A 72089-nucleotide genomic window follows, 5' to 3' on the forward strand; every position below is an offset into this window, starting at 1 on the left:
GGGAAACTTTGCACAAAGGAGGCTTAGCAGAGACCATGCAAATGCAAAGGACAGTGTTCCCGAGAAGTGGTTGTTTCTGCCTGTTGCATATCACCACTTTAATACAGGGAAATTATAGCATTCATCTTTTTCTTACAGTCTCTCTCCCATTCTTATTTATCACGTTCTAGTTGTCCCTTTCTTTTTCTTGGGTCGCTTTCTCCTGAAATGCTTCTGGCTTCATGCAGAGAACAGGTGCAACTACAGGGTCTCAATCTATGGATAAGAAGATGATTTAGGAGGGAGGAATGCAAATTTATGAGGCACTGGGGAATCCTTTGAGGAAGATTCTTTACAGAAAGAGTGGACTCTGTTTTAAACAAAGTGGAGCCAGACTGCTGGCACAGAAAATTGGGAAGATTTTGGGAGATTATTTAAACTAGAAGGTAAGGAAAAGGCTGACGGGTTCTGAGAAGAATTTAGGTTAGACAAAGACATCTGCTAGGGATGTCAGTAACATGAGAAACTATGCGTCTAGCAGTAGAGGAAAGAATTACAACAGCACTGCAGGAAGCAGAAGTTGAAGTCATTGAGGTACAATTCAAAAAGATAATGGTGCAGATAAGCATGTTATATTAAGAAAGTACACCCAGGAATAAAGTCTACACGTGTCTATGTGCAAGTACAAGAAGATTAAAGGCAAAAATAGCTGAGCTTGAATTCCCAGCAATAGAAAAGGACCTCACTAGAACAAATATTTAAAGGGTGAAGTAAGGCAATCCCTATGCACACTGTGACATAAGGCCCCATGTGATTCTGCCCTTGTGGCCCCACCCCTGCACTATGACCCCACCCCCACATGCAATAGACTTTGGAAAGAAACATTTATGACTCATACACCTTACAGCAGGGGTCGGCAACCTTTCAGAAGTGGTGTGCCGAGTCTTCATTTATTCACTCTAATTTAAGGTTCTGCATGCCAGTAATACATTTTAATGTTTTTAGATCTCTTTCTATATGTCTATAATACATAACTAAACTATTGTTATATGTAAAGTAAATAAGATTTTTAAAATGTTTAAGAAGCTTAATTTAAAATTAAATTAAAATGCTGAACCTTCTGGACTGGTGGCCAAGACCCGGGCAGTGTGAATGCCATTGAAAATCAGCTCACGTGCCGCCTTCAGCACCCATGCCCATTGCCTACCCCTGCCTTACAGGGTTCTAAATTAACTGTATCAATTCAGGAAAGGGCAAAATTGTACATGACTGAATGAAGATGTCTGCTCAATGTGCAGCTGCAGTCTGGAAAGCAAATAAGAAGTATGATATATAAGGACAGGATGGAAAATAACATTATTTTAACATTAGATATATCAATAATATTGTCTCATCTAGAATATTATGTGTGCCAACCCCCCGAAAGAAAGTTGTGGAAATAAAATGGATTCAGGTAAGGGTAATAAAATGATTAGAGGCATAGAAAAGTTCTTGGAGGAAGAAAGGAGAAAAATAAGGAGGGACACGATAAAAGTTTATAATATACTGAACAGGACAGCAAAGGTGGAACCTTCTGTTCTCTGTGTCTCCCAGTACAAAAACAAATGGGCAGTCAAATTAAAAGGTGGCAAATTCAAAACTGATAGGAAATAATTTTTCCAAACAACATATAATTAGAGTATTGACCTCACTACTACAAAATACCATTGAGGCCAAACAAGGGACTGGACATTTATATAAATAACAAGAATGTCTAGTGCTGCCATAGTTAATGCCAATAAACTATGGAAGGGATATTAAGCCTCATGTTTCAGGGTTTAAGCCAATCGCTACCAGATAGAAATTAGGAGGAGACAATATTAGGGGCAGATAAAACAAGTATTTTTCAGTCTAGATGATTTATTTCAGATTAAGAAAAACAACAAACTACAGAGTCTCCATGTGAGAGTGATAGGATGACTACAGTAAGCATCTCTGTATCTGTGCTGAAATCCAAAATGGCAGCTGTTGTAAAGCTTTCCCCCCATCAGCAGGCAGGGTGCCCACCCCCACAACACACACACACAAAGAATGATAGCATCTCCTTCCAATTACATGGCTTTATAAAGAACAAATTGGTTTGGGAAGGAAACAATTCAGAACTGACATGATAAAGGTATATATTATTTACCCTCTCTCATAAGGCAAGAAAAAAGGCCATCCAATGAAAGGAAAAGGTAATACAATTACAACTGATAAGAGGAAATATATATTTTATGTCATGCATGATCAAACTGTGGGACTCACTGTTGGAGTTTATTGAGGCCAAGAAGTGGCATTCAAATAATTTAGACATGAACAGGAATAATATGACTATCTGCAATTATATTAGCTTGCTAAAGTAAACAACACTCATGCTTCAGGACATAAGCCAACCAATAGCCTTTAATGCATGGGGCTAGGAAGAATGTTTCCTCCATAGGCATCTTAATGTATAATTTTTAATCATATGGGTTTTACACCTTCTGCTGAAGTATTTGATTTTGGCCCCTATCAAGAGACAGGATACTGAATCAGATAACCCTTTGGTTTGAATGGTTCTGTGTTCCATTTGTTTCAAGGTCTCCCTTCCTGCTCTACTGGGGTGGTCCCCTCCACGTTGGGAACAAATCTCTGCCAAGTTATTACATAGTTATTTATTTTTCAAATGGCTTTGTACAGCAGATGTTCCCATGTGAGCATTAGCTTTTCTTTTACTGACTTTTGCTGTGCAAATTGAACACTGAACCTAACCTAGATCCCATTGAATTTAACGGCAAAATTCCGACTGAGTTCACCAAGATCAGGATTTGGCTCACTGACTTACATTCTGTTCAACTGCTGGCCCAGAATGAAACTAGCAAGCACTAGACATCAGGGGTGCTGGAACAATTTATATAGTGGGGGTGCTGAGAGCCATTGAACCAAACAGAAAACTCTGTATATGAGGGAAACAACTTCAAGCCAAGGGGTGTGGTAGCAACTCCAGCACCCAATACCTATGGTAGGCACAGGTTTAACATTACTTATGCTACTTTTCAGGCTGTTTAACATGAGAGTTCACAGGTCTGACTCTTGCTTTTGTCTTCCTCAAGGATGAAAACCCTTGTAGATATTTTAACCTGGTGCTGGACAAACCTTTAAAGATTCAGAAGCTTGGTTCAGATAAAAAAGCTAAAATTCAGAGGCCTAGTTGAAGCTTATCTAAAATAGCTAAACTGCTGCAAAATTGGACTGGAAATCATGTCACAACTTGCTTTCATGGGATTTTCAGTATTGATTGGTTTGGTTGGTCCAGAAATAGTAATATATGGCACTTATATAGCACTTTTCACCCACAGATCTCAAAGCACTTTGCAATGGAGGGCAAATTTTATCATTCCTGTTCTATACACAGGGCAAGTGAGTCCCAGAGACGGTAAGTGATGTGTGACATTGGACAAAACAAATCAGTGGCGGAACCAGAACTCAAGTCTACTCACTGGCCCCCTGCTCCCCACACTGAAGAAATAGTTTGCCTTTTAGTCTCTTTCAACACTTCTTTCCATCTGCATCTTGAAAAAAGAAGTTCAGATGCTGCAAAAATTAAATTGGGTTTTTTTTTTTCAAATGTTAACCAAATGTTTCTGAACTTCTTCAAGATCCTCAGTTCTAATTTTGCTAAAAAATACTAAAGAAGGTTAGAGTATGTTATTCTTTTATATGAACGCATTACCTCACAGTAGTACCTTCTTTTCAGGCATTTTCATCCCTATTTTCTTCAGAGATCCAGTATTTTTGCCATGCTGTCGTCATTAGATTTTTCCTTTCTCTGAGCCTATCTGCCACAGTATATCAAAACAGCCTTTGCTTCTGCAGCCCAAATGGCAGCCAAAGCTAGTGATGGATAACTCTCCACAAGCCTGGAGTTCAGAATCAGTTCAGATATGCTTTTGAAAGGTTTGGAGTTTTTAGCAAAAGAGTCTATGACTTTCTTGTGTGAAGTTTCTCATTCTTCAGATCAGAGCCAGCTCCAGGCACCAGCCAAGCAAGCTCATGCTTGGGCCGGCAGGTTCTAAGGGGCAGCATTCCGTCCAATCCCAGGGGGGCACGAACACCCTTTTTTCCCCTCATTTGTTGCTCTGGCCGCCCTGTAGTGGGTGGCGGTGTGGAGGAGGGAATGCTGGGAGCCTGCTGCGCGTTCTGTGTGCCCCAGCCGGTGCCAGGTCTGCAGCAAGCCTGGCAGCCCGCGTCCTTCCCTCCCCACCAACTGGAGCAGCACAGAGCCCTCCTGGCAGGCGGCGCGGCAAGAGGGGCCAAGTGGTGAGCACCTTGGCTGAAGGAAGTCTTGGCCACCCCCCTTCTCTCTCTCCCCCCCTACCTCCCTGCCCCTGCCCCCTGCTAGCCGAGGCACACACTCCAGTGCCCGGGGCACGTCTGCAGCGCAGGGAGTCCTGCTAGCTGAAAGTTTGCACCTTGGATCCGGCCACCCCACAGGTTGGTTTGTTTGTTTGTTTGTTTTTTGGCTTGGGGCAGCAAAAAAGCCAGAGCTGGCCCTGCTTCAGATCATATCGAGAAGTGTCACCTGAACAAACTTTTGTTTCCAATCCCCATTGAACACCAAATTGGAAAGGCACATGAAAATTAAAGTTGGGGGTGTTCAGGCCTATTAGGACATTTAAAGAAATGTTTGGTTCAGGTTCATTTCACAAAGTTTTGGCATGATGGGTGTTCTTGTTTTTTCTAAACCAATTCACCTGCCCCATCTCCAAATGATTGCAACTTATCAGCTACCAAAGCATTGTCATGTTGTTTTGAGAATTTTTTCTCATTTCTTGTTCTGTGTGAACCATCCCAAAGTGCTCATTCCTGAAACCCTTGATTGTGTGGGTAATCGTTATTCACACTAATATATCCCATTGACTTCAATAGGATGTGCGGGAGTAAGGATTACAGGACCAGACTATACATCTGTTCAGTTACGCTGGTCAAGATCCAGTGCAGAAACCTGTGCATTTGTCTGGCAATGACAAGAAGCAGGAATGAATTTCTCAATTATAGTGTCAGAAATAAAATGATTTTGGGTGGTTCACCAAGAGATTAAGTGGCTCAAGTGGAATTATGGCCCTTTTCAATGATACCAGGAAGCCTGCTGTTACATCCTTAAAATATACTCAACGATTTGTAACTAACCAACAAGTCCATTTGACATGAAATGATTTATAACCAAGCAACAGGTTTGTTTAGATACCAGAGAGTTTCAGGGCCTGGTAGCTCTCTTTCTTTTTTAAGAAACATTTTTAACTATAAAAAAGGTAAAGAGATTTTTTTTTATAAAACCGTTTTACAGTTTATTTCCTATCATTAATTGTTAAAATATAATAAATGATGATCTGACTAAATGAAGCAGGATGTTAAATGGTGAATTTTGTCTGTGTAAACAAATAAATAATTATTTACAATCTTTGGCAAAACAAAGTGAAGTTTCATTGATCTCATTCTCTCCCTCCTTTTTTCTCTCACATGCACACACACCCTTGCAAGGAAAAAAAGAAAAAGAAAAAAGAAAATCTTCATAAATAATTTACATAGAATAGGAAAATTATGGTACAATCTAAATATTAACATCTTTGTCCCCACACTGATGTCATGCTTTCACAAAACCAAACCAAAAAACCCTACACGTCCATCACAATCATTACATTTAATGAAGTCTCCCCACTTTCTCACTGGGACTTGGGGATACAATTTGAAACAACAGAAGTATGAATTGCAACAAACACAAAAACCTCATAAGGAGGATTTTTTTTAAAAAAGCGTTTGTTAATATGAAGAGATTGTAAAATGTGCAATAAAGCCACAAACTGTGAATTTTTTCTAATGAATATAGCAGTAAAATCTATTTAAAAGGAAAAAAAAGAGCTGAGTCAACATTTGGCTCACCATGCCCTATGATAAGGCAAGAGATACTGTATTATTCCCTTAGTAAACCTCGTCTGTAATTAAAATTACACCAGCAAGAGTTTTTTTGAACAAAGCTCATACATCTTAAACAAAACAAAAAAGTGTTAAATACTTGCATACTATTGTATAACTGAATAACTGTTGTATCTGGTTAGAATAAACACTGGTATCCCTTCAGCATTATTTAAAAAATAAAACAGTTCTATATACAGCAGACTTAGGTAACAATACAAAATACTAAAATTAGGATAACAGTATATATATATTAAGGTTCCATTTATAAATTCCTCTTTATTACTTATTTAATCATGTGCTACTTTACAGCATGCTGGATTGTAATGACATAAAACTGCATGTTTAAACAAATGTGTACATTGCTTCAATGATATCTTCATGTTGTGATATGCTTCAACAGATTGTTCTGGCATTATTTGCTAATACTGCATTACTAATGCACTGTATGACATGCTTTACAAATAAATTATCAGAGAAGGTAGCAGTATGTGTAATCATGATAAATATTAACAAAATATTTATAACTGGAACCTTAATTTCCATATTAGGTAATGGTAGCGTGGCTACCTTTTCATAACCCTAGATCAGGATTCAGGATGTCAAAGTGCTTTTTGCAGCAGAGATGGAAAAGTGGTTCAGATTCAACTTGTTCCAGATGGTCATGAAATATGTTTAGCAAGAGGGAATGCAAAAAAAGATGTACACTGGCCAACTGGAAACCATTTTATAAAAGCCACAGTGGATGGTCTTATGTGCTTAACTGAATTGCTATGCTTTCTTATGTTCAAGGTTAAGTGCTGGTTCAATTGTATTTGTCCTTATTTAAGTCCATACAAATAACATGCATTGTTATTTCTAGTTAGACATTATTTGAAACTAAAAATCTGAAGTTTCAGCAACTTTTAATCTTAAAAGGTATTTTTGAAGAGTTAGTAAAAGCATCCTTATCAGCTGAAAGATCTTTTTCCATCAAGCCATCTTCATATTATGTGGCCTTCACTTTATTCTCCAATGGCTTCATTATTTGACTAGATATTGTTGGTATGGTCCCTTTGTTATTTTACTGAAATTAGGCTCAGAGGTTTTGTGTTACTGAGGTCCAGCCCTGATCGGAGCAAGGGAATTGTCAACCCTAGGCATAAAAAAGTGGTTTTAACACTTTTTTTTCCACTTAGTTTAAGACAATGGATGATACTCATCCCCTTTTTCTCCATATATATATAAATACATTAAGTAATTACACTTTATATGTAAACGTCATTCCTTTGTAAAAAAACAAACAAGTCTTTTCACTCTACAAAAACGTTCTAATGTATCAATCTGCTTTTGCTTCAGTGGTGGGTTGGACGCTCACATTTAGGTCCCATTAGTCCTAGTTTTCAGAAGGCACTTGAGCGTAGGATTGGCTAAGCCACTCTTAGCAGGAGGGAGGTACAAGGTCAGTTGAACAGAAGGCCGGAGGAGGAGGAGGTACACAGAAAGAGAAGTTGGGAGTACCAGGATGTACTGAGGTGTCTAGGTTGCACAGCATCTACAGTACTTTGCTGGTAATGCAGCAACCATAGCTCAGAAATCTAAAGTAAAAGAGAAACGGATATTAATTGGTGCAGAGGCATATTTGGTTTGGAATACAGTAAAAATGGAACAAGAGCTCAAATGTGCTATAGTAAAAGGGAAGCAGCCTGCATAATACAAAGATTACTTTTCCTGTTCTTATAAATGTGAAAATATAGTACTATTAAAAACATTGTGGATGGTTTCATTATATATATATGTATATATTTAATGGAGAATGCATGAATCATCATATTTGGAGATTTTTAAGAATAGGTTAGGCAAACACCCGTGAGGAATGCTCTAGTTATTACTTAGTCCTGCCTTGAGTCCAGGGGACTGGACAAGATGACCTATTGAGATCCCCTTGAGTCCTACATTTCTATAAAATGAGAATTGAAAATAGTCACTGCATCCTTAATGCCTCCTTAAAGAAGGGCTACCAATAAGTCTGCAAGTGCATGAGTAACCCACTACTGAATACATGTTACAAGTCCTGCTCGGATCAGCTGAAGATATGAGTTCTTACATTTCCCAGCTAGGTAACATTGGCTCTCTAGCTCAAGCTGTAGCAGTTCACACTTTTAGCGCTAGAGCTTCACTCCTAGTGTGTCAGGCATGAAGATGACCATCACGCATGCAACACACACTAATGTGCTGGATATACACACACAGTTCCAAACAATTCTCTCCCTCAGATAATTCCATCTTTTTTTTTCCAGGCAGATTGTATTAAACATGTGTTTGTGGTTATTCAGGTTTACATTAAGACTAGTGGGATCCAAGCTATTTTAATGAATCAGTGTCTAAATTATGCTGTGGTCCCTTATGGCTTTGGAACATGCCTTCTGGCTGAAATTTATCGAGATTATTGCTGTATGTTATACAGTCATGCCCTGATTCAGGAAAGCAGTTAAGCACGTGCTTAAGTCCACTTGTTTCAGGACAGCATGTTGATCAACTCAAAATAAACTCTGCCTTGTTTCATTCATAGTTAAGGATTGATTGAGTTATTTCAGAATGATTGACAGATTAAAGATTCCATTCAACAACTGGAAGATACTTTCTATTTCCATCTTTTCTCCCTAGAGCAGTGGTTTTCAAACTTTTTTTCTGGTGACCCAGTCGAAGAAAATTGTTGATGCCTGTGATGCAAGGGAGCTGAGGATGAGGAGTTTGGGGTATGGGAGGGGTTCAGGGCTGTATCAGAGGGTTGAGGTGTGGGAGGAGGTCAGGCATGTGGACTGGGGGTGAAGGATCTGGGGTGGGGCCAGGGGTGAAGGGCATGGGGTGCAGGAAGGGGCTCCAGGTTTGGGGGGCTCAGGGCTGGGGCAGGGGATTGGCACCTGGGCTTATCTTGGGCGGCTCTCAGTCAGCGGCACAACGGGGGTGCAGAGGCAGACTTCCTGCCTGTCCTGGCACGGACGACCATGCTGTGCCTCAGAAGTGGCCAGCAGCAGGTCCGGCTCCTAGACGGACACATGCAAGTGGTTCCACGCAGCTCTCACCCACAGGCACCGCCACCCTCAGCTCCCATTGGCCAGTTCCCGGACCTGCTACTCGCCGCTTCCGGGGTGCAGCGCAGTTTCAGAACAGGTAGGGACTAGCCTGCCTTATCAGGGTAGCACCACCGATGGGACTTCTAATGGCCCAGTCAGCAGTGCTGACCAGAGCCGCCGCGACCCTGTACCTTACGTTTTGCAATCCACTTCTGAGTCATGACCCACATTTTGAAAACCACTGCCCACATGTTTAGCTGGGAGATTGAAGTAATTGAGGCATAAATAAAACTTTCGTAGTTGCCTAGTTCACCGAAAAAACTAACCTCTGCATTCATATTTGAGGTCAGAGAAGTAGACCATTTCTTGAGAGAAGACAAAAAGACCTAATCGTCCACCAGCAAAGGTCTTATCATAGATTGGTCCAGAGTCAACCATGACCTGTTTTCCTTCATATACTAAAACTCTGTAAAGAAAGATATGTCTTAGATTAGTATAGTGAATCAACAGAACTTTTCAAGGTTGAGACATGTAATAGCAGCTGTCAGGTGATGATATGATGTTGAATTCTAACACTAGGTGCCATGTAGTACAAGTTTATTACATGGGTCATTCTTCTGTTATACCTCCCCTGAGTCTGTCTGATAGTCTTAGCCTGTTTATTGAAAACCCCGGTGCTGTTCCATGAGTAATTGGATGAATATCATCTGCAAAGAATTTCCCAAATCCTTGTGTTATTACAGCTAAGTCTTCTGGACTGTCAAGAGGGGGTGTCATGTTCTTAATGTTGATTAGCCACATGCCTCTTTATGCTCAGAAGTTAGCTTGAGAAATATACACATCATTTAATTGACTCACGGTAAGTCTGTTACTTCCTCACAAATAAATATATTTTAATGACTATTCAAAAACCTAGTTAATTTTTCTTTTTCTATTAGAATTCCCAGTAGAATGAAGGAGCTTCATGTACAAGGACCATAGGACCTGCCACATTAGATTAGGGCAATGGGCCCACTAGAGCAGTATCCTGTCTGACAGTGGCCAGTACCAGCTGCTTCAGAGGAAAGTGCAAGAAACACCATAGTGAGTACACAACTGTGAAATAACCTGCCAATAACAGGAGTATCTTTCTATCCCTTATCAATTAATTGCTGGCCTATGCTCTAAAGCAGGATGGCTTATATTACATAGATAAACTGTCTTTTATTCTTTCTAATGTAATGGATGACCCATGTGGTCCCCAAATCCTTTCTGCTCCTTACATCATGCAACAGAACAAAAATGTATTAGTCCTGATGAGTTCTGGGCTATTCAGGTCTAAAGAGGCAAGAGATAATTTCCCCAATAAAAATGTTATATACAGTTACAGTATTTACTGCAGGTTAAAAATTATCTGCACTGTCAATCCTCATGTTTAAAAGGCATAAAATAACCAGTTAGGGTTAGGAAAATATATCCTTCATAATGTAATACATAGCAGTGCAATTTTGTGTGCATTACAGAGGTGTTTACAGATGTTTCTGGAGTACCTGGTGTAAGTCACTGTCAGAGACAGAATGCTGAACTAGAGAGGAAAGAAATGTTAAGTTTTAATCTTATTTTGATTATTGTTTTGGAATTTCTCTTTCTTGGCTACTTTACAAAACAGTTATTTAGTAAGAATTCAAGATATTTTTATTTAATAATATTTAGTTTCTGTAAATACTGAACAGTCGTAATGAAATTGAACACATCTGATGTGTGTGTGTGAGGAGAGAGAGAAGTTATTTAAAATCTAATAAAATGTTTCAAAAATAGATAACACTCTGCCATGAATGAATCATCAGCACTAGAATTAACAAACAAACCATTAAAAGCCACTACTTCATCAGAAATGAAAGCTATATTATTAGGAAATTTGTAGGCATTGAAATACCGCTTACTTTATTAATCCTGTTTTAGGCCTGTGAATCAACTGCCACCTGTAGGCAGTATAATCTTTCCAGCCAACATTCTTGGGGTCATGCCACAAGGTACGTACCTATAGTAGGAATACAGATGCTTCATTAGAAAAGGTTTGTACTACAGCAACTGGATATCTGATCACAGCCTATTTTCTTTGTATCACCAAACTAAAAATCACTTTAACATTTAGTGATACTGAACGACATTCCCCCTACACTCTGGTCACCTATATTAAGCAACATGAAAATTGCCATCTTCGGTTAAACGTAAGTTACTCTCAAACAAATAGATTAATTCATAGATTCATAGACTTTAAGGCCAGAAGGGACAATTAGATCTTCTAGTTTGACCTCCTGTATATCAGAGGCCATAAAATTTCACCCAGTTACCACTGTATTGAGCCCAATAACTTGTGTTAAAGAATATCTTGTGCTAAAGAATATCTTCCCGGAAAGATGTGAAGATATTAGAGATGGAGAATCCACCACTTCCCTTGCTAGTTTGTTTCACTGTCAAAAAATTATACCTAATTTCTCATATGCATTTGTCTGGCTTCAACTTCTAGCCATTGGTTCTTGTTAGGCCTTTCTCTGCTAGATTAAAGAATCCTTTAGTGCATAGAATTCCCTCCAACCTTCCCCATGAAGGTATTCAACACTGTAATCAAGTCACCTCTTAGTCTTCTCTTGGATAAATTAAACAGATTGAGCTCTTTAAGTCTCTCCCTCCAAGGCATTTTATTTATCACTCAAAGCATTTTTGGCTCTTCACTTCACTCTCTAATTTTTCAGTGTCCTTTTTGAAATATGGGCACTAGAACTGGATGCAGCATGCCAGAACAGGTCTCACCAATGCTGCATACGCAGGGCCAGCTCTACAGTTTTCGCCACCCCAAGCAGGGTGGCGGGGGCAGTCCTTTTGCCCTTAGGGTGGCAGGCGCGTTTCCGCGGTGGCGGCAATTCGGTGGCAGCTTCTATGTTTAGCTGAAGCCGCCCTAGACAGCTAAACATAGAAGCTGCCACTGAATTGCCCTCACTGCGGAAACGCACCTGCTGCCCTACGGGCACAGGGACTGCCCCCGCAGCCCACGGCGGCAATTCGGCACGCTGCTTGGGGGCAAAACAACAGGGACTGCCACCCATTGCAGGATGCCGCCCCAAGCACCAGCTAGGAATGCTGATGCCTGGAGCCGGCCCTGTGCATACGGATGTAACCTCCCTCCTTCTATTCACTATTTCCCTGTTTATACATCCACGGAGCACATGAGCTCTTTTTGTCACAGCACCACACTAAGAGCTCATGTTCAGTTGCTTGTCCACTCTGAGTCCTAGATCCTTTTCAGAATCACTGCTTTCCACAATATAGGTGCCATTCTGTAAGTATGGCCTACATTTCTTTTTTGAATGGGCACAGCTTATCAAGCGATCCAGATCACGCTATATGACTGGCCTGTCTTCATCATTATTTACCACTCTGATAAGCCTTGTGTCATCCAATAATTTTATCAGCAGTAATTTTATATTTATTTCCAGACCACTTGACGAAAATCTTGATAATTGATGAAAAAGTGCAAGGAAAGTAAAAGGGAGTGGAGATCTGAGAATATATTTTCTTTGAGTTCTGTACATGTTCAGACACACACACTCACACACAACATTCACCCTACAGAACTGATCCTGCTACACTTACCTATTTGAGTAGCTACATTGAAAGAAATGGGACTAATTAGCTGAGTAAGTGCTACTGCAAGACTGGCCCAATATTTATTGTATATTGTTCCAAATCTCTGGCACAATAAAACTCTCCAGGAAGGCCCAGACCCTGGTGTGAACTGTATGCAGTTGGATCCCTGTGCTTGTGTGGTGCCCCACTAACTTCAGTGGGCTTCCTTGGGGTCACAAGGGCCACCGTGTGAAGTTATTGCAAGACTTAGGAGTTTGCGGCAAACTTTCTGAACACAGCCACGTTCAGAAATATAAACATCAAATATATGTGATGCCCCAAAGGTTTAAACACCCCCCTTAAGAAAATGAAGCCCATTGTAACACCAATACAATCTCCAAGCTGGAAGAATTACCTGTACTCCTTGTCTTTTGATTTTGCAGGTTCTTTTTAACTACTTTGTACATTCTTTTTTATCTATGTATATTTTGCATTACTTTGAAAACAGTACAAACAAATAACAAAACCATCTAAAAAGAATGGCAATTTCATCCAAAAATTAAAATAACATTGAAAAGTCATTTACTATTTTCCCTACTCTTATTGGCATACTGAGCCTCAGTGCCCTTTTTTAACTGGCAACCAGTTTTTGCGTCAGCCCCCTTTTTACCATATTGGTCACCCCTCAGTGATATGAAGACTTGATTCTCTTACCTGTCCAGGCGTGTTTCCAGTGTGCCAGAGAGCATTTCTCAAGTGCTCACCAGCGCCAGTCGTGGAGTTCACTACTTTGAGTGATACCCCTGAATAACCATAAGCCCTGGTGGGCTTGTCCTCCCAGTAGGTCTGTGTGACTTGCTTCCACATCAGGACATAAAATCGACTGCTGGACTGATAACCAAACACAAACCCGGCATAATCGTCATCACGGTCTGTGTTAACATAGAATGTGCCACTGAAGTCAACAGAGGTGAACTCATCGAAACCTGGTAGAGGATTAAATATGCAAGATATTAAGTTCCTCCATGTGGTTCAAATTCAGAATGCTTGAAAGCAGACTGTTATACCATTTCTGTTGCTTTGGGCTTTCTAGGGATTTTTTGGGGAGGTGGGGGTGGGGGTGAAGTGTTGAGAGAGAGAGAATGAGGTCATATGTACTGTTTATATAGTACTTATATATCTGTTCTGTCTCATTCCTTAAACCAGGATGAAGATAAGATGATATCATTCTCTCTTTTTACCTTTGTTTCTGTGTAGTCTTTGCTTTTCTCTGTCCCTTTCCCTCTTGTAATATTGCTGTTACAGAAACAACATGACTTTTAAAGAAAAAACTACGTTTCATAGTGTCTTACATTAGGATCCCTTATTATACCAATTGGGAGCAAGGAGGAGGCATTTGGCAGGAAGAACAACTAATGTGATGGACACCTGCAAGCCTTCCTCAGTCCTGATTTATTCAGATCAATGAAACAACTATGTTCCCTCCAGGGCCAGCTCTAGCCATTTCGCTGCCCCAAGCATGGTGGCACGCTGCAGGGGGCGCTCTGCCGCTCGCCAGTCCCGCGGCTCCGGTGGATCTCCCACAGGCGTGTCTGCGGATGCTCCACCAGAGCTGCGGGACCAGGAGACCCTCCGCAGGGACGCCTGCGGGAGGTCCACCGGAGCCGCCTGCCACCCTCCTGGCAACCGGCAGAGTGCCCCCCACGGCATGCCGCCCCAAGCACATGCTTGGTGCGCTGGGGCCTGGAGCCGGCCCTGGTTCCCTCTTACCTATCAGAATTAACTCTATAAAAATGCACATGGGGGTTATTGTAGGTAGGTCTAACATATAGCAGCTGACATTCCAAAAGGAAATGGAATCAAGTAGCTCAATAGGCTTTTTTCTCTCATACACAACCTCAATACAGAATACTTTTTCTTCATCAGCTGAGCAGCGAGTTGTGCCAACAGCAATAGGAAGAAAACTGACAAGTGTATACACACAGGCACTCTCAGACACTCAGGATATACACTCCCATCTGAGTAAATGAACAAATCTAGGCTATTTTGGGCTTCTATATGAAAAGAGAAACAAGACTATGCAGCTGTTTGATGTGCTACACAAAGTATAATAGAAGTGTGGTCCAGCAGCTTGAACACTCAGGTCACTATGAAAAATTCAGAGTTCTAATCCCAGCTCTGACAGTGACTCTGTGTTTTTTAAACCTTCTGTCTCATTTTCCCTATCTGTAAAATGGGAATAATTATACTTACCTAACTAATGGGGTGTTGAAGAGAGTGTTGTAGTTAAAGTAAAGTGCTTTGAAGATAAACAGCACTATATCTGTCATAAGGTCTGGGGCTGTGTATTATTCTGTATGTATTTCAGCCAGTACTGTTCCAAAGAATCCAGATAATTCTTTTCTCTTTTGATACTCACCTACTGCTATGCCAGGATCAGAGTTGGCAGTCTGCACCAGCTCTTTGCCCTGGTGGCGAATAACCCAATTGGGGTCAATTTGAGCTGTTCCCTTTGGATCCAGGGGGACCATCTGGAACTTTCTGAAGTCAGTTTCACTGATGTCAATATTTTCGGGGCACACATCATAAATATCTGGTACACTGTCATTGTCAAAATCATCTTTGCAGATATCACCTCTGCCATCACCTACAAGCAGAACACATACACAGGCAAAAATTGTTAGCATTTTGTACCTCTCTCCTTCTCTATTTATATAAGTCAACAGCTGTTCACATAGGAATTAGAACACTGGAAGAGACCAGTAGTCTATGTAATGTACCATCCTGCCACCAACAAGGACTTATATCAGAGGCAGATGTAAAATGTCTTTAGTGCACTTGATCACCAATGTATTCTTCAAGCATGGGCTTTCTGATAGAAAGAAGGAGAATGAACCTTAGGAAACAACCAAAGACTCAAAGACTTTCTGCAGTTCAGCTTGGTGGGAAAATGGTTCCACATTCCACTGTCTGACAGCCAAGTAGAATTCCAAATTCTGACCAGCTGTGCACTCCCGCGCTTGTTTGTCTTAACTCTTAAGATAAAAACTATGCATTTCCAACTTTATTCCCTTTGCCAATATCAAAGAAGCAATTCTTGAATCCATACGAGGATTTTAATTATTCAATGCATATGTTGCTGAAGTTGCCAGTGGTCCTAACTGCTGACAGAGTTGATTTTGTTTCAAACGATATTGAAAGCATTTGTCCAACCAGCCATGTCGTCCACAAACTCTATCCAGGTCTGCAACTTAAAACTGTGTGGCTCACATACTTGAAAGCACATGAACATCTTTTGTTTTTAGTTATAGTCTGGCTTTTGCCAAAGTCGAACAATATTTCTTCTGCCATTGATGATGATGAAGAGCAAGTCAACCTGTACTACTGATTCTGTTGGACAGTCTTCACAGAAGTGCATTCACACATATGCTGGCCTAGACCTCCATAGCCCAGCTGCGCTATGCTTGGCACAAGACTAGGAGGAGCAAAAGCTGGCTTTAACGGAACTATACTACCAGATCTCCAAGTCATCTTTGGACTACAGAGGTCCTCATAGAAGTTACAGCAGTCCAAGGGCTATGGGGCAATTATAGAGATTGGCAGGGCACAGAGTTGTATAAGTCATTCCCTCTTTATCCTAGCCATGCCTCCCTTACACCAGGATACTGGGAGGAGAGGTGGTGTGGGAACTGCTATCACTGTTCTTTATCACCCAAGGATTTCCCAGTGCAGTTAGAATCCTCAGGGGGCTATAACTGCCAGCTATACAGTGCAAAGTAACCAGAGCAGCAATCGAGAACTGGTCCATTGTAAAAGTATTGTCACTATGAACATATGAACTAAATTTTGCTTTCAGTTACACCAGCATCAATGCGGAACAACTCCAGCAAATTCGTTTACACTTGTGTAACTAAGAAATTGCTCATATGTATTTATTTTGTGGGTCATTACTCATAGATATATCAAACGTATATACCAGTTTTTATCCTAAAGGATCACAAAAATGTTTTATATGTTATATATATATATTGGTAACTCTTCATTAACCACTGAACTGCAACCATCTATGTGGTAGACCATTACAGCTGTTTAACAGTGACCAGGACTACAGAGCAGTAATTCAGGGCAAGAAATGAAGGAAAATACTGCAACCATTTATGTAACTGTCTAGTGCACAAGATCAACACATACCTAAAGTGTTTCCTCTGTGAAACAATGTTTAGTAGAGTTGGTTGAAAAATGGCAAATATTTTCCATATATATTTACAAATAAATGAATATTTCTCATTTTTTTAAATGTTATGGAATATTTTGGTTCTTTCAATAAAAAACTGAAGTTGAATACCAAAATTTTCAGTTGTGTTGGTTTTCAAAAACCAAAACAGTTTTTAATTAAAAAATTCTAGTTTAATATTTCATCAAAAAATTAACATTTGAAAAGGAAACAGACAATTAAAAAAATTTTTAAATAACAATTAAATTTTTAATCAAAATTATATTATATGTTTGACCAGTTCTAGTTTGATGCCCTTTAATGCATTAATACAATGTTCCAAGTTCAGACATGGCATAAGCAGGAGAAACTTCACTGAGGTCAATGATATCAGGCCTGTTACCTCCGGGCTCAATTTGGGCTGAAATGTCTTATTTCTTTTATCCATGAGGAAAAGTATCCTTCACATTGTTCTATACAGGCACCAGTTCTTCATGTACTTAAAACTGAATCAAACCCATGCTACTTGTTTCTTACCATCAGAGTCCTTTTGGTCAGGGTTGAACATGAGCCGACAATTGTCCCTGTCATCAGGAACACCATCATTGTCATCGTCAGAATCACATGCATCCCCTTTGCCATCCTTATCATGGTCAGCCTGGTTAGAATTGGGGATGTAGGGGCAGTTATCTTGGTTGTTCTGGTGACCATCTTCATCTATGTCCTCATTATTGTCACACTGGTCACCAACTAGGTCGTTATCTATGTCAGTCTACAGAAAAAAAAACAGGCAATAACATTGGCTTCTTGATTGTTACAAAGCACAAAATTGAGATGACATGTTTCCTTATTCTCTACATTTCTCTTTCAGTAACTTCCTGAAGAGCTCCTATATTGTGGTGTCAAATTTCTATGAAGTAGAAATGTAATAAAATTTCAATTTTTTTCACTCTAATATGAAGAATGTCAATGACGCTCTTACCAAAACCGGGGCAAACATTTTCCTACATGCTTCTTAGCTTATGATTGTTGGTTGGAACCTACTGGTCCTAATTCACAGGTCTGATACCTTCCCTTTACACTGCTGTACCTTGTTCAGATCTAGCCCACAGGAAATAATCCTGATGCAAAGGAGTTCTCTGTGTATCATAGAGTATGTCTACACTGCAATTAAAAACCCATGACTAGCCCATGCCAGCTGACTCTGGCTTGCAGGGCTTGGGCTAAGGGACTGGTTAACTGTGGTGTAGATGTTTAGGTTCAGGATGGAGTCCGGGTTCAAGAACCCTCACAGATCATGGGCCAGCTGAGGAGTTTTAAGTGCATTGTAGACATACCCATAGAGTCTTCACTGCCTGCATCATAAGGGGTGTGGCCAGGATAGGAGGTTTGCCTGGAGTGCCACTGCATTCTGGCAATTTTTGTTGCCACATGGACCCTTAGAGCCATGGAGAGCCAAGTGAAGTTCAAAGCAGACCTAAGGCTTCTCTAACTTGCAGTGGGAGCCAAATTGTTCTCCAAATGGCACAGGAATACAAGGAGAGCGAAGGTGGGGTTAAAGACATCTTTACCCCAAACCCCTCAGGCTCTGCCCAGAGCAGCACTTGGCCAGACCTGAAAATCAGGGCTGTGGGTTTTTCACATATAAGGAAGTTTAATGCCTACATTGAAGAGGAGGGTTTTTTATATATATATAAAATGTTAAAGCTCCAAAAGAAGGATGGACAATTCAGATCTAACTTTTCAGTCTTAAAGCCAGCTGTTTGGGGTTTGACTACAACTGTTATAACAATTTAAAAATCTGGGATGGACATGAGAGTATTCATTAGATACATTGCAGGACAAAAATTAGATGTAATAATTTAATAAAACAGTGCAACATGATAAAATTCTTTCCTGGAACATAATGAACATTGCAAGCACAAAATAGATGCATATATGATATCATGCATTTCAGCTGGCCCGATAGCCCCTCATGAGAGTGTGTTACCTCATATTATTGAAGTCTGTGCAAGCTGTGTAGTGCTCATATGAACTGTCTTGCCCAGACAAGGTTCTTAAGGTATGAGTGGCTGCTATTGGTCTCAATTAAGTTTAGTTATTATAAGCCCTGAGGTGAAGCTAACTGCAATAACTTTGCCTAATTATAAATTCCAAGGCATTCACCTGAACCAAGGCAATATTCAGTGTTAGATCATTGAAAACTTGCAAAACTATTTTTCATAACTTTTGCTTTCAGTTCGTACCAGAACCTGCAATGTACCATGAATATCATAAAAGAGCTGTTCATATATTATGTTGCCAATCAGGGCAGTTTTCTTTTCATGTAAAGTGGGTGGATTGCAGGCAGAAGAGAATTGTCACTAAACAGAGTGTATGATTGCCATAATGGGCCTTTATGTTTTATGTGGAAACAAAAAATAGGCAAAATATGGCCTTTTCTTTTCCATGCATTAATATGTCTCTTCTGTGAAGGAAGGGGCATGATTCTCCTATCACAGGTCGGAGTAACTGTCACTGAAATCAATCACAGTTACTGATGTCCTGTGATAGGAGAAATGGGCCCCTCCAGTTCAGAAGTGAATTTAGGCCGCATTTTGCACTGGTGGCTTGTGGGATACCAGACTTTTAAAATTATATCATTGAAATTATTCTGTGTCCTGTGATAATAGAAGAGCTTTCTGGCCTTTTACCTAATGAGTCTGTTCTGTATCTCCCACACCCCCACAGAGCAATCAGCTAGCTAGAGACCATAAAGGGGGGCAAGATGGTCTAATGGGCCGGGCACTGGACTGAGAGTCAGGAGACTTGAATTCCATTTCTGGTTCTGTTGCTGATCTGAGTCCTTGGGCGAGTTAATTAGCTTCTCTGTCACTCTTTCCCCTCCCACCTCTTGTCTATTTAAGTGATACGTTCTCTGAGGCAGGGACTGCCCTTTACTATGTGTCTGTACAGTGCTTAGCTCAATGGGGCCCTGATCTTGGTAGAGGTCTCTGTGCTTGACTCTAATGCAAATTATCATAACAATAATAATAATAATTTAGTTTAGTTCCTTAAACATTTTCTCTCTCTTTCTCTCCTACTCTGAGGTCAGTATTAATACAAGCAGTTAGAAGGTTGCTTTCAGATTTACCACATCAAGAGCAAATCCTCCCACACATCGCTCCTCACACAAATGAGCTTAGTGTTTACCTGATCGGGATTGTGCACCAATGGACAGTTATCACAATGATCACCTACTCCATCCCCATCTGTATCTCTCTGGTCAGTGTTGTAAACATATGGACAGTTATCTCGTTCATTAAAAATGTCTGTGAGGGTAAAAAAAATAATGTGACTAAAGCAGATAAGAAATCTAGCATAGCTGGTTCACATACAGTAAGATATACCATTGCAGAGGTCAGGCCCCGACTTAAATTCCATTGAAGTCCTATTTTGAGGGTTTAAGTGGCTCTTAAGAGGTTCATAGCCCTATGCTGATCCTCTGTCAGAAGTGAGTTTTATTCATGCCATTCCATTAAAGCAGCTTCAGTTTTATTATACTACCACATAACAATAAGAAATGAAAGAGCCACTGAGGAATTGGTGTACAGTGGAACCTCAGAGTTACAAACCCCAGAGTTACAAACTGACGGGTCAACCACACATCTGATTTGGAACCAGAAGCATGCAATCAGGAGGCAGCAGAGACCAAAAATTAAAAAAGCAAATACAGTACTGTACTCTGTTAAACATAAACTACTAAAAAAATAAACAGGAGTACTTGTGGCACCTTAGAGACTAACAAATTTATTTCAGTATGCGCTTTCGTGAGCTACAGCTCACTTCTTCGAAAGCGCATACTGAAATAAATTTGTTAGTCTCTAAGGTGCCACAAGTACTCCTGTTCCTTTTGCGGATACAGACTAACACGGCTGCTACTCTGAAACCTAAAAAAATAAAGGGAATGTTAAAAAAAGATTTGACAGGTAAGGAAACTGTCTCTATGCTTGTTTCGTTTAAATTAAGATGATTAACTGTGGCATTTTTCTTCTGCATAGTAAAGTTTCAAAACTATAGTAAGTCAATGTTCAGTTGTAAACTTTTGAAAGAACAGCTATAATGTTTTGTTCATACGAACAACCTCCATTCCTGATGTGTTCATAACTCTGAGGTTCTACTGTAATTTCATACTGTGGACCAAATCCTGCTTTCCTTACTAATGTAAAAACTCCCAGACATATTTCAATGGAAGTTTTGCTTATCTAAGGACTGCATGGGCTTCAAAGAATTTGGCCTTTTATATTTATGAGCCTAAAGAAAATGTGTATTGCTAAAAAAGTAGAAAAAAAGTTTTTCATTTTAAATTACTTGGATTTTTATTGCTTAGAGTTGGAACTACCTACCCAGAATTTTTGAGTAATGCTCTGCAATAAATACTATATAGAATTCCTCAGGAATTCCATTGTGATATAGCAATACATTGCATGAGCATATGCTTTAGTGCTAAATGAGCTAATCTTATTATAACATATATGTAATTAATTGTACAGTGTTGCCAAATATTCAACAGACACCCTTCCTTCTCATTTTGCAACAAATTGTCCTCTCCTTCCAAAATTATATCATGGTGACAAAAAAAAGTTAAACAATGTTGGCACAAGTGCCAGAAGATAACACTAGGATCATCTCTTCAATTATATGGTTTCTGGAGCTTTATATAAACTTTGAAATACGGAGTCTCAGCCAAAGATACAGGGTTATGTTTTCTACTCATTGCACATGCAGAAGTCCCATGAGCTCTCGTAAGAATCCAATGTTGTGAGTGATGGGAGAACTTCAAAAGGTTCAGAGGTTCAATTCAGAAAAGTGTCCAAAAGTTGCATGATTACTGAAGCAAATCCAAGACCAGACTTTTTTCTATTATTTCTAACATTTCTGGGTTTTAAACATGTTAGAAATGCTTCAAGAACAAGCTTTCTAAAGATATTTCAATGTTTTTGTTTCCATTTCTAACCAAAACCAAGACTAGAGAGGTGTGTAGAAATAAGCAAATTAAAACTCTCTTTTTCAAAACTCAGAGGCTGTTTGAGTTTGGATTGGCTTGAGCTTTGTATGATTATCCAGGTCAATTCTGATTTTAACTGGCCCAGATTAATATCCTCTAGATATTGCCTTAACGGATATCTTTTTTTTTCTCTAGTATCCAAACAGGAAACAAAAGTAGAATATTGCATCCTGATTATTTTGGAGTCAGGAAGAAATTCTTCTCCTCCTCTGAGGGATATTAGCATGGGCCTTAGAATGGGCTGGGGAAGTGTGATTTATCTAGAACATTGAACATGGATGATCTATTACATTCATGTGGGTACATTTCACATTATTTTCACATAAGATTTGAGGTTATGGGCCTATTACAGGAATGGTGAGTGAGGTCCTGTGGCCTGCAATGTGCAGGAAGTCAGACAAGATGATTGTGATGGTCCCTTCTGTCTTAAATTCCATGAGTCTATAATCAATGTCCTGTGTTCAGTGCAGAGCCTGGGGATTGATGGACCTTGGTCTTCCTTTTCTTTTTCTATTTTTCTGACAGTAAAATATAAGATGGAACTGATTTTATCTTACATACAAATTCAGCCAGCCTACCCACTCTCCATAAGTATTAGGTCTGGAATAGTAACCAGTTGCTGTTTGATTTAGCGAATAAGAACATACCATCACCATCAATATCCACAGCACATGAGTCACCCTCTCCATTATTATCTGTGTCAATCTGAGCAGGGTTGTGCACATACGGGCAATTATCACAGCGGTCACCAACTTCATCCTTGTCATAATCAAACTGACGGGGGTTGAACAGAAGGGGGCAATTGTCCTAGCAAGCAGAAGCAAAGGATTTAAGAATGTAAATCACGGCTTGGTTCGAGGCACTATTTCGTTTATCAAGAAGTATTTCCCCACCCTCCCATCCCTCATATTCCACTTAGGAAGAATGAAAGTGAAAATGAAACTAAGACATATAAATTGATGTACAAGTGTGCCTTCCACTGACGAGCTTAGCCCTTTCCCTTGTGTAGCTATTTACACCTCTGCGAAGCGGGTGCAAAATACTAATGCAGATTGGTAGGCATATTACACCGATTTTGTACAAATGTAAATGACTATCTAATGTGCAAGGCAGTGGAGGATCAGGTCCAACATATGTGTGTGGAGAGGAGACTAGGTCTCTCAGAACCTTAAGAGAAGTCACTGGAGAATATTTTGCACTATTTTGTTGTTGTGCAAGCATTTTCCATGAAGACAAATTACTGTCTTAATGCAACAGCCAGACTTCACTATTTTGGATGTTCTAGGAAAAGATATAAAGGAAAGGCAAAATATGTCCTATTTTATCAAATACTGCCATATGGTAACAAAAAAATAAATGTGCCTGAGAGAGAAGGCTACTCACTTCAGTGTCACTTAACTGGACAATGTAACTGAAGGCAATAATTTCTGTAACTGCACATGCAAAATAAATGTTATTGATTAAATGCTTCTTCGACTTTTTTTTTAAAAAGCTTCCAAATACAGACTGCATGGATCAGATCCAGAACATGAAGGCACACCGCAGACTACACCTCATTTTTCCCTTTTGTTGTTACATTCTCCCCAGTGCAGACAAAGCAATCAAATGTCACTTTTTATTTAAACCAGAGGACCAGCTCCTGCTCTAGTCAATATACCAAAACCCTAAGATGATGCCACAGAGCACTCAGCACAGTACAGGATAGGGTGGAGACTTAAAAGGGGCATTAGGTCCTCTTTGAGCTCCTGCAATCCTACTCTGCTCTGCACTAGCCTGTACCCCCCAAGGGTAATTGAGATAAGACAGAGAAGTTCAAAGCTACCCTAATGCAACTGAGGATCTGATCCACACAGTCCTTAATTATTTCTTGTAAGGGAGTGTGACAGGGTGCATTTACCCCGCAATGGACAGGGAAGCCTTAACTCCTGACTGTGGGCTAAGCCAAGCCCCCATGTCCCTCCTGGGCATGCTCAAAGTGTAACACCAGTATAAGAGAGAGCAGCCCAGCTCAGTCTGGGCTAGCTGCTGGAGAGGAAGGATGCATGCTGAAGGCTCCAGCCCAAGAGCTGCTGGGGCCCCACACTGTGGGAGCAGGAGAAACAGAGACTCAGGCAGGCACCCAGGTACCTGAGGATTCCAGTTGGAGTTTGGAGCCCCCAGGATCAGCACAACCTGAGGACAGAGACTCCAAAGACACACAGGCCAGGACTGCAGGAGTCACAGCAGGAAGTTGGCCAGGGAGAGACTAGCCATTGTCCCTACAGCAGTCAGAGTGTTTCAGGCAGATCCTTGCTGACTAAGTGGCAAGTCTTTTCATCACTACCAGAGCCTTAGGCTGAGACCTGGTGGAGCAGGGAGGGCCGGAGACTCCCTACCCTGGCCGCTACCCCCCTGATAGGCAGCCAAACCCCATTGACACTGGCCTCTAAGCATCACTTCCCTGGGAGCCAGGGTATTGCTAGTGACTCTGGCATCTAGGCCTTACACCCCAGGGAGTCAGGGGGCTGCTATAGACCCTGACTCCTAGGCTGCACAGCCCTACAGCAAAGAGCCAGTTGGTGGACTTAAACTCTTAGGCCTCACTGTCTAGAGGCAGAATGCAGCTTGAGAGCAGGGTGTACTCACACCGCACTGGACTGGAACCCCCCCACCCCATCACAGGGATTGTATTAAAATGATAAAAGACATTTTTAAAAAATCAACCATTAAATAAAATCGCATACTTTGTCATCCTCTACCCCATCATTGTCATCATCTTCATCACAGGCATCACCTTTGCCATCCTTATCAAAGTCTTCCTGTCCAGAATTAGGCAGATGGGGGCAGTTATCCTGTCCAGAAAAATCAGTACATTATATTTATGTTATGTTATAGGCTCTTTACATGGGCTTGAAGACTATATAGCCCACAAGAGGCTACAAACACAAAGCTGAGAAAATCAATCACAAGTACTTTTTAAAGACTCTGTGTTTGTTTGTTGCCAAAAATATTAGTTCATCCAGTTTTCATGCTGTAAAATAAATTAAATGAAGTTACAAATCACATTCCCCAACTTCCTTCTGTTAGAAGAAATGTTTGGAGTGTATTTTAACTGAGAGCATCTGATAGGAAAAAAACCACACACACACACAGTGTCAGCTCCTTATGGACAGCTCATGAAGGAACTTTGAAGACTGCAACGTAATGTGGCTGGCTTTGGCTGCGTTTAACCAGAAGAATGAAGTTGAAAACTAAAAGGATGATCTTCAGATGTAATCTGCCATATGGAAAGTTAATGCAACAAAGACATAGGCATGGGGCTGTAGTTTTGAGACGTGTCCTTTTGCACTGTTAAATTTCCAAGATTTTTGAAAATAAAAGGCAAATGTATCCTTTTTTATTTCACATTGAAGATCAGAACTGAGGAAAGGGTGATTATTCCAAGTGAACAGCTTTCTGGATTAGGCAAAAAAAATAAGTATAGATTTTCAAAAACTTTGGTTCAAGAAAGCAATTACTCTGATTAACACATGGAGGCAAATTCTGTTCTCATTTATAGTCATAGAATCCTATTTAATTCAGTGAGGTTGCATGAATGTACCCCAATGGCATCAAAATGGTGCAAAGAAGAGCAGGATTTGGCGACTGAAGGATCTAATATCTCTTACAAAAACTATGTGGGCTTTCAAATTGGAAATATAAATATTAAAAAGTGAAACAATGATCCAACATTTTAACTACTATTTTCTTTTAAAATAGTATAGTTGGTGGAGAAATAGATTCATAGATTCCAAGGCCAGAAGGGACCATTGTGATGATCTAGTCAGACCTCCTGTATAACACAGGACATAGAACTTCCCCAGAATAATTACTAGAACAGATCATTTAGAAAAGCATCTAATTGTCAGTGATGGAGAATCCACCACAATACTTTGTAAATTGTTCCAATGGTTAATTATTCTCACTGTTACAAATTTATGCCTTACCTTCGGTCATCATTCTGCCTTGGGATAAAGAATGGGTGAAAAATGTAAAAAGCCACTCAGACCATTGTCTATTTCCTACACCAAAACCTTTTCTGGGGTTATAAATTGTTCTCACTGCTGTTTTCACTTATTTTCACCTTTCCACTTCTGCTTGAAACCAAAACTGGACATGCCAAAGCACTGCAGAAATATTGTTCTTATAGCACATATATTTGAGTCCAAGATCAGCAAAGAAAATGTTGAAATCTCAGGAAAATCTATTCTCATGACATTTCCAGCCCAAATTTTCAAGCTCAAGAGATTCTGTTCATCTAGATAAGCTGAGGAAAAAGCATTAGAGCTTTTGGATAATTATCAAAATCAAAATGAACCTCTTTAGGACTCAAAATGAACTTTTAGGACTCCTTTTTTTTTGTATATACAGATGAACCCTTAATGCCTGACCCAATGTTAGGCTCCAAAGTATCATATTTAGGCTAATGTTTCATTTTTTCAGTACAGGAATTCTGGATGAAAAAATGTCTATATCTGAAAATTTTGAGAGAACTAAAAGTAAATTTAAATTCAATATATTAAATTTATTTAGACAATAAGTTATTTTTCAATCACTTTCACATAGTAGGGGGAGGATATCTTTTTTTTTTTTTTTTTTAGAAAATTACTAAACTAGATTATTTCTAATGAGTGCTACTGCCTGAGAATATTTTCTATTTTTTAAATAGACCTTTTTAATCAAACATTTGTTTCTATAAAATTAATGTATGTCTTACAGAAAGACAGGACTGAACCTTTGGGAACAGTCTCCTCTAAATGTGTTCAACATGTTATGTTCTTAATGAAAGCGGATCTTTTGTGTTGCATCTTGAGTCAACATGTTGCATGTCCTGATGACAGCAGCCAAAAAGAATATATGAACTGCAAATGCTGAGTTGGCCAGATCTACAATGAGCCGACAGCAGGCAGCGTGAGAAAGTTCAGCATCTGAGACTAGTGTTCAGCAAGGGTCTATCTAATACACCCTTTCTGTTAATAAGGCATTGGCTCAAATTCATTCCTGATGTAATACCATTGACTTTAATGTAGTTACACCTGGATGAATTTTTGCCCCATTTAACACTCTTAGCTCAAACACTGTTAGTCTCTGTGTAAAGTTTCTCATTTGTTTGCCCATTACACTAGTTCAGAATTTGACACGGTTCTAGCACTCTGACAGTGGCAACAAAATCAAAAGAGGATGCCATTGCTTGGGACAGGTTGGTTGCATTCTCAAGTAAATTGAGGACTTATGCTTTTTTTAAAATGGGGTGGGAGCAGAAATCTAAGCAGGTCATGTTTAGAACTGAAAAAGAGCAATCAAAAGAAAACAGTGCCATCTGTAGGCCTATGCAGCCAATGTCGTTGCATAAAGACTGACTCAGCAAAGTGCTTAAGCACATGCTTAACTGTAAGCATGTCAATAGTGCAGTGATTTCAGTGGGACTGCTCAAGTGCTTGAAGTTAGTTCATGCTTAAGGACCTTTCTGAGCTGAGGCCAAGTTCACCCATGGTCCCAGATACATTTATCCTAACCACCATCTACCCTTTCTCTACTATCTCAACAGCCCTGCTCCATCTGCCCCTCAATCAGCAATACCAGAGCATTATAATCCTATTGCCTCCTTTGTTGTGGAGTGAGGTGTGCTAGGTCACAAGTGGGGATGAAGTTGCATGGATCTGCACACTTTTGGCATAATACCCCACAGAACCAGCATTCTGTCATAAAACATTATTAATATCTAGCTACCAGTACACAAGCTCCTGCTGAATCTTGGTGACTGCATAGTTTCAGTCTTCTTAGATAACTCTTTAGAGAAGAGCTTTTCATGCAAGTAATGCTTGAGTGATTCTCAAGTGATGGTCCATGGAATTCTTCCTAGTGGTCCCCGGAAGACCTCCCAGAACAGAAACAGAATTCTGCTACAAAGGGAAGGGGACTGACAGTTTGGGATAAGAAGTGATCCAGGAGTGATCCTTCTTTTTCCTATTTACAGAATAGGATAATTGTGAGCCAGTGAAATACAGGATTCCATTAAGGTGTAAGTGAATATACATTCTATACTATCTCATAGAAAGACCGGATACCTTAACAGTTCAAGCCTGCATAGAAACCATCACTAGTTTTATAATGAAAAGAAATATCCTTATCTATTAAAAAAAGAAAATTGGTTGTGACACAACATCTTTTTATTGCCCCTTCCTTCTTACCTTCATGCAATGGTAAGTAGCATTGGCAGCACAGACCAGGTTGCTATTGGGCCAACCATCCAGGTCAGAATCTTCACCGCAGATGCGTCCATCTCCGGCATATCCTGTTCTACATTCACACTTGTACATAGGGTCACTGAAATGGCCCAGGTAGATGCACTCTGCAGATTTGTGGCAGCTGTGTGTCATATCTAGGCATGGATTTTCAGGTTCACACTCCTACAAGAACAGATCGTACTCATTCAAATTTAATGACATCAGTAGGAGTTTCTAGGTCCTCAGCACTTTTGAAACCCACTTATTTAGATGTCTCAATTTAGGCACTTTTTAAAAAAAATATTGGTCTAAGCCATACATTTTATTTTGTCAGTTCACAATTGTAAATAATTGGCAATACAAAAAAAAAAAAAAAAAAAGCGTAACCACAGGTAAAAATGGACATTACTCAATAAATAAATTTAAACATTTAGTTTACGTTTTTTGGAATTACATCTGCATTCCCCTAGGAGCCATTAATTCCCATTATGGACAGGAAAAACTGCACACACCCATTTCCTTTAGAGTACTGGTCTTCAGGATATAATGGTCTAAGTCTACCAGCTGGTGTGTAATCATTTTTTTCTTAAACCAGAGATACAAACAAATATCCTGTCATCAAGTTTACTGTCACTTTCCTCTTATTTCTTTTGTTTTTCCTGGTAAGTTTTGAGTGGCTTAATTTTAACAGGTGTTATACATTTAGATTTCCCACGTTGAGCTAACTACAGCATGGCTCAAAAAGAAGAGACTGATGAAGTCTCATGGCAGCTGTTTTAAAGAAGTTGCCTTAGTTTTCTATGAGATAACATTCCTCTGTGTCATTTCCTCTCCTTTGCCCCACCCCTCCCCACACACAAATATCTTGACCTTCTGGCATTTAGAAAAGTGAGATCTTCAGACAGATGTTTGATGACTTACTTTAGTGTATTTACCAAGATAATCATCCTACCTCTCCACTGCATTGCCTCTTATGCAGTCTTTTACACCTGTGAAAAGGGATTGCAAACTCTGGGTTTAAAAGGCTACCATTCTGGCCTTGTAGCATTTTGCACTCATTTCGCACAGGTAGAAATGACTACACAAGGTGACGAGCAGTGGATAATCAGGCCCAATGCACCATCGTATTAGTAGAAAAGTTGCATCCACATTTAGGACTGTATTTTTAAAGGTATTTTAGGCACCTACAAAAGATATAGATGCCTACTGTGATTTTTCAAAAGCACCCTGGCACCTAACTCCCATTGATTTCAATGAGAGTTAGTCAGCTACGAGCTTGTGAAAATCCCACTAGGTGTCCATCTATATCTGTAGCTGCTTAAATACATTTGAAAATCTGGTGCTTAGCTATTTGTGGCTATATTTGTTTGTTGCCAAAATTTATGAAAAATTCTTTCACAATTTGTTTTTTATGGAGAATGCTTAAATAGGTTTCAGTTTCCATCATATTCCTAACCATTGACGCCACTTCAACATCACTTACTTGCTTTTCTGTCTTGGCAGCCTCCAGGCCCACCCCGAAAGGCTGATTTCCTTTGTAGTGTGGAGGGCAGGGCAGGCAGTGGAACCCTGGATTTACGTTCACACAACGATGGATCTGATTCACCTTAAAACAAACGTCTGGCACAGCTATACACTATGGAAAAACAAAGAAGCAAAATGAAAGAACCAAGTTCTTGTAATCACTATACAATCTTTATAAACAGCCTCAAGGAAATGTTTCCTGTTGATTGACAACTGAAACAACGCATACCTCATCAAGATCCTCACACACTGTTCCATTACCAAGGTACCCAGATGGACATGGGCCACATGACCAAGACCCATCAGGATAACTGCTGCATTCTGCTCCAAGAAAGCATGGATTTGACAAACACCCATCTGTCAAAACACAAGCAAAAATGTAAATAAGGGGAGTAGTGCAGAAAGTAAAGAACTGTAACCCGCATTAAAGAAAAACATTCTCCACTCATTGAAATAGATAAAAATGATGGAATGCTGACAATTAAAAATATTTGAATGTTCAACTGTATATGAATGCATTTCGTTTTTAGTTCATGGACTGCTACAAACAGTTGACTATATTAATAGTATACTGAGACCCTGATGCAGGAAATCTTATTCCGGATAACACTTAACAATCTGCACATGCATGGTGTTTCACTGAAGTGAATTAGACTTAAGCATTTATGTAAGTGCTTTTCTGAAACAGGGACTGAATTAGTGTATTTCATACATGTAGACTCTCTAATATCAATTAGTATTGTTATCCATGTGACAGGAGATAAATAACTAACAATAACAAAGTTTGCAAGCTGCATAGCTCTCTGTTGGTCACTCAGTGCATACACACCAATTGGGCAATCATTCTTGTTGCATATATCATGTTGCTGGACATCTCCCACACATTTCTTTCCTCCATACTGTGGCTCTGGGCTGTTACAGAGACGAGACCTGTCACGGATCCCTCCTCCACAGGTGACAGAGCATGTGGACCATGGAGACCAGGGACCCCATCTACCATTAACTGGAACATGCAGGACAAAGGGGAAAATTAGCATGAGCAACATACTGCAGACAACATTCAGTACTATAAAGGTAACTCTTCTTTCTGATAGCTCTGTAAACAGTTTGTAACTGTACCCAGAGGAAAAAATGAAACCAAACAACTGAAAACTGAGATTATAATATTTCCAGGTAAATACATGGATTTTTTAGCCATTTTAGTTATTGTTGACAATTCATAACAGCATGCAATACCTTTTCATATGGTATATTTTCAATTAAAGTGATCAGAAGCAGTTTATGTTGACTGATGCATCTGGATTTTCAACATTCTCTGATGAGATTGTTATTAAAACAACTTCTATTATGGAAGTATGGCATGGGAGAACACCAAGCATATGACCTGCATAACTCTGAGCTCTGTGACTTCTTCCATGATAAAGGTGTCCTGAGAAGTCTTTTTGTTAGTAGCCAATTCTGAACCAGCTGTTTCTAATCAGAACTTACAGCTGAAAAAACCCTCAGCTTGCACTTGGGGCTGAGACTCTTTTGTTTATATCTGGTGATGAAGATCTAGCTCAATGCAATTAACTGCATTCTGGGATCTCCTTCTATAGTTAGCAAATGACCTCAATGTTTTACATTCAAATCCCTTTTTAAGGAAACTACTTCTATCAAAACTTGAAAGTAAGTCTGCTAACTTACACAACATTTTTACAATAAAGTGACATATACACCACTCGCAGATTTCCCTCTCATTTCATATTCCAAACTGCACTGCCTAACTAACTCAGGCTATAAGGGCCTGATTTTGATTTCATGCATATTTTATGCTAGTGCAACTTCACTGATTTTGGTATAGTTATTCCAGGATTACATTAGTATAAGAACAGAATCTGGACCTAACTTCCCAGAATGCAGACTGTGTTTTCCTATACGCTTTGTACAGCACCAAGCACACTGATGGCTTTCAATAAATAAAAAACACCTGGGACTTATAGTAATTTGGTCTCATAGGTAGAGATGAGTAAATTCATTTTGCCTGTTTTTTAATCCAATCAAATATACAGTGGATTCAGAAGTTCAGCTTTCACTTTAATATACTTGGATTCACATTCCATGATAGACTTGAGAGACTGTGAACAGAGAGAGAAAATACTGTAAAAAATAGGATGAAATTGAGCAGGAAGTGGGCAGAATGAAAAACAAATCTAAACTGACTGAGAGAAAAGAAAGAAATGGGGGAGAAAGATTTTTTAAAAATATAAAATTATGTGTGTATACTATATATAAGGCATATAATTATGCCAGCTTTAGGGGGATACTACTTCTGTTCCTAATACATAGCGCAGGTTTCCCTTTAGATAGAAAACATGTTTATTTGTTTGTTATTGTATATTTGAATGATCCTTGGAAACTATGTCTTTAAGTTACAGGAAGGAAAGATTCCCAAACTTTAATTTTTTAAACCCAATAACAATTTAAGAAGCTTGCAAAGCCTCAGACAACACCATTGTCACCCATCTCTTCTTAAAATATTCCTGTGAGCTAGGTAAGCATGATAATAAGGAAACCAAGGCACTGAGAGGCAACGTGACTTGCAAAAGACCACATACTGAGTCAGTGGCCAGGGAATATGTAGAACCCTAGACTTTAAGGTCAGAAGGGACCATTATGATAATCTAGTCTGACCTCCTGCATAATGCAGGCCATAGAATCTCACCCACCCACTCCTGTAACAAACCCCTAACCTATGCCTGAGTTATTGAAGTCCTCAAATTGTGGTTTGAAGACCTCAAGCTGCAGAGAATCCTCCAGCAAGATTAACCCACAAGACCATACTGCTTCTGAACTTTCTTTTCTGAATCCAATGCCACAGTCCCAAAAAACAAAGCAAAGGAACAGAGCCAAGTGACCACATACCATAGGCTTATACTAGTCCATCTCCAAGGCTACATGTTAGATCCTGGATCACTATCATTATAATTTAGAGCAATGGTTCTCAGCCAGGGGCCCGGGGCCCCCTGGGGGGCTGAGAGCAGGTTTCAGGGGGCTGCCAAGCAGGGCCAACATTATACTCGCTGGGGCCCAGGGTAGAAAGCCAAAGCCCCATTGCATGGGGCTGAAGCCTGAGGCCCTAAGCCCTGCCACCTGGGGCTGAAGCCGACACCTGAAAAATGTAGCTTCATGGGGACCCCTATGGTGTGGGGCCCCAGCCTGCTTGCTACCCACTAACATCGGCTCTGGTTTTATATTCAGAAAAACAGTTGTTGTGGCACAGGTAGGCCATGAAGTTTTTCTAGCATGTTGGGGGGCTTCAGAAAGAAAAAGATTGAGAACCCCTGATTTAGAGCCTAGCTTCTTGGAACACACAATACAGTTCTATTTGGCTTTCAATTTGGGGTTAAACTCACAAACTTACCTGGACATGGGACTCCCTCACATTCTTTCGTTTCACGGCCACTTCCTTTACAAATTTTCCCACCCATTTGCGGCATGGGGGAATTGCAGAGACGGATGCGAGTGATGTTGCCTACTCCACAGGTCACAGAACAGGAAGACCAAGGAGACCAGTGACTCCAGCCACCATCTTGACGTACTGACAGAGGAAAAAAAAACCATACAACATAAGGAAGTGCTTGTCCCATCTGGGGGCATAATAGAAATTCACTTGTGAACCTAGCCCTGCAACAGAGCTTTCTCCATTTTACAATAGGTGTCCCACCTTTTATTACTATCTGTTACAAAAGCCAACATTTGGGTTCAGACATCAGAGACTATCTTACATATGAAACACAACCACCAACACAGGACTGAAGGGGACGTTAGAGTAGCTCAGTTCAGAGGACAGATCATTAAAAAAAAATGTATTGTAAGTACATAAGAAAATACTTGTCTTAAACAATTGTTCAGGAGTGAATCTTGACTTAGTGTTCCTTTAGTCTGCCTTGTAAGTACAATAAATATAAGATCACTTAGTATTTTACAAAAGTTTTCTATAACTACTTAATGCAGATATTTCTTCCCCATATCCTAAACACTTCTGTGCTTAAGGACTGTGCTGAGAATCATGCCTCAATGACACACAAGCTATTAGCTGCCCCAGCAGAGTAGCCAGTGCTGCATACATGCTGACTCAAGGCAAGAGGCCCTACTTGTTAGTATCTTTCCTTTTACAGAGCAAAAACTAGACTGGCCAGTACACATGCATATTAGATTGACACTAAAGGTGAGGAATATTAGATGGATGAGTAAAGGAACAAAAATACAGTATGTCTTGATAACTAGTGTACTAATGCATAAATTAGTGTTAAAATATATACAGTTCTATCAAAGTGTGCATAGGAAATCCAGGCTAAGATTCCTTTTGCTTCATGGTTAGAAAGGGAGAAGCAGAGAGAACAAGAATAAAGAAAGAGAGATGTCAGCACTCACTGCGATTGTCACATTTGCCAAGACTACACGTTCTTGTCTGGATGGATGGGCCAACACAAGTGTTGCTGGTGACATCACATGACCTTCCTCTCTGCTGTGTTCCAGAGCCACATGTCACTGAGCACTCTGTCCACTCAGACCATGGAGACCAACCATCTTCACTGTCTTTGGCTGCAGAAGAAGCAAAAACTGCTTAACACTGTTAATTCCTTTGTCATAAGATTTTTGTTCTCACATGTCTTTTTGTTAGAACTTATCCTGTGCTAGTTAGATCTCCGGTTCTGATTTTTATTTTAATCTATCACAGAAAAGATAGAGAACTTTATTTAAAAAGAAAACATAGTTAGAGATTGGCCCACCTCAGTTACCTGGATCTGAACACCCTCACATTTTATAAATTTAGATCTGGGGCAGGCCGCTATAATGGGCTGAGCCAATCTCTGGTTCCAGACATCTACATATTTTGGGACCCAGATACAAAATGCGAGGCTTGGACCCATCCCTGAACACAACATAACCATAAATGTGATCAAGAGCACAATGAAAATATGTGCTGTATATAATCTGAATAGGCAAGAAACCTGAATATGATGCAAAAAATATTACACTTCAGAAAACTGAAACTATTAAAAATGTCTTGCAATTTCTTTTTCTGCAATAGACCTGTCCAGCCCAGAACAAGATATATATTCTGAAACTATTCTTACTACTAATGCAAGCTACAAACTGCAGTGCTATCTTGGAAGAATCCTTTTGTTATTCCGTTTCATATAGGTGAAGTATTGTAAGATTCAAAACAACCGAAGGAGAAAAGAAATTTGTGAGACTTTTTTGCCTTTCCAACAATTATTATATTGAAACACAGGAAATTCCCATTTTTCTCTAGAATCCAAACACATTCTATAGGGGAATGGCAGGCACACTAATCCACTCTGACTGCAGTCTACTTTAACCAGATAGTAAAAAAAGAGTAAGAAAAGCAAAGAATACACAATGGGAAATTGGAATGTGCAGCCAGGGAAAATGCAGTTAAACCTCACTATCCTGATGCTTAAATAATGATTTTTCTTTGGCTCAGTTGGTTTTCAACTCTTCCTTTACCACCACTTAAATAAAGTAGGTTTTTTAAAAACTGCCAAACAGGTGGATTTTCCTTTTGTTAAATACTTACAATGAAAGCAGACAGGACAGCATTCACCTTCAATAAATGATGGATTGGCACAAAACACCGCTGGGCAAGTGATTTGATGGCACACGGTTTTAGAATTCTACATACAAAGAAAGCAACATATTGGCTCGTCTATATGTTCAAATACAGGCAAATCTGTGTATCCAGGGAAAATTCTACCCATATGTTGAAGAGATTTTGCTTGTCATCATTTTAAAAGACAAAAATATTTTGTTTAATGAGGTTGGATCTTTATAAAAGGAAATATTTTTAAACCAAGCAAGTTACCAGTATAAGTCTGCAGTATTGTCCATTAGAAACCAAGGACCTAATCCAAAACCCATCAAAGATAATGGGGAGTCTATTTATTGATTTTAGTGAGCTTTTGATCAAGCCCTGAATAAAATGTTGAATGCTGGAACAGGATTGAGTAGCCAAGCTGGATTCAGTCCATTGTCCATTTTGGAAATAGGGGGAATCCTTCCATAATCTTACCTCACAGGTACATTTGGTGCAGCTATCCACAACCCAGTTTTCATTATCTGCAAAGGCACGACCATCCTGCCAGCAGACCGATTGGTTCTTTAGAGTTTTGTGAGGCCCAATCAATTCCCACATAATTTGGTTCTCCTCAGACTGAAAGATTAAACAAATAAATTAATTATATAACTAAAGTGCCTTAAAACAAAAACCAGAGAAGCTATCACTCAATCACCTGACTTTAATATATGATTGAAAACTTACACTTTTATGCATTCATGTACTTTAGCCAAGAAGAAAAACACAACTCAGTTACTGTACCACAGAGTGCAACTCTTTAAGCTAATATTATGATCATAATTACCTAGTGCTCAATAAAATCTACTGTAGAAGGCTTTTTCCCCCCCTCCCAATGTAGTTCATCTTCAGAAGGGAAAATAATTCTAATCCGTGACATACAGTAACTTATTATAACTTTGTTTACAAAGTATGAACATGATTCATAACTAGGACTTTAAGTAGCTACACACTTCATCATACTGCAGTGGTGAAAGACAAAAAGATAAAACTCACATGCATTCATTTCCTCCTTAGCTATAATATGTGGCCATTATAAATATAAACATTATATATTTATATATAACACACACATGCATAGATATGCACATACAGACATACGTATATACAGTACACATATGGCCAAATTTGCTTAGTGATTTTGAGTGCTTTGAATTTTGATTACCATATCGGAAATATTTTTAAATGGCCTGATTTTCAGAAATGTTGTTCTAAACCTGTCCTTCGAAAATCATGCCCAAGTGAAGTGTCATAGTTGGGCACGCAAAATCATTTGTCATCAGTTTTGAAAATGTAGGATTCCCTTTCCCCAACAACTTAGCTATCTTTATAGATGTTGAAGCAAAGTGACAGAGGGAGACAGAGAAGACAACATTCTATAATTGACTTTTTGTATTTTTTGATTCTTAAGTCCAGGGATACCTACCACTTTTTGAAGGTTATCCACTAAATTGTTAACAACAATGCGCAACCCAGTGAGCTCAGTGAACATAGTTCCCAGCTCTTCACAGGAGCGGTCACAGAACTCCATCTTCTTCTCTGTCTGTTCGCCAACATATTCCGTGGTGACAGCAGGGTTAAGGTGAAGGATTTCAGTACTCTCATTGATAGTGTTCACTTCAGCTGGTAGGGAGAGAGGGAAAAAAGAGTTATGTATACAAGTCTTCTGCTGATTACAGCTTACGGCTGGAATTATAGACTGGCACCTGTAGGTAGGGTTTAACTGTAGCTCTTTTGGAACAGCTTCATGCTAAATTATACCCAAGAATAAAAGAGAGGGGTTGAATGTCAGCTGCTTCCAATTATAGACATTCCCTTTCAAAATTAAGAGCCCAGATCCATCTCACATAGTTATCATTTAAAGGCACTATTGGCAGCGTAAAACACACATTTATGAAAAAAGATAATAAAAACATAGACTGTCATAAAAACATACACATTAAGTCCTCTCAAGGCCATGAAAAGTTTTGCATTTTTCATGACACAACAAGGGCTATCCTTTTCATTTGGGTCACAGAGACAGGACTCTTCTACTAATGAGGCCACCATTAAGAGGCCAAGGTGGCTTTTAAGCCACATTTGTGCTCCCCCAATTTCTGGGATAGCCAAGACCTTCTTCAGCCCCATGCACATCTCATAGCAGCCTTGTGGCTCTTCTAAATTAAACAAAATGGTAACAGCTTCTTATGGTATGCGTACACTGCACTTAAACACCTGTAGCTGGATGGTGTCAGCTGCCTTGGGCTCAAGGGGCTCGGGCTACAGGCATGTTTTATTGCAGCGTAGACTGTCAGGACCAGGCTAGAACCTGGACACAAGACTCTGGGACCCACCCCCACACACACAGAAGGTCCCAGAACCTGGGCTCCAGCCTGAGCCCAAATATCTATACTACAATTAAACAACCCCGTAGTCCAAGTTCTGGAAGCCCGAGTCAGCTGACATGGACTAGCTGTAACTGCTTAATTGCAGTGTAGACAGACCCTTAGTGGCACTTCTGTACCACAGAATCACCAAAAAGCACAGTGGTCCAGTCAACCCTCTCTCCCTACTGGTACAATCCTCTACATCCAGAGGAGAAGTATAGCCAACTGTACTAGCCAGAAATTCATCCCAGCTCCAACATCAAGGAAATATTGCTTAGATAACTTGTAAAAGCAGCAGAGAATCCTGTGGCACCTTATAGACTAACAGACGTTTTGGAGCATGAGCTTTCGTGGGTGAATACCCACTTCGTCAGACGCAGACGTTAGTTTACAGATCCAGACTAACACAGCTACCCCTCTGATATTAGATAACTTGGATAGTTTCTCTGCTTGGGTAACTTTTCCAGCCCCTTTGTGGCACCAGACCTCTATTTATCTACTGAATATCTACAATATGGTGAGTGTTTCTCCCACACTGACCTGCTGATGTTCTTCAGTAATCATCTGGAAGGACATTACCTAAGGCTGAAAAAGTAATTTAAACTCTGACCTTTATGGACTCTCTGGTGAGACTGAAAACAAAGGTGAAAATTGTGGTGTTTGACTATCCACTGGAAATAAACTTAGACCAACAACAATTCCACACAGGCAACCAGAGAGCTGTCAGAATACAGCAGTTTTCAGTTACAATCAGCACATAGCTGCATAACCCATCAAAAATCCCTTAAACCATGCAGCTCCCTTTGATACAGTGCTGATTAAATGGGCTACCTCTAGCCTGAGATAGATATCCTCTTTTCCATGCTCTGTTCTCCTAAGTCATCAACTAACTAAGAGAGTCCAGATACCACAACTATCACTGGTGGAATAAGTGGAAGACCAGAGAGTGTTCACTGCCATTTGTTAGTTAATGCTGCAGCTCATGTAATATTAGTGTTTTTTGCAGCTTCACCTTATGGCTGGCTGTATGGGTGAAACTTAGAATAAACTTCTTTACTACAAAAACTATGGAGAAAAATAATTCAGGCCAAACACTGCTCCCGCTGAAGTTAGAAGTTTTGCCATTCTCTTCAACAGAAACAGGCAAGGACCTTAGGGCACATCTACACTGCAGCTGGAAGCATGTTTCCCAGCACAGGTAGACCGACACGCACTAACTCAGGTCTAGCTAGTTCACTGAAAATAGCAGCGTAGCTGGGATATCATGGGTGGCAGGTTGGGCTAGTACAGACCCAGGGAGCCCAGGTGGGTATGCAATCAAGCAGCTAGCCCAACCCACTAGCCCAGCTGCACTGCTACTTTGAATGCACTAGCTAGCGCAGAGCTAGTGCATCCATCTATCCATGCCGGGAAGCATGCTCCCAGCAACAAAGTAGATGTACTGTATGCGTCCTTGCCTGTTTCTGTGGAAGAGAATGACAAAACTCTCATTATCTTCAGCTGGAGCAGTATTTGACCTTAATTCTTCTTCTCCTTAGTCTCTGTAATGGCAATCAGCTTTGTGTATTTGTGCGACTGAGAGGTTTTGTTTTGCTAGCAAGAAGCTTATTCAACGTTTCACCCGTGAAACCAGGCATAAGGTGAAACTGCCAAAAATATTAAGACACCAGCTGAGCTGCAACATTAACAAATGGGTGGCAGTGAAAACTCTGTTCTTCTGCTTATTCCGCCAGTGATAGCCAGAGCATCCCAAGGTCCCTCAGCTAGTGTACACATATCCCTTAGTGTGAGGTCTAAGTAACCCAAGGCTTTGTTATTAAACTGCAGTGAAAATTATGGCAGAAGCAAAGGAGACAGCTAAATATCATCACTGAAAATCACTAGCAAAAACTGGCTTTTGGCATAATCCTACAGTCCTTGTGCAAAAAAAAATTCCCATTTAAGTCACCTGGGGTTTTGCCAGTGTGAGGACTACAAAATCAGGCATTTTTTATTCCCCCTCTGAGTAAATGAGGAAACAACATGGTTCCATACTGAATCGAACCCAAGGATATCTTCCAATTACAGTTTACTTCCCAAATTACTGAAAGGGTTAGGGCAGGGGTCGGCAGCCTTTCAGGAGTGGTGTGCCAACTCTTCATTTATTCACTCTGATTTAAGGTTTCATGTGCCAGTAATACATTTTAATGTTTTTTAGAAGGTCTCTGTCTATATTATATAACTAAACTATTGTCATATGTAAACAAGGTTTTCAAAATGTTTAAGAAGCTTTATTTAAAATTAAGTTAAAATGCTGATCTTATGCCGCCAGTCTGCTCAGTCCACTGCCAGTCTGGGGTTCCGTTCACCTAGGCCGGCTGCAGGCTAAGTGGGACCGGCAGCCGGGACCCCGGCTGGCAAGGGGCCAGCAGCCAGAACCTAGGACCAGCAGCAGGCTGAGCAGGGCCAGCGGCCAGGACCCCAGACCAGCGGTGGGCTGAGCGGCTCAGCCTACTGCCACTCAGCCCGCTGCCAGTCTGGGATCCCAGCCCTGCCCACATAGAGTGGGTACCTACCTTCTCCCTGGTTCGAGCCTATTCTCTTCCTCTCTCTCTGCACTAAGCTGAGGGTGGGAGTGCACTGAGCACAGGGCTGGGGGTGAAGGAGCAGTCTGGGGGTTGAGGTGTAGGGTCTGGCCAGGAGCTAAAATGAAGGAGGGAGCTCAGGATTGGGGAGAAGGTTTGGGTGTGGAGTGCTTACCTGAGCAGCTCCCATTTGGTGTGAGGGATGCAAGTGGGAATGGGGGGAAAGGCGGTGCAGGAGCTCCCATTTGGAGCTCAGGGTGGGGGTGGGGATGTAGGGGGTGCAAGGGTCAGGGCATGGGGTGTGTGAGGACTCCTGTTGACATAGCTATTGCCACTCATGGGGGCTGAAGTAATTAAGACGACGGAAGAGCTCTCTCCTGTCAGCTTAGAGCATCTGCACTAGAAGCATTACAGCAGCACAGAGCCGCTGTAAGCTCTGTAGAGTAACCATAGCCTAAGTTGCAATGGCTGGTGATAGCCCTCATAGGAGCTGTTACATTGACATGGAAATGCTGGAGTGAACTGTATGCCCAGCTAAGGCCAGGCTATACATTGGCTCCGGGCACTTCAAATGTCCCCCAAGAGGGCAGATGTTCTACAAAATGCACTCGATGGAGCATTATGTAGGGATAATTGAACATGTTTGGGAAGAGTTCTGAAGTCACAGTTTAAAAGTTCTCCCTGTACATAGCAAATTGCTGGAGTTCAGTATGACAGAAAACAGCAGCAATAATTCTTCCAAACATTTTGAAGCGAGAGGACTTATTTTCTGCCAAAAGATTTTATTTAATGAAACTAGGTTTTTTTACAAATAATAATGATAATAAATGGGGACTAAAATCCTGCTCTGCGCCATTGAGGTCCTTACTCAGTGTCTACTCACTCCTTACATAGGTAAAGCTCCTTTTGACTTCAAAGGGAGCTTTGTGTGAGTAACAGCTACAGGATGTAGCCAAACATTGATCTCAGCTTTATGGGAAGCTTTACTTCTCTGCCTTTCAGTAAAGATTCATTCACCATATTTAGTGTCAATACAGTACCTCAATCTAGTAAGGTGAACCAGAGTCTAATGTAGCTTAGATAGACTGATTTGACCGCTCTGCCCTTTCTTAAATGTTCCAAAGGAGAAATGCGGCCAGTGATTGCAATACAGCATATCATCACAAATGTATCAGCTCAATAGCCACATGAGGTGAAAGGAACTTAAAAAATGGGGAGGGGAGGCTGATTTTATTCTTAGTTACCCCATGGTTTGTGAATACCTTGCAACATAGTCTACACTGAATTGTTTCCAGTTATCACATTTAAAGAAATTGGTATCTTAGCGACTAGGACAGAAAGAAACTACATATTTGGCATCATGGGCCAGAATCATCTGTGGTGTGACTCCCATTAGTTCAGTTGCCTTTTGATTCTTTGAAATGAATGCCATTTTCTTAGTATGTGGAAACATTAGGTTTCTCTGATTCCCCATGTGATACTTTTCAGACCATTAATTTCATACTGTCAAGTCAATGTAGAAATTTGACTTGACCTGAGCATTTTAAGAACATTGTTAAATCTGCAATCTCAACAGACTTCAGTCCTAAACAACGTTAGAAGCATTATAGCTATACTCCCTACTCCCCCTTGGCAATCAGCGAAAGAAGACACCTGGGGATTTCTGGGGAGGCAGTTCTATAGGGCTGGCTTCCTGCTCATCTCTTAAGGGCTAGATGACTCGCTTTGGAAGGAAAAGGTGCTGAAACTGTAAATGTTGATATAAAGGTAAAAATGTGCATCTTTTCCCAAACACAACTCTCATTCCTCTGAGCTGGCCATGGGTGGGATTTTATTTTATGTATTTATTTAGCTTTTTAAAACATGCCTCTCCAAATCTCTGTGCACATGTATAAGTTATTTTTTAAAATGCACACAATGATCACATTATAGTGAGACTCCCCCACCCATCAATCCAACAGCTCCCTCCTGGACCACCTCTCTCGTTAGCCTACCTCTCAGAAAGGGTTGCACTGTGCCCTGAAAGTCAACAAATTCAGGCCCCTGTCAGAAAAGCAACAGGAGTAATCCCAGAGTTGAGGGGATTTCATTGACAATGCCTGCCCTGCCCTCCACCCTCCACCCCCGGCCTCTCACATTTAAATCTGGAGTCAGTTAGCTCAGGCACCTCAGCTCAGCTGCCATGTAATCAGCAAAGGAGAAAGGAAGGACAGCCTTGTGTTTCATGCATTGTCCTAAAGCTTGAGGGATCTGGATTAAAATCCTAGCACTGCCACAGACTTTCTTGGGGAAATCATTTAATCTATTTGTGACTCTGTTCCCTTCCTGTAAAATGGAGATAATCACATTCCCTTTCTCCTACCCTTTGTCTGTCTTGTCTATTTAGATTGGAGCATGGATTCTCTCTTCCTATGTGCTTGTACAGCACCTAGCACAATAGAGACCTGAACTGGGTTGGATCCCCTAGATGCCACCATAATGCAAATAATAATAAAAATAAAAATAGAGGTCTCTAGCTATTAAAGATTTCATAGACCAAAACTAACTCCTTGAACTGCACCCAGGAATAAAGTGGAAGACTTTGCCACCCACTCCCAGCAAGAAACTCCTCCTAGTAAGTGGACATCCACATCTGCAGTAGCTGAAGTTTGCTAGCGCTCACTAGATATAGCATCCAGTAGTGTAGATTGCAGTAATCCAATCTGGAAGTAACACAGGCATGAATACCTGTGGCAACTCACGGTCCAAATTCTACAGAACAGGTTGCAAGCTAATCAAGTGTAGATGGGACAAAGATTTCTTGGCCACTGCTGATATCTGAACATCTATAGGCAACTAAGATTCCAAAAAGACCCAATGCAGATCCATGCTTCAGTCACATTTGGTCAATGTTCAGCCAGACTAGCATCTGGGGCTCAATCAAGGTGTGTGTTGTTAATTTAAAGTTATTTGTCTTGGCATCAAACCATACCAAAGATTAACTACCATAACTGTTTTCCCATCTGAAAGTACAGTGACTGTCTAAACAGAGAATAGCCTTATTTAGATTTGTGCTGAAATACCAAAGTCCTGAAGTATAATCTGAAAGCTGGCTCCATGATGGATTTTCATAGATCCCAGAAAGTGTTTTGCAAGAATGTCACAGGTCACAAAGGTTGAGACTATCTTCATGGTAGTTCCACACAAGAAGCAACAAGAACTGCTAATATAGGGCCCCTGAGTACATAGAACAGTCCCTGGAAGCAGCAGGGCCATTCTATACTCCTGCCTGCTCAGTGTTCCCATGGACGTGTTGGTCCAATGTCCTACACCTCCTGCCTCTCTCCAGAGTCCAAGTGATTAACAAGCATTCCTGCCTCTCTCTAAGCTCCAGGAAAACATCCCTCAACCTTCCCACTTCCCAGCCCTCTCAGTTCTCCCACCTGTATTTTAAATAGTTTTCAAATAAAAGGTTAAATTGTCCCCAAACAAGTTTTGAACCTCCCAGACTTGACCAAATACTTCTAGTGTCTAGCATCACCATGCTCAGTTAAAGCCCAAGCCTTGTTCTTTCACAAACCTCCAATGGAAGGGTGAAATGCAGCCAAGGGGAAGGGCAGGAGCACAAGCCAGCCTGGATAGAAACAGCGCTGCTGAGCTTGCAGGCAGCTCCCTGCACATTTGCATAATTCCCTGCCAGTATCAGTGAGAGGTGCTAACCCAGAACTGCCACAGAAACAATCACTTCCTGTCACAAATATGAGCCAAAAGTTCACATTAGGAAGATGGCCTATGCCTATATAATAATAGGTCCAGAACAGCAATATATACACCTCTACCCCGATATAATGTGACCTGATATAACAAGAATTCGGATATAACACAGTAAAACAGTGCTCTGGCTGCGCACTCTGGTGGATCAAAGCAAGTTTGATATAACGCGGTTTCACCTATAATGCGGTAAGATTTTTTGGCTCCCGAGGACAGCGTTATATAGGGGTAGAGGTGTACCTTACACTGGAAGAGGCATATACAGGCTTAGCCTGATTAGCAGTCCAGTGTTCCCTTTCATGTCTTTACTCAACATCAGATCATTAGGATGATTTGAAATACAGAATGTCGCACGTTCCCATCAATATGTTGCAGTGTATTAAGAAACGTAGTACAGTGTGATATGTGTTAAACTTGTTAGCCAAGTGAGCAGTACATCACCAATGGCTTTTCTACTGTGGTAATTGAGCTACATGGGCAGCGCCATGAAGCTGCAAACTGCAACCATGTGTGTGGCATGTCTCATGTTGCTCACATGCATGCCACAAAAATGATGCGACTCCAGCTCACATATTTGAATGAGGAATTTCCATTCCATTGTGTTCAATTTAGTGTTGTAAAAAAAAGAAAAGAACATTATTAATTGGTCTATTGACCTGCCTTCTTCCGGAGATGGTGAAAAAAACAAAACTGTGTGAGATACCTGATTTGTAGCTCTTGTGTTTGGACCCCAGACATAGCTGACGGATATGGTTTGGGGGGAAGAGGGAACACCTGTAGCAAAACAACTCCCTAGTTGACCATACAACTGCAGATGCTGATGTAAGCAAGGTATTCCAGCTAAGGTTAGTATCAGCAGGCAGTACTGTCATAATTTTCCTTCTACTTTCTCTTTACAGTATGGTTCCATGGGTTTTGGCTTGATACAATCTACTTTTGCTGACACTATTTCCCTTCTTGGTAATCTTCCAACACAAACAGAGGCAATCTGGAGATCTGCTCTGTATTGGCACAGCAGATCATGCCATTATATCCTCATCTAGGTGAAGAGGGTTCTGTCAGTCTTTTAATTACATCAGTTACTCTAGATTTCAAAGCTCTGCCTTGTGGATCAGACGGTTTAATGTGGTCCTTCGTGTCTACATGGGCTTGATATTTACAAAGCTCACTCTTTGCCGGGGATGAGGGAAGTGATGCCTGAACTTTGGCATCCTGGATGCCAGCCTTCTGCTTTACTCTGAATGCACCATGGCATAAACCAAAACAAGATTTACACTTTCCAATACCTGTCCCTTCACCCACACACATCCTGCCACTAACAACGGAGCCCTGGATAAAACTGATCACACGTTTTGATTTGCTCTCTACTCAGAATGGAAACATTAGCAATGAGATGTTTCCCCTCCTACTCCCTCTTCCTTTTTGCCATTGAGCAATGGTGGGAAGTGTAGATATGACTTATGTAGAGTTCTCACTTAACCTGAGCAAAGGAACCTGCTTAAATGAAATGTGCCAAAACCATAGAAGGGTATGCTTGATGCCTATGCTGCCTAGAGTAAGACTCTCAACTATCAAGCCTACAAATGTTTAAAACACCCACCAGTACAGTATCTAAAAGCTAGATCCACAAATGGACTTAGGTACCTAGCTGCCACTTTTGGCACCACTGAGGTCCTTTAAAAACCCTGCTCAGCTGCCACCTAGCTCTGTAGATTGCCAAAGCCCCATGGCATCTAAATTTTCACCATTACAATTCCCTTGGGGGCTGCTCCTTATTCCCTTTGTTGTTTGCTTTGGCAATGAAACCATTTGCAACAATGATGAAGAAACAGCCCCTTGGTAAAGGACATTAAAATGCATTCTGAATTAGAACACAAGATAGCTTTGTATGCTGATGAAGCCTTGTTGTATTTGCAGGATCCAGAAGCCTCATTAAAATTTAAAGAACAATTGACTCCAGAATTTGGGCAGGTATCAGGCTTCAGAATAATCTACAATCAATCTGAAATTTTAGGAATTAATATTCTCCAGAGGGTCAAAACAAACTGTTGTCAGCTACATAAATTTAAACAGGCAAAGGAACTGTTAAAATATTTAGGAATAAATATTCTGGAGAAACATAAAAATCTTTTTAAGGCAAATTATCCTCCCTGTGGAATACAGAAATAAAAGACTTGGAGGAATGGAACAAATATGAAATCTCTTACCTAAACAGGTAAAAAATAACATCCTCATAAAGTTACTATTTTTGTTTCAGTGCTTCCCTACTGGTATCCCTGACGTGACATTAAAAACATGGCCGGATACACTATTAAAATGTATATGGAAATGGAAAACCCAAAGGGTGAGTGCTATAGTTCTGTGTAAGCTTACAAAGTGGAGTGGACTGGCGTTCCTCAATTTGGTTTATTATCATTATGGATTGAAATTAAAAGATGTGATTGATTGGGTTAACGATAGACCATTGAAACACAGGGTAAAACTTAAACAAGCTGGCAGACAAATATAGCTATTCATAGTAATTGTTGGGTTAAAAAGAAATATCGCCCGTTCATCCAAACCACCACAACTTTGGACGATTTTTTTAAATTCCTGTTGCTGAGGTCCTCTCCCTTAACTACTTTCATTAATAATCAGGAATTTATCCTTAGGAAATTTCAAAGTGGCTATTTGTTGTGGGTAACAACTGAGATTACTCAATTTGGATGGCTGTTTCAGGGTACTGATTTGAATGATACCAACAGATGTGATGTAAATAATATAAACAGTTGGTATTTTCATTATTTACAAACCAAATATTTTATTGTAAATCTGGACACAATACAACTCTATCTAGTCTTTCAACCATATTTGAGGAGTTGATGCAGAAGCAAGTTGGAAAAAAAGCTTTAATTTCTAAGATACATACAATTCTGATTGAAAAAGATGTTGATGAGAAAAAAACTCAGAGGAAAGATGGGAGAGAGATTTGGACAAAGAAATTGATCTGGATGAGCAGGTCTCTGTATGAGAAAGGGGATATATATCTTCAATTTGTGTGGTTCATAAAGAACATTTTAATAAATTATTGTATAAATGGCATTTTGACTCCAGTTAGGAACCATCAGATTTTTGCTGCTAGGGAGACGCTCTGTTAGAGGGGTTGTGGGGAGTCGGGAACATACTTGTACACATGGTGGTTATGTCCAGGAATTGGAGAGTTTAGGGAGGAAATTAAAAAGATTAATCTTATGACAAAATGCTGTCTTCCTAGAAATACCCTGGGCTTCTTACTTAATGCTCCAATACAGGATCTCTTTTATAAACAGAATGACAAATTAATTTCATTTTTTTATTGTTAGCATGAAGACTTTGAATTGTACATTATTGGAAAAATTTGACTTCTCCTGTGGAATGAATCAAATATGGAGTGTCTTTGCAGTAGAAAAGTTTCATGCCAAATTCATACACACGAGAAGTGCCAAAAGAGGATAGGTATTTAGACATTTGGTCACCTTTGTTAGAGTACTCAGTGGACGAGGTATCCCCAGCCAGGAAGCCAAAATCCTTAGCCAGGTTCTTTGAATATTAACCTAATCCTTAATAAGTAATGTATGATGTACTGTTAACATTTTTTCATAAGTTTGCCTTAATAAAATGTTTTAAAAATTCCTGAGATGCATGCAAGGTCAATCAGCTAGGCATCCTAGGAACATACCTAACCCCACACAAAGTGGCTACAGGAAGAGTTGGTGCCCACTTCATAACTTTTAGCCTAGTGGTTAGAGCACTCACCCAGCATGTGGGTTCAATTCCCACCTCTGCCTGATATAGAATAGGGATTTGAACTTGGGTATCTCCCCTCTCAACACAATGCTTTAAACACTAGGTATTCTAAGGCAGGACTTTCTCAGCCTCTTTTGATAGAACTCTTCCACCACATATAAATAACTAAATATTCATTGGTGTGAGGGGACACTCCTAAGTAACAGAGTTATACCGACATAAGAGCAGGACAGAGTCTAAGTGCCCTACTGACTGGACTAAAATGTTATTCACACCCACTCTACAGCCCAATACATACTTTTTTTTTTAATCATAACCTACAAGGATTCAGTCACAAAGCCCCTTTCAATGATATCACTAATAGATTTGGCACCTAACAATTTCACTTTTTTAAAGCTTGTCTAAGGTCACACAGTGAGCCGGTCAAATAGTCAGGATTAGAACCCTGACACGTGACTGCTCAGCTGTGTCTGTACTACAGCAGCACCATTGGTGAAGATGCTCTAAGCCAGGAATCGGCAACCTTTGGCACGTGGCCCATCAGGGAACTCCGCTGGCAGGCCAGGACGGTTTGTTTACCTGCAGCGTCTGCAGGTCCAGCTGATCACAGCTCCCACTGGCTGCGGTTCGCTGCTCCAGGCCAATGGGGGCTGCAGGAAGGGCGGCCAGCGCATCCCTTGGCCCATGCCACTTCCCGCAGCCCCCATTGTCCTGGAACAGCGAACTGCGGCCAGTGGGAGCTCCAATCAGCCAAACCTGCAGACTCTGCAGGTAAACAAACCGTCCCAGCCCACCAGTGGATTTCCCTGAGAGGCCAAGTGCCACAGGTGGCCGATACCTGAGCTAAGCTGATGAGAGAGAGCTCTCCTGTCAGTTTAACAACTCCTGCCTCCAGAAGAGGTGGTAGCTATGTCGGCAGGAGAACATAGCACTGTCCACACTGGTGCTTAGGTCAGCATAATTTATGCCAACCAGAGGTATGAAATAATTTGTAATGTAGACATTTCCCTTGCTCTAATCATTTGAAAACATTCCTTCATGGAAGTGCATGGATATTTTCACATATATTAAATTTTCTTTCCAACTTTCAGTAACTTTCTCCTTGGTAATTTGCTTTTCCCCAACCCACACAAAGAACCAAAATTCTAAATCTGAACAGCAGGGATAAAAAAAATCAGATTATCTGGTGGAAGCAATATTTTGATTATGTCTATTCAGCAATATTTTAATTGTTTACAACAATCTGCATTGTTTGTCACTCCCAGAAAATGTTCATAAGTAGCTTGTCAACAATTCCAAACCTTCCAGAGACATGTTCTACCTCTGCCCCAATTCACACTGGCTTCAATGGGAGCTATGCCATGGTTTGAGGTTAATATATGGATGTTGGGCTTCTTCATTTTTAGATTCAATTGAACAATGACAGTTGAAAAAATACACTTACTTGTCTGGCTCCTCTGACATCCTTTGTTACGCAGAACATCCTCTATTGAAGTATCAAAAATTAAATGAATATTTTGAATTAGACCCTGTAATCAAAGTAAACAACTTTCAGATCAATTCAGCGTTAAATTTATATCATTGAGGTTTTTGTATGTATTCTCCTCCACCTATCGACCTCCCCAGTTTATTGGTTGGATTTAATCACAGGTAAATAGTCAAAAGTAATGTAGGATACAAGCCATGAGAAATACATACTAAAAGTTAATTTTGATAACTTGGCTACATTAATATTTATTATACTAATGAAATGCAAAAGCAAGGTTTTTTTTCAGAATGAGTCATGATAAAGTAATATTTGATTAGCTGTTTTCATGCTGCTGTCTTGTTGTGAGTTCAAATCTCTATTTCCATACAATTCAATTAGAGATCAAATTATCAGAGCAGAGGCTATGTAGCACAGTAGGTTGCAAGGCACTGGCTTTTCAACTCCAGAGAAAATATTTCATGTTTGATTTCAGGCATAAAGAATTGGGTGGCTCAACCTAGCCCCTGAAGAACTTTGTACAAATCACTAGAGCAGGACAGGAGCTGGATTTTTCATTTTGCAGGAAAATCCACAATTTCAGAATGTTTTCCATTCTGAAATGGAACAAAATCAAAAAAATTGGAATTTTCCTTGAAATAAAATCCCGCCCCCTACACACAAATAAATCTTGGGTCAATCAAAACGTTTCATTCCAATTTTGACTTTTAAAATTTTATTTTATATAAAATAAATTTTTAAAAATTGAAACAAAGTCACTTAAAACTAGAAAATCAAAATGTCCTGTTCTGAAAAGTTTGAATGGAATGTTTCAACCTTGTCTAAATGTTTTTTAAATTTTTTCTTTTGAAATTAAATTTCATTAAAATTGACAAATTACCATGAAATATTTCACCTTCGCTGATCTGGTGTTTTCTCACAGAAAATGTTCTCTTGCAAAATTTTTGACCACCTCTAAAATTCACCGCAAAATATGGGATTCTGCTATGGGAAGCCTCGCAAATGGGAAAAAAGGCTGTTGAATGTTAACATGTTGCATGGGGAAACCTTTACAGAGATGGAGTGCATTTTGCATGGCTCTTGACTGTGCTGTATCAGTCCTTCACTTTCATGAGGGCTAAGATTCATATAATTCACTCCAAGCAAACAACTAAAAGATGTATTGGAGCACATTCTGTTCTTTTATCCATGCTTCCCCCTTGACTTTGGAGTACATGTGAAAGTACAGTTGGGCCCATTGTCTCCTAACATTAAATGTAGCTAAATTCTTTACCTCATCACAGACCCTAACGCTTTCACGTTACCTACCCTGAAATGGTTCTCTCGAATGGACCCCTTTGTCACATACATTCTACTGTTCTCTTCTTTCAGCTGCTCATAGAAAGGCTCCTCCAGGATGAAGCTGTCAATAAGGTCACAACCAACATAGAGGCTGTAGGTCTCCCCTGTCACTTGCACTGTGAGGTTCTTCCATTGTGAGTCTGCTAAGTCCACATCTTCCAAGGAAATCACATTCTGGGAGCCATCTGCCCAATAGATAAGGTCCAGGGTATTGGCTCGGCCATTGGAAATAATCTCAAACTGTCTTTGAGAGATGCCAGGGCCCTCTAAAGCAATGATAGTACCTCTGGATTCCCTGTCCTGCCTTAGGGTGGCTGAAAGAATAAAGCCCTCATTTTTCCGGATGAGTTTGAGAATCTGTTTGAATTTCTCTGGATTAAACGGAGGTATATGGTCAAATCGGATGAAACGATATGCCGGGACGGTGGGATTTGGACCCCGAAATAATTTTGCTCCAATTGTCTTTCGGTTTATGTTACTGATTTGAAATAAGTCAAACGTAGTCTCATCTTCCTTGTTATCATCTGCAAAAGTCAATGGCATGTAGCAATGTGAATACAAAAATGGGCATAAGGGAAAATAAGTATGCATAGTACACCTCATAATTCTAATGATTTGTTACCTGTTTGGCACAATAAACCCATTACTTCCATCTGCTTGGAAGATAGAAGCACATGTGCTATATTTGGCATGGCACAATAAACAGCATTTCCATCTACTTAGAACTTTCTTCTATTTGGCAACTTTATATGTAAAAAAAAAATCCTTAGTGAAAGTGAACAAAATTCCATATACATAACCATGCTTATTTTTACAAGGACAGGATTTCAAGCTACTTACTCTAACTCTCAGCGAAGAAGAATCAAATTATGAACACCGCGTTACAAGAGGTTAACTCTCAAGAAGAGGGTAGAGTTACACCAGATATGAATTTGGTCCAGGAGGCCACATGGAAATGAATATCTGGCATTGTGCCCTTTTATACCCAGCCTGAATTTGATCCATAGAGATTTTCTTCTCTCTAAATTTCTGACAAAGCAGCTCCCATCCACCCAGTCCATTTAAGTCTCATTTTACATACACATTACAGAAGGGAAACATTTAGCAATTAAGAATAGGTAAATTTAGGTCAATGTTCAGTAGGAGAAAACTACTTTAAAATATTTATTTCTTTTGTCAGTAATAGGTAAATGTTATCATTCAAATGTGCCAGTAGTAATAAGACTTATCTTAAAGTTTTTGTCTTACTTTGTTTTTTTTAATCAGGTTTTCCTTAGATTATGCTATCACTGTATTGTCTCCAGTGGTTTAGCTATCTCATTTTTAAAAGTCAACATTTAGCTTTGCAAAATACTGTAATTTCTGCTTGCTTTCAAATGCCTCAAGCTTCAGGAAGTTAAGAAGTTTCAGGACTTACCCTGAGCATTTGAAGAAGCCCACAAAGTTAGCAAGACAATTAGCCACAACAGCCTGCTCTTCTGTAGCATAACTCCTATGAATAAACAAAAAAAATCAGTTAGGAAAATAGTCTTTGTCTATAAGACCTTCGGATGCCTCATGGACTGTACTGAAAAAAAAACAACCGTGATCATAAACAATTCTGTTTATATGGAACAGGACATATTCACAGTATTTTTCTTCCTGTTTGTTTGTGGTTTTCTTGTTGGTTCATTTTAAGATGAAACAGGATATTTGTGATTAAGAGTTCTGCTGCATATCCCTTATATGTGGTCATGCTCTTACGTTTCTGACATCACAGTTCCAGGCTCTGGACTTGATTTTTGACATCAAATGCAGAGCATGATGATTTCAAGTGAATTCTTAAAAATAAAGATCGTGTATTCATGCATATATCCTTAACATTAAAAAATGAAAGATATACAGAAAATCTATGCTATGTAAGCAGAATTTTCTTCAAGGTTTTTCCATGAGACATCATCAAGGCTTTAAGTGACAGGATAGCCAGTATAATAGTTGTTCCATCTTAACTCCACTTTGAATCACAACATATAGCTGAATTCTTTGCAAGATAATAGAATTTCATGAGCTCTATTCAACTCTTAAACATGCCACTATAGAAAGTTACATACACAATATTTATTTCAATGCTGACTTTTAGATAGATAGGATTCCATTTAGGTATTCCCGTATGGTTATATAGATGTGTAAACAGTATATCTGCATTTTCATCTAAACTTGTGTATGTGTACGCATGTCTGTTAAATAGTGCAACCTCAGTTTGCCAGCTGCACTGTATAGACACACACATTTCAAGATAACAGTATGCTACCTTGATACTGTAAAAAATGTCTAACTTAAATATCCAAACAACCTCAGGGACATTATCTTTTACACAAAGTCAAACTTTCAACATAAAACTATAAGTGTTTGCTGCTCAGGACATTATTACAAAACTATTTATCTGCAAATCTGGGGTGGTTAGCTAAAAATCCTACTTCAAGTACATTTTGACAGATGCAACACCAGCCATTTACAAATATTTCCTTTTCTATCTACTGTACATATAATGGTAGATAGGATGCAATGACCAGCAGTATAACAAACGTGTTTACACCCTGTTTCTAAATGCTGCTTCTGTAATCATATCTACCTAACTAACCATCACCAGGAAAGATAATCCTATAATCTGTTTGTGCAAAAAATAAACCTGTACTGTATGTGCACAATCCATGAATACTTGTTAACACGAAGTATTTAGGAGACAAAATTCCCAGCTATCGTGACAGCTGAAAAGTCAGTCGTCCAAAAGAAAGATGGATTGAATAACAGATGCTCTGCTACTGAGCTAAGCAGACCTGAGAGGAGATGGAGGACAGACAGATAAGCAGACAGACAAATCCATCACCCACAACTCATAATAGCAGTTTTCTGCCAATCCCGGCACTGTGACATCTTAAAAAGTGTTCCCTCTTACCCAGCATAAAAGGATCTGCTGCTGCTCTTTTATTGTTAACGCTCCAAACGAAATCCAAAAAGAAAGAGAACGGTAGTTGTTTTAAAAAGCGAAGTGCAAACTCCAAGCGTCCTCGGGGCTGCAGAATCCGCTGCCGTCTGGCTGAGATTCCTTCCAGTGGCTTGCGAAGGGCTGCTCTCTGCTTTTATATACTCTCCCTCGCGGGTACTGCTGTCAATCAGCCACACAAGGAAGCGCTTTTCAATTCATTCCTCCGCAGGAATGACATAATTCCCCTTTCTGATCCGACAATTTGCTCTCGTCTACCTGGAAGGCGATCCCAACTCCAGCCCCCTAGAACCATCCCGCCCCGCCCCTCTCCTTTTTCTGCAAGGGACAGTCCTAAACTGGGGCATGGGAGGAGCAAGACAAAGCAAAAGAGATGTCACTAGTCTTCTGTCAGGACAAGAAGCACCCTGCCTTTCCCTCCTGTCCTGGGAAGAGGAGTCCAGCGCTTCCAGCCCCGGCTCTGATGAGTGTGAACGTGATGAATACAGAGTGTAGCTGTAGCCGCATTTGATGTGATGAACAGGAGCAGACACGAGAACCCAAAGCCCTGTCCCTGTTATCTAGCATCCTGCACCCTGATCGCCCCTAATCGTCTTTAGCCCTGCACTAAAGAGCATCCCTCGGTTAGCTCAAACTCTCTCAGTCCTGCCAAAAATAAGCCTGGCACTGCAATGCCCCTCGAATCGCCCCGTGCAATAATCACACTTCTCTCCCACCCAGGCAATACTCCCTTTTTTTGTATTACCCGGAACATTCATTTCTAAACACACGTCTCTAGAGAGGTGGGTGGGTTTGGGCACTGCAAAAGTTGGGTGCCCCGTCAGTCATTTAAAAGGCACTTGAAACTGATCTGGAGAAAGGACTGTTCGGAAACAGAAGGCAAAAAAGACAGAACTCGCGCAACTGATTCTAATCACGCCTCCTTGAAAAAAACGGGGGGAGGGAGCGAGGTTAAGGGGGCCTTTCTGGTTGTACATCCATTGACGGCTGCCCGGCGTTTTATTTTCATCACACCTCAGTCCTGTCCCCTCACACGCGGGTGCCTTTGTTTTCCGGATCTACGAGAAGATGAGCGCTAGGCATGAACGACTGAAGCAGTGGGTTGTGTGTTTCCAGAGAAAACGGTTAGATGGCTAAAGTATTTTGTCTAGTATATGAATCTGCTGCGTATATGCAGTGTAATTATCCACACACTGCACGTAGCTGTGTGTGTTAGAGAGCCCGGTCTGAGGTTCTTTAGTACATTCTTATTAATAGCTTGCACTGCTATTTATGATTATATAGTGTATGTAGCCCAGCAGATCTCTCTCTCTCGCACCCCCCGCCCCCAAATGTATGCACTTTAAAAAAAAGACAGAAAGAGAATGTCGTGTCTGACGTGAAATTCTTTTCCTCCTCCTAGCTACATTGTCTCCTTGGCAGCCGTGCTAGCGGAATAAACCTGGCCCTCATTAGCTGGGTCGGTGGATGGTTGGAGGCCAGCCAGCAGCAGCCTCAGCTCTACAGCTCCAGTGTCAGGCTGTGGATGGGGGTCAAAGAAAGCGGGGGTAGGGGGATGTATATTTCACTCCTGGAAACACTGGCACGTTCCGGGAAGTTGCAGAGCAATGTGACTCCAGCGCCGAGACAAAGCCAGGGAAAATACCTGAACGTGCAAACACGGTCATGCTCCCCAAGACAGGGGGGGAGCTGCAGGCAGGAAATTCTTCACTTTCACTCCTGCTCCCCCCGTCCCCCCCGCACCTCCAGTAACAATTTTTGGTTGATTTTATGAAGCTGAGCACCTTGAATAATGTGGCAGAGGAATTCACCTTTCCTTTTGCCATTGTTTACCTTTGATGCTGCTGGTGATTGATTCCTCTTTCCAGAGGCATTGTGATACTTTTCAAGACATTGGATATACAGGAATCTTCTCCACTGCTGAAGACCATTGCATCAACAACCTCCTAAGCTATCCAGGGTATGTCTGTCCTGTAGTGTAAGCCATGGGTTAGCAGAATTCCAATTAGAAGACCCAGCCTCTACACTCATCTGTAACTGCTAAACTCGAGTCCCAACCTGGCACTCCAGTGTCTACATTGCCTTATGTGAGCCTGAGTCTAACTCCAGTGTAGTTGCCCTGCTCCTGCTCCCATTTAAGTCAACAACAACCAGTCTTGTATTATCATTATGAAGGCATCATCTGCTTTTTTAATTAAACCCACCCCTGAAAGTGGGTATCTCACAGGAAAGTTAAAATCTGTACATAGATCAACCTCCCTAGGCAACCTTCTGTTTTGAAAGACCAACTCAAAGTGGTCTCCAAACAATGACTACTATTCTACTCCACTTTGATTAGAAGACTCCATGCTTTAAGCAACAGTTTTGTTATTAGACACCTCGCCATCCAGTTTGATTCTCAAACAACAGAGTGAATAGTCAGTGGTCTTCTCTCCCCTGCAATCTTTGTCTATTTCTATTAGTTGTTTTATGTTTGTTTGTTCTGCTCAGCCAAGAATTAGAGCGTCTTCATTTTGGATCAGGTAAGAATCATGACATTCAGAATGGATTACTGCAAATCATGGTAGGGTATCACAGAGACATGCACTGGGCTATGCTGGGGCCCTGGTCCTGCACTGACTCAGAGGGACAAAGATTATGGAAGATTAAACAATGCTTAAGATGGTGAGTAGGAAAATGAAGTTAGCTGAAGTTAGCTCTATCGGCACAGAAAGTAAACTCTAGATCCTGCTCTGGCTGGCTCATCATGGGCCATGTTGTGACAGGTATGTATGTGGAAGTACACGTGGACGAGTGCTAAAGGAAGCCAGTCCCCTTGTACAAGGGCTCTACAATGCAGGGCTCTACAATGTACAAGGGCTCTACAATGCAGTCCCTATGCTCATAGCAAGGAAGAGAGAGAGGAGCACTGAGCACTTGCTCTCTGAAAATCAGACCTCTTTGAGATGTGAATTGAGGCACTCCAAATAACTAGTCAATTTTAAAAATCAAGGCCCTACCAATTTAGTTCATAATTTTGATTTCGACATCCTAAATCTATTTCAGTATTACATGGTATTTTCTTTTAGGCAAAACTGTATCTCCCATTATGTTGGATGTCTTCCTGCTTTCCAGATGGAATCAGCTATTATTATCATTGAATAAATTAAACAATATGTAAGTCTAAAATAAATTACAATTAAAGGTCATTTTGGTGGTTATTGTGTCTCAGCTATTATTGTTCCTCTTTTGGGGATAATTTTTATAATGATTTGGTCAATAAATATTTTCCATGACAGATCCCTTGAGTTGCTTCATCATGTTTATAAGGTTATCCTATTAGAAAGTATACATGGCAGTGGGTTACAACAAATAAACACAAGCAACAATGTGATGTGCAACAAAATCAAGGTCTTTTTACAATTTCGGAGTTTTGTGAGCATAGAAATAAAATGGAAAGGTTGGTGGAAAATGGAATAGAAAAATGCTTCGGCTCCTGCACTGACTTCAATGATCATTGGATCAGGCCCTAAGAATGTGAAGGGAAAACCTGTTACATATGGGAAATACAGATAGGGAGGGCGTACAGGACTGGGTGCTATAGGTGCAAATTTAAGACTAGATTCTAGACTCCTCAACCTCAGAAAATATTCATGAAAATTAGTGAACAAAGATCCTGGCCCACTGAAGCCAATGGCAGTTTTCTCAGTGACTTCAGTGAAGTCAGGATATTGCCCACTGTGAAATGTATTATTATGAAATGGCATTAGTGCACTGGATGCAAGTAGAGCTTTTTAATTAGCTGTCAGTGATATTATGCTTATGGTTAGAATCCCAAGGGAATAAACAGGTCTCACTCCACCTTATTTTTTTACTGCACACTACAAATTCATAATAACGGTGAGCCTGATTGTGCAACCTTTGCTCATATGAATTAGGACTTACTCACAAAATAATTCCTTTGGCTTCAGTGGGAATCCTTTTCTGAGTAAAAGTTGCAGAATTGGACCCAGTATTAAGCAGAAACAATGCATTTCATAGGAGTTCTTGTGGTCCAATGGTTACTTTACTTGATTTTCAGCATCATGCTTAATACATAAAAGACAGGAATTGGCCACAATTTATCTGACATATAATAAACAAAAAACAACCACAGGACAACAAAACCTAGCTCTTATATAGCCTTTTTTTTATCTTTAGTACTCGAAGTGCTTACAAAGGAAGCCAGAATCATTATCTCCATTTTAAATATGGGGAAACTGAGATACAGAGAGGTTAAAACAGCTTGCCCAAGTCACCTAGAAAGTTGTGGCTGTGCTAGGAATAGAATGCAGGTTTCCTGAGTCCCAGTCCAGTGCTCTGTTCACTACACCACATTGCATTCCCTCATCTTATATCACAGTCCCACATCAGTCTCCAACATTTGTCCATATCAGATGCTTCAAGGGAGGAGGCAAAACTTCCATAAAAAGGGCAATTATGCAATAACATGCCCACAGAGACAATTTAACAGAATATAAAAATGGCCATACTGCAGGGGTTGGCAACCTTTCAGAAGTGGTGTGCTGAGTCTTCATTTATTAACACTAATTTAAGGTTTCTCTTGTCAGTAATACATTTCAACATTTTTAGAAGGTCTCTTTCTATAAGTCTATAATATATAACTAAACTATTGTATGTAAAGTAAATAAGGTTTTTTAAATGTTTAAGAAGCTTCATTTAAAATTAAACTAAAATGCAGAGCTCCCCAGACTAGTGGCCAGGACCAAGGCAGCGTGAGTGCCGCTGAAAATCAGCCTGTGTGCCACCTTCGGCATGCGTGGCATAGGTTGCCTACTCCTGCCATACTGGGTCAGACCAAAGGTCCATCTAGCCCAATATCTTGTCTTTGACAGTGGCCAATGCCCGGTGCTTCAGAGGGAATTAACAGAACAGGTAATCATCAAGTGATCCATCCCCTGTTGCCTTTCCCAGCTTCGGGCAAACAGAGGCAAGGGACACCATCCCTGTCCCTCCTGGCTAATAGTCATTGATGGACCTATACTCCATGAACTTATCTAGTTCTTTTCTGAGCTGTGGTATAGTCTTGGCCTTCACAACATCCACTGGCTGAGACTTTAGCCTTGTCCACAAGCACAGGTTTTTGAGAAATCTCTCACCATTGCAGTTCTACCATAGGTAACAACAGTAACAGCATTACTCTAGATTTGTCAGAGGTGTTTTTACCACCATCTCATCTAGACATGCTCTGAGCAGGTTTAAAAGAGTTGCTTCTACACCAGCTCTCCTACTATTGATCTTAAAGGGAATGAGCTGCCTGGTATGGTAAACACGAACCTTCTGCAGCCTGGATAAGATTAATCCAGAGTGTAATACCGCTGATGTCCCATGTTGTTATACCAAAAATTAATCTGGCTCATGCAATTTAATCTTCACCAGATCAAAAGTTATTGAAGTATTGTCTTTGGAGCTGTTGGTCATTTCAGAAAAACAAATAACTGAACTCAATACATTGGTAACTGAGTAAAATTGTATGGCCTGTCAAATCAGACTAGATGATCTAATGGTCCCTTTTGGCTTTAAAAATCTACTAATATATGAAACATCCTCTTCAAATGGTACAGCAACAGCTGAGGATTTATACTTTAGTGTCACTGCCACATTTCAGATCTGGGGCTTAGGTGTTAAAATGTTAATTTGTTTGCTTTACAAAATAAGAACAAATAAACTAGATAAAATGTGGGAGGAGGGGATTGTCAAGCGAGATTTAATTTCCACAATCCAGTGTCAATCTGGGCCACAAAACTAAGATTGCTGACTACAGAGCAGACTGTGGCACAGCTATACAGTTTCTGAATGAGTATGTGCTGCTATCCAGCAATATTTGAGAGGCAGGGGAGGTGTTCTTCAGACATCCCTCTGCAGCTACTCCAGTTAAAAGATGAATGTGGATTTTGGATTACTGGAATAGATTATTTTACATGATAGGGGTCTTTTCCCTTGTTGAGGATGCAAGTTGTTTTTACTAAAGCGTGGTATATTAATAATTTACACTCTGGTACCGGAGGAGCAGGGGGAGTCTAAATGTCACAAACTTAAACAGATTTCCATGTTTGTCTTTCTTTGACACATAGGGAGAAGTATTCCATTTCCAACTGTCCCTAAACTATTTCTGGAAGCTAAATGTATCCACCCATGAGTTAAAATAGTAATACTGTGAACTTGTATAACACCTTCCACCAGAAGATCACAATGTGCTTTACAAATATCAGTTAGCATATCCTAACCACACCCTTGCCAGCAAGAAATCATATTACTCCCTTTTTACAAATGAGAAAATTGGGTCAGAGACAGATCAAGGCCTCAATCCAACAAACACTTAAGCGCATTAGTAATGTCATTGAAGTCAACAAGACTGCTCATGTGCTTAAAATTAAACATATGCCTGAGTGCTTTGCTGGACCAGGGGCGGGGGGCCTAAAGGCTAGATACAAAAAGATTTAGGCACCTAATTGTCACTTTAGGCACCTAAATCCAAAATGTAGTCTTCAAAACCCCTACTCAGCTGCTGCCTAACTCTGTAGGTACATAAAACACTTAGGCACCAAGGTAATTGCCAGTAAAGTCCCCATGCCTACATTTCTGCTGGTGGGTATACACAAAGCCACCTAAGTCCTGACACCACCAAACTGCTTGGCAGCCAGTTCACAAATGATGCGCTCCCCTGCCTCTCTCAGCTGGAGAGCCCCACCTAGTAGGCCTTTTCTGAGCATGTCTAACCCACACACCATCTTATTATGTTATACACATTAACCTAGTGGCCAGAGCACTCACCCAGGATGTAGGAGATGCAGGTTCCATTCCTCACTCTACTTGAGCTGAAGCAAAGATTATAACATAGGTTTCCCATCTCCCACCTGAGTGCCCTAACCACTAGTTTATGGGGTTCTCTGCAATGAGTCTTTCTCAATCTCTCCTGTTGGAGCTGTTCCACTTTGTATAAAATACCTAATGAGCCAATAGAGTAGAAACTGGAACCTAGGTCACTCAGATACATATGCTAACCACTGAGCTATCACTCTCACTCTCTCTTGGGCCCAATGAATAAGTATTTTAGGAGGAGGGCACACCTTGGCTTTTCGCAAGGAAAGGCTGACCTGGCTTATGCACCTAACTCCAACATAGGTTTTATGGCTGTGACTCTGGAGTAGAGATAGGCAGCACCCTCTGGACCAGAATTAGGTGCCTAATCCCCTTTGAGGCATCACCCATCACCTCAGAATTTCCTACTGGCTAACTTCAACAGCTCTCTGCTCACTTTGCTGGTTTCTGTAAATCCCTTTCTTAGGCACCGAACTTTCCCCATGCATTGTTTAGGAAATTCAGCGCTGTGAATTCCACTGAACCTAAATGTTAGGTGTTGCAATGTAGAGCCTAAGTCTCCTTTGGGTATTTAGCCATAAGTGTCTTGACTAAGATCACACAATGAGTCATTGGAGGAGCCAGGAACAGAGCTCAGAACACCCAACTCCAATGCCCATGCTTTAACCTCCAGACTATCCTGTCTCCCTTCCTTAAAATACATATAATAATGAATATTTATCCACAAACAAATAGTTAAATATTTTCTTAACCTCTTTGTTGGATTTTTCATATTTTTTTCCACCAAGTCTGCACCACAAAACAGCAGGGATGCCAAAATTTTTTAGCATACAATAAGGAATACTCCCCCGCTGAGAAAGCATGCTATGCATATGGGTATTGGAAAGGCTCAATGGATCCCACGTTGTTGCTGTGGATTCCACAACATATTTTCCATTAGTTTGAGTGGTTTTATTATTCCAATTCAGATTTCTATTATACTTTTGCTACATAGGTCCTCACTCTACCGTTAAGACAGTGTGCTGTATTCAATTATATTCGTTGATGACAGTGTCCATTACTATATTGTAGTCTTTGAAATGCACAAGACTATCTTCATTATACAGTATTCAAGTCATAATCTTAATTTTGTTTTCATTTTAGCACTTAGTTGACTTTTTCTATCTCAAATGGAATTTAATCATATTATAATTATGTGTAAAAACCAAATGACCTACATCCTTACCAGTTATATTCAATCCTTACTCTCAGGCAAAACTTATTGAGGTAAATTGGAGTTTTACCTGGATAACGACTGAGGACAACTAAGTGAGAATTTCAATACATGGCCCAGGAAGTGAATTTCAATACATGGCCCACCATGTGCAATTACTGATAAGTCATCCATTGGAAACAAAAACCAATAAGAAATAAGATTTGGATAATCTTACTGTGAAAATAGCTTTTGATTACACAGAGGGCAGTACTCCAGGACTTTCAGTGAGATGTAGCTGTGTCCACATGGAGTATTACTTCGCAGCAAGCTAGCGTGCTATAGATTCACATCCTAGTTTATCACATAGTAACTTGCTGTCTAGACAAACCCCTAGTCTCACTTTGTATGTGTATATATTAAAATAATGAACAGATTACTTACCCATATTACTCTTGAGATAGGATACCCATCTGTAGACCTAACTGTACTGCATGTATTCAGTTATACAGGGACAGATTCTGCAGTGACTTTATATGGGTGCACAAGGGGAGGGAGTTTGAAAGGAGCCTCTCTCCTGTGCACTCTATGGAAGGACCTGTCAGAATTGCAGAGCCTGAGTCCAGGGGACACAAGAGTACTCCCAATATGCCCTGACAGGAGTGCACTTAACTCCAGAGGCTCGGCACCCAGTCACTGCCCTGGCCTACACATTTTAGTGTGCATGCAGGAGGGTGTATTGTGCACCCCAGAGGATGTCCTGGGGAAGTGTGGCACTCCACTGTCCCAACAGGTGTGGAGCACTGATAAGATAGAGGATTCACATCTTTGAAAAAAAAAATCCAGAGGGACAATTGACTGAAGGGAGGGCAGTACTAACAGAATGTTTTCTTTGCTCTAAGAATTGAAATGATTTCCAAAACATAGAAAGACTACAAAAAGTAGCCAAAGGACCTAGTTTCTATCCATATGCACAGAACTCCCAGAGAGAAAGAGAGAGAAACATATCCCAAAGGATGGACACAGAGATAAAAGAACAAAATTCAACAGACTACTACAGATGGATATGGGACCCCAAACAGGAGAAAGGTCTTCATCTAGCTGTGACTTGATAATGATTATGTGATTAAAGTTGAGCCAATGCAAATAATTTGTTTTACTCTAACTGCTTGTCTCTTTTTCGGCACCCAGAACATCCACAAGCGGATCATAATTTCCTCTAATTTATTCATTACTTGAATGCATTTGCAATTCTTTTCTTTGTACTGATCACAACAATTGAAGCTCTGTTACTTAGTTCTTAGTTGTCAGATAAATCACATGGATCTGTTTCTGTTCCCTGATTGGATGAGCAAGCAAGCACTTCCCTCTCAAATACTTATATACACAAATTAAAAGTTTGGCCTCTGACAATTTTCATGCATCCAACTTGGTAATTTGCTTTCTGCAAACATTTGTGTAAGACGGGGATCAGCAACCTTTGGCACACGTCCCGCCAGGGTGAACACCCTGGCGGGCCGGTCAGGTTTGTTTACCTGCCACATCTGCAGATTCGGCTGATCGCGGCTCCCACTGGCCTGGGCCGGCCAGTGGGGGCTGGTGGACTGCAGGCCAAAGCTTGCCGATCCCTGGTGTAAGGAAACCTCAGTGACACACTGCTCACAAAACACAAAAGCCATGGCAAAGAGTGAAGATGTTTCAAAACTTGAAGAATTATTTGCTGACAATCTGCCTTATTCCTCCTGATCTGACGCTGCTGCAATGAATATTGGGCCCTCATGAAAAGCAGCCAGAAAGGATTTTAATTTCATTGTAACTCCTACCTCACTAATTTAGTATAGCAACATGATGAGACATTGGGAAAACTGCAGAAACTAGAAAAACCTCTATAGCTGAGTTGTAAGTAATAAGGAGATAACTTTATCTTAATGACTTTTCCTCAGTATTTGGTTTCTGAGCCTCCACTTGTTACAGTTTGACCCTTTTGCTGTGCCTGATCTATTATGTTTCTTTGTAAAGCTTCCACTATGACACATAAGAACTTTACCATTTCTTGTAACCTATTGACCATTCTTTAACTTTGCAGTTGAATCTGCATTCTACCCCATTCGAGATCTTACTGACTTCAGATCAGTCAAGACTATCAAGAGACTGCAAATATGTTTTTTTCTCACATGCATTATTATCCATGTGTTCTTTTTTTAGATGTTACACTGATATACAGTGACATAATACTAGTTACACACGTTTTATTGATATTAATAATCTGGCCATTTACTCAGTGTTCCACTGGGATTGTATATCAGGGCAAATGATGACATTCCTTACTAATGACATCACTTCAGTCATCACTCCACTATCCATTTGCACACGGACCAACACTAATGTGCTAAAATGGTAGGGAGTGGAAGGAAGAAATCATATTAAGATGGATGTTCATGTTTTGGAAACAAAACTTTGCATAATAGGCAATTGTATAAGAATAGGGTGGGATCTATATTAAGAAAATGTGTGCTGAATAAATCCTGGTTTCTGTTTTGTTTCCTTCTTTTCCTCAGTTCAGTATGTCACTTGCCTTGAATTTTCATTGATAGGTCATCAAATTAAGAAAGAATGCATTGGGTGTAGGGTAGTTTGTTTGCATCTGGGTATGAAAGTTTATATGGAGGTAGCTGTGTGGCTATTTGGGGCAAGGGTTCATGTTGATGGGCTAGACATGTTCTCATGCAAACGCATTTGTGTAAGCATGTGTGTGTGTGTGTGTGTAACAGTTTCTAGGTTTGTCCATCACTATTCTAACTGTTGAATTCAACTGAGATACACCAGTTTAATGCAGCTGAAAACCTGATCCAAAGCGTCCACTCACTTAAGGCCTAAGAATGTGTAACTTTATTTATATTCATATTGCTTAATCTTGTACCACGTTAATCCTTCCATCATCTACCTTTTACGTATGTTTATACCTCTTTAATCTGGTTCTAGCTCATCCTTCTGCAAAACCCCCCAAACTATTCCTTTCATTTCAAGAGTGCCTACTGCTCTCCTCTACAGGACAGAAAGTCTAGGCTAGCAGCACTATGAGTTAAGTGCTCTCCTTTATAAATAAATTTAGATATAGGCCTCTACCTGTTTGAATCAGCTTCAATTTTTCATTCCCAGCTGCAAATTCTTCACAGAATAAACTATAGTTTAAATTGTTTGCACTTCTCTCTTTTCTCTCTGCTGTTAGAGATTTAAAGGGAAACAAGTGCTTTTGATAATGGCTTTCCCATAGATCATATGCACATGGTATGAAAAATTGCAGTAGAGATACTGAATAAGGAAAAGAAAAGGAAGGCATGGCCTGAGTACAGGAAATGTTAGCTTTCATAGGGGAGAAAACAGAGGAGTTTGGAACTTACTGCAGCCTTGAAGTCAGGAAAAATTAAGCTGAGGTAGGGATGGTTTTAATTAACAAGAGAAAAGCCAGAATCTGGAAAAAGGGTTAGAGGTTGCATTCACTTTAAGAATCACTCAGTTAATTAGATAGGAGATCAATTCAGTGGAAAGGGAATCAACCAAGTATGCAATTCATCAGATTATGAGCTATTTTGACAGTCAGAGATTCAAGTCAAATGCCCAAGTGTGGCACCACACTGCTGCACAGAGGTGATGGGGTCAGACCTTTCCACTCTGAAGTTCATGCACTGTTTCTCTGTGAACAGCTGGTTGTGGCCTGCTGGCCTCCTTCCACACAATCACCCCTCGGTCAGGGTAGAGGGCCTAGTGGCCGGAATCCAGGTACCTCGCCCCAAGTGTCAGGGCACTGTGGCTCAATGGCCAGGGGCCATATAAATTGCTCTCCACATTGGAGCAGTGTGGACTAATGGCAGAGTCCATACAATCTCCCTCGTGAGCAGGGTAGTGCAGCCTAGTCGCCTGAGTCCAGATAACTCACCCCCAGTGTCAGGGCAGTGTGGGTCAGTGGCCAGGGTCCATATAAATTACTCCCCGCATTGGAGCAGTGCTACCTAATGGCCAGAGTCCATGCAATCCCTGGAGTGTGTTGGGGGAGTGAGGTGGTAGGGGGACCCAGGGCCCTGGTAGTCACAATTTCCCCTTGCCTTGAGCTCGGCGGGGATCCACCTGCAACAAGTCGAGCATCTGTGCGGCTCTAATACCATTTGCCTCTAAAGTTCCCCTGGGTCACTTCCTACCATAAATCCCAGGTTCTTCGCTTCGGGGAGTCCTCCAGTCTGTTCCCCTCCTATGACATACTCTGTCTGGGCATCAGGGTGCGTCCAGGCTTGGCTGGCCTCTGGGTCTTGGTGTGCAGGCTATCCCTCCTCAGGAGCTGGCGGCATGCCTCCTTCCCCTCCGTCAGTCAGCCCAAATTGAGCAGCTCTGCTGCCTTTATACCTGTTCTCCAGTTGGAGCATGCCCAGCAGAGCTTCTGAGACGTGGCTTCCTCTTCTATGAAGGAAGGGTTAACCCCTGCAGTACCAGTGCGGGGCCACACTGCCCCATCACACCAAGTCAGAAGTCATGTACTGCAGACATGAAGCCAAGACCTATGAGCTAGTTGAGAAGACCCAGTGCAAGAGAGCTAGACAAAAGTGGAAAAAATGTGTGAGGAGGACAGTAAGGCCTAGTCTACACTACGTGTTTAAACCGATTTTAGCAGCGTTAAACCAATTTAACGCTTTACCCATCCACACTACAAGGCCCTTTATATCGATATAAAGAGCTCTTTAAATCGGTTTCTGTAATCCTCCCTGACGAGAGGAGTAGTGCTAAAATCGGTTTTACCATATCGGATTAGGGTTAGTGTGGCCGCAAATTGATGGTATTGGCCTCCAGGCCAGTTATCCCACAGTGCCCACTGTGCCGCCCTGGACAGCGAATCTGCAACTCGATATGGTCGGCCAGGTTAACAGGAAAAGCCGCCGAAATTTAGATTCATTTTCTTTTCCTGTTTGCCTGCACGTGGAGCTTCTGATCACACGGGCTCGGCGATTCGTTAGTTCCCAAATCCAAAAAAGGACTCCAGCATGAACGTACGGGAGATAGCTGGAGCTGATCGCTGTATGGGGAAAACAAATCCTGTTCTATTCAACAGCTCAGTTCAGAAGACGAAAATCCCAAAACATTGCAATAAAAAAATCTTACAGGCCTACACAGTGAGCTGCGTGACAAGCGGTAAACAGTGACACCAGAGACCTCAAATGGCACGCCTCGATGGCGTCATTGGAGGAGGGTACTGAGACTCCGCTACTGTTCAGGTCCCACAGTCCACACGCAGCTCCGAAAAAAGTATTACATTCTTGGCGAGAGCTCCCAGTGCCTGTAGGGATTTCAAACACATGTGCCGCGTGGTTCAGTGAGAGGAATAGCTGCACTCAATATTACCCTCCCTTCCACACCACATTGATAAGGAAAGAGGAAAGAAATTGTTTCTTGACTTCTTTCAATGTCACCCTATGTGCTACTGAATGCTGCTCGGTTAGACGCAACTGCTGCACGCACGTTCACGCGCAGTAATATGCTCTCTCTGCCCCTTCGCCTGGTGGCAGATGGATGCAGCTAGGACCTTGTTAAACCGTCCTTGTATCAATCCGCTGAGTGCTTCTTGAGCTGGCTTCAGTGAGGCTGGCCGGGGGGCGTCTGGTAAAAATAGGATATGACTCGGTCATTCCCAGTAGATGGTACAGAAATCGGTGGTTGTGTGTACCGTTCACTTTCATCATAGAACTGGGGAGTGAGCTCCATTCTGAGCCTCTCCCCTTTCCTGCTAGTTAAAGAAAAGATTCCGTCCTCCCATAACGCCTGGCTACGGATTCATAGCAGCGGTCATGCTGGGGCTTCTCTCCCGCACTGCTAATGTTCCTGCTTTGGACTTGCCATGAGCAAGAGTAGTCTGGCCATCCCCCTCATGTTTATTGTCACCTAAAAATGCAGTGGTTCTTATTCCTGCATTCTTTATTACTTCATGACACCAAAATGGGGGGGACACTTGCCACCGATTAGCCCAGAAGATTTGGGGAGGAGGGAAGCAACCGGCCCCAGGTGGGGTTGTTGCCGGGGCACCCCCCTGTGAATGGAATGTTAGGCCTTCAACATTTCATGGTGAGCATCTGACATACACTCGAGCACCTGTGCTACTACTGAATACTACTGGTTCTCTAGTACACTACCCCATTATTCTAGGCAAAGCGAGGAAACTCGACTCATACGTTTTTTAGTAAGAAACCATAGAGGATTGACTCAATTAGTCGATTCCCAGTGATTTTTTGCTTTGCGGTCCCCAGTCGATCTCAGCCAGAAGGTGGCACCCAATTGATGCGGCAGACTAGGTACAGAGGAACAGATTAACCCTCATCACGTTTGCCATTTATTACGCCGGCCCAGCAGACCCGGTGTACTAGTTTCAGATACGTCTCGACTAACTGCTCCCTCTGTTATCTGCGCAAAGCAAAGATGATAATGCTGCTGATATGGTGCGCTGCTCGTGAGTATTGCCTCTGTCCGCGGCATCCAGTACACATATGGTGACTGTGAAAAAAAAAAGCTGAACGGACTTCATGGTTGCCGTGCTATGGCGTCTGCCAGCGCAAGCCAGGGAAAAAGGGAGCGAAATGATTGTCTGCCGTTGCTTTCCCAGAGGAAGGAATGAGAGACGACATTTACCCAGAACCACCCACGACAATGATTTTTGCCTCATCAGCCACTGGGCTCTCAACCCAGAATTCTAAGGGGCAAGGCAGACTGCGGGAGCTATGGGATAGCTACGGAATAGCTACCACAGTGCAACGCTCTGGAAATCGACGCTAGCCTAGGATCATGGACGCACACCGCCGAATTAATGTGCTTAGTGTGGCCGTGTGCACTCGACTTTATACAATCTATTTTATAAAACCGGTTTATGTAAAATCGGAATAATCCCGTAGTGTAGATGTACCCTACGAGGCAGATGGCAGGTGTACAGAATAGCGTGTTTATACCATTACGTACCATTTTGAATTTTGAGGGATAGTGACTTATTTTTGGTGTACCAGCATTTCCTTTTTGCCTATTACTTGGCCTTTATTGCTGCTAGGTCACACCAACTGCACCAACTGGGATATTGATCATATTGTGTATAATGGCATATATGCCCTGAAGATTATAGGTACACTTCAAGAAGAGGACAATAAATCAATCAGTATGTTTTCAAATTGCTAGCTAAAATCTTGGGTCAGACAAGGAGAGTCTTTCCAAGTGATATTCCAATGTATGGGCAATGAGCCACAGCATCTGAGCAACAGACTCTATCCCAGCCAATAGGACAACAGCCAGGAAAACAACCCGCTGCACTAATTATCTAGCAGTCAAACAGAGTAACACAGCTCGAGAGGGAGCCCAGGTCATTCAAGATATATTAAACTGAAAAAGTGAAGAGACGTTAATGCTTCAATTAAACAATAACAACAGGACTCCTTTGGAGCACCAAGGTCTTACAAAAATCTCACCATGGTCCAAGTGTGCAAAAAGACAGAAAAAGAGGCAGGCCATGCTTCTAAATAAAAGCTGCACATTTAGTTTATGGAAATAGGCAGGAATGTATGCACCATTTCTGGCAATCCCACTGATTAATCTATGCAATTACTCTGACTCTCTCAGCGGGTGCATTCCTTCAAGTTTGTTCTTCTTCTGTGGGAAATGCTTGACCTCTCATTTTGACATGAGGGCTTTCTGAACCACTTTTGTCATCTTACAGAGTATTTATGATCATATCTGTGTGAAATTATTGGGCAACATTCTCAGGTCAATTCCATTTCATTTGCAACCTTCCTGGAGTGCAAAGGGAGCAGAAATTCCATACTTTGCTCACAATGTAGCAGAGTTGGAGGAAAGATGGCAGGGATGGCTTTAACATCAGTCCCCTCCCCTGCAGCAGCCTCTTGTCTAGGAGTGTATTGGAGACATGGCTGGAGTCCAGTGTGCTCTAGCAATCCCAAGGCAGGGTACAGAACAATGGAACATGCCCATAACCTCACCTCTACCAAGAGTGGAGTTACAGGAGGCTATCACAGAGCATAAAATGAGTTGCACTGGCTGGATCAGAGATATAGCCAAGGAAGCTGAGGATGAAAACCGCCCATGCGCCTGACAGTTTCCACCACTGTTCTAGTCACAATTTAAAGTGGTTACCACTGCCTACCCTCCCTTAGGGTGAATGCCCCCTACAGCGCCAGGGGCAAGGCTGGTGAAGGGAATTATAAATTACACCTTCTTGCACCAGCAACAGTGAATCTGGCCCAAAAAGTCTTAACTTACTTCATATCATCAACCAAGGTAGCATTGCTTGAGAAACCACAGTTGTTAGTAAGCAGTGGGAGCTTGTAAATTGTCATTTTATGGGGGCAAATAAAAGTTATGGCTGTGTTATTTTTCTTTTTTAGAAACGTCTTTGTGATGGTGAGTTAACGGGTTCTAAATCACCATTTAAGGACCCAGAGGAAATGTTCCACCCTTATAATTTATAAGAGGGCTGATCTGAAGCCAAAAACTGCATGAGAGTGGCTCCATTTGTGTTCTAAAAAGGGAGAGGAGCTTGATAGCTTTTCTTTAATGGGTGGAAGCGTGTTGCAGGGTGAATGCAAGTCACAGACATGCAATGGATAAATGGAAACATGTACCATTTTTGCAGTCACACTGGTTCTAAGAGACCTGGCTGGTAATGTAATGTAGCTAATCCTCACACACTAATTGGTGTTGGCTAGCCAATGAAAATAAAAGAAATCTGAACAATTAGCCAGTGACAGAAAATAATGGATATTTATCCCAAGGGATTAGCAGATAACCTTGGCACTGATACACGCATCCAGTGTGCTTTATGTTCACAGTTGTATTTTGTCTAGGACACCACAAAAAACACAGTAAAATACGGCACAGATATAGGAGATTGTTTTATTACGCACTATTGATTCATATAGGCATAAATGTACATTTAGTGCTCATTAAAGGTGCCAGACTGATGCCGCTGGCAGCTGACATTTACTGTTGCAGTCACTGTTTAAAGCACAGAAGGGAGAAGAGCCAACTTCTGCATACTGACATGGCACCAAACCTCAATTCTGATTGGGAGGGGACATTTTTAGGGATAGTTCACGCTCCTTGCCCATTAAACCTTTGGCATCAAATCAAACATGGTGCCAGATCCTTGGTCAGCAGCCAGAAAGTCCACATAAGCAGCTACTTGAAGATTCCATACTGTATGGGGAATCCCCATGTGGCAATGTGGCATACAGCTGGCCTGTCATCTCCCACTCTCAATCCCCAAGGAAGGTGGTGTGCCTGGAGAATGGTTGAATGAGGAATGTGGCCAAGGAGCTAATGAGATTTGGTGATCCTCAGCTGCTGGAACAGCATATTGGGGACCTGCAGTCAGAGGCAACTTGGAACAGGCCTGCAGCTGCTCTAAATTGCACTGAGAACTGAGTCAGACTCCGATTTGTTGGCAGGATTATAAACATGCAGCACTAGTACAAACTGAGGACACTTTGCTGTTAGGAACTAGAGTGAGACCACCAAACTCAATTCACATGTATAGCTTCATAGATTCCAAGGCCAGAAAGGACCATTATGATCACCCAGTTAAACCTCCTGCATAACACAGGTCATAGAATTTCACCCAGAAATTCCTGCATCAAGTCCAATACCTTCTGATTGAGCTAGACCCTGTCTTTTAGAATGTCTTCCAGTCTTCTGATTTAAAGTTTTCAAGGAACAGATAACCCGCTGCACCCCAGTAAATTGTTTGAATTATTAATTACCCTTGCTTGTGCACTTTCTTTCCAATCTGAATTTGTCTAGCTTCAGTGCTTAGCCATAATGTCTTGTTAAGCCTCTGTCTGCTAAATTAAAGACCCCTCTACCATCAGAAATCTTCTTCCTAATTATGATTGCGTCATCTCTGAACCGTCTCTTGGACAAAATAAATAGATTGACCTGCTTAACTCTCTCACTGTAGAACAGGTTTTCCAGATCTTGAATTATTCTTGTAGCTCTTTACTGAACTCTTCTTAATTTTTTAACATACTTTTTGAAGTGTGGACACCAGAACTGAACATAGTATTCCAGTAATGATCTATATAGTGCTATAGAGAGAGGTAATAATACCACCTCTCTGTTTCTACTGTTTCCCCTGCTTATATATTCAAGAATCATGCTAGCTCTCTGAATCACTGCATAGGAGCTCACATTCAGTTGGTTATCCCATCTTAACCCTTAAATCCTTTTCAGAGCCAGTACTTTCCAGAATAGTCTCCTGTTCTGTAAGTGTGACCCATATTCTTAGTTCCTAGATGTATGACCATTCATTTGGCTGAATTACAATACATGTTGTTCAAGAAAGCCCCGCTTACCAAACGGTCCAGACCATCTGTAGAACTGTTCTATCTTTATCATTGCTTATTATGCCACCATTTTGTGACATCCACAAACTTAACCAACAATTATTTTATATTTTCTTCCACG

At 40.9% G+C, this 72089-nt stretch overlaps 1 protein-coding gene across 1 annotated transcript; it reads right to left on the reverse strand.

Moving 5' to 3' along the window:
- Window positions 1-5373: 5373 nt before the first annotated feature.
- Window positions 5374-53694, reverse strand: THBS2 (thrombospondin 2). Its single transcript, XM_032780978.1, has 22 exons — window positions 53492-53694; window positions 51974-52048; window positions 50524-51080; window positions 49174-49258; window positions 36711-36907; window positions 35723-35863; window positions 35231-35327; window positions 34060-34230; window positions 33047-33223; window positions 30473-30646; window positions 29873-30000; window positions 29603-29755; window positions 28084-28302; window positions 24598-24705; window positions 22522-22681; window positions 20020-20138; window positions 17365-17599; window positions 15034-15261; window positions 13329-13600; window positions 10931-11028; window positions 9335-9474; window positions 5374-7529 (listed from the first exon to the last, which is right to left on the reverse strand). Exons 1-22 carry the CDS (start codon window positions 53496-53498, stop codon window positions 7522-7524), a joined length of 3549 nt encoding a protein of 1182 aa, XP_032636869.1. The 5' UTR covers window positions 53499-53694; the 3' UTR covers window positions 5374-7521.
- Window positions 53695-72089: the final 18395 nt, after the last annotated feature.

The sequence above is a fragment of the Chelonoidis abingdonii genome, chromosome 3 (genome assembly GCF_003597395.2).
Source record: "Chelonoidis abingdonii isolate Lonesome George chromosome 3, CheloAbing_2.0, whole genome shotgun sequence".
NCBI lineage: Eukaryota > Metazoa > Chordata > Testudines > Testudinidae > Chelonoidis > Chelonoidis abingdonii.

Coding starts and splice junctions, on each gene's coding strand:
- THBS2 (XM_032780978.1), bottom strand. Junction 49,259..50,523: donor TTCGAGAGAACCATTTCAGG/GTAGGTAACGTG, acceptor CTTTGATTACAG/GGTCTAATTCAAAATATTCA. Junction 33,224..34,059: donor TGGCAAATGTGACAATCGCA/GTGAGTGCTGAC, acceptor TTCCTCTGTCAG/TACGTCAAGATGGTGGCTGG.